General features: G+C 30.6%; 3 protein-coding genes and 5 long non-coding RNA genes across 11 annotated transcripts in view; 3 read left to right on the top strand and 5 right to left on the bottom strand.

Annotated features, from left to right (window-relative positions):
- Nucleotides 1-8,714: 8,714 nt before the first annotated feature.
- On the bottom strand, nt 8,715-14,576 carry LOC121232038 (uncharacterized). 4 transcript variants are annotated; one of them, XR_005930255.1, is made up of 5 exons: nt 14,478-14,576; nt 14,327-14,395; nt 14,184-14,231; nt 8,902-9,026; nt 8,715-8,811 (listed from the first exon to the last, which is right to left on the bottom strand). It is a non-coding gene; the product is annotated as an uncharacterized lncRNA (long non-coding RNA). The 4 variants fall into 4 exon arrangements; XR_005930257.1 differs by having other exon boundaries at nt 8,902-9,029; nt 14,199-14,231; XR_005930258.1 differs by having other exon boundaries at nt 14,199-14,231.
- Nucleotides 14,577-21,198: 6,622 nt separating this feature from the next.
- Nucleotides 21,199-23,122, bottom strand: LOC107926200 (probable WRKY transcription factor 43). Its single transcript, XM_016856990.2, has 2 exons — nt 22,778-23,122; nt 21,199-21,557 (listed from the first exon to the last, which is right to left on the bottom strand). Exons 1-2 carry the CDS (start codon nt 23,083-23,085, stop codon nt 21,380-21,382), a joined length of 486 nt encoding a protein of 161 aa, XP_016712479.1. The 5' UTR covers nt 23,086-23,122; the 3' UTR covers nt 21,199-21,379.
- Nucleotides 23,123-29,522: 6,400 nt separating this feature from the next.
- On the bottom strand, nt 29,523-30,661 carry LOC107926198 (uncharacterized). The gene is made up of 2 exons (XR_001692167.2): nt 30,104-30,661; nt 29,523-29,854 (listed from the first exon to the last, which is right to left on the bottom strand). It is a non-coding gene; the product is annotated as an uncharacterized lncRNA (long non-coding RNA).
- Nucleotides 30,662-34,440: 3,779 nt separating this feature from the next.
- Nucleotides 34,441-35,110, top strand: LOC121232037 (uncharacterized). Its single transcript, XR_005930254.1, has 2 exons — nt 34,441-34,641; nt 34,902-35,110. It is a non-coding gene; the product is annotated as an uncharacterized lncRNA (long non-coding RNA).
- A 484-nt stretch (nt 35,111-35,594) lies between these two features.
- On the bottom strand, nt 35,595-36,526 carry LOC107926158 (uncharacterized). Its single transcript, XM_016856960.2, has one exon. It carries the CDS (start codon nt 36,329-36,331, stop codon nt 35,699-35,701), a length of 633 nt encoding a protein of 210 aa, XP_016712449.1. The 5' UTR covers nt 36,332-36,526; the 3' UTR covers nt 35,595-35,698.
- Nucleotides 36,527-40,906: 4,380 nt separating this feature from the next.
- On the bottom strand, nt 40,907-42,457 carry LOC107926322 (uncharacterized). The gene is made up of 2 exons (XR_001692188.2): nt 41,764-42,457; nt 40,907-41,436 (listed from the first exon to the last, which is right to left on the bottom strand). It is a non-coding gene; the product is annotated as an uncharacterized lncRNA (long non-coding RNA).
- Nucleotides 42,458-44,767: 2,310 nt separating this feature from the next.
- LOC107926149 (uncharacterized) lies at nt 44,768-46,104 on the top strand. The gene is made up of 2 exons (XR_001692159.2): nt 44,768-45,426; nt 45,713-46,104. It is a non-coding gene; the product is annotated as an uncharacterized lncRNA (long non-coding RNA).
- An 18,502-nt stretch (nt 46,105-64,606) lies between these two features.
- LOC107926109 (pleiotropic drug resistance protein 1) overlaps nt 64,607-72,089 on the top strand; it is a 7,648-nt gene continuing 165 nt past the window's right edge. The window contains exons 1-24 of the mRNA XM_041117372.1: nt 64,607-65,032; nt 65,383-65,503; nt 66,104-66,192; nt 66,270-66,354; nt 66,441-66,600; nt 66,678-66,754; nt 66,843-66,896; nt 66,981-67,071; nt 67,162-67,463; nt 67,549-67,830; nt 67,929-68,245; nt 68,368-68,528; nt 68,610-68,713; nt 68,796-68,952; nt 69,037-69,159; nt 69,240-69,400; nt 69,519-69,851; nt 70,083-70,373; nt 70,467-70,550; nt 70,632-70,765; nt 70,901-71,128; nt 71,220-71,391; nt 71,476-71,730; nt 71,829-72,089. The exon at nt 71,829-72,089 is cut by the window's right edge and continues 165 nt beyond it. Coding sequence (XP_040973306.1) covers nt 64,695-65,032; nt 65,383-65,503; nt 66,104-66,192; nt 66,270-66,354; nt 66,441-66,600; nt 66,678-66,754; nt 66,843-66,896; nt 66,981-67,071; nt 67,162-67,463; nt 67,549-67,830; nt 67,929-68,245; nt 68,368-68,528; nt 68,610-68,713; nt 68,796-68,952; nt 69,037-69,159; nt 69,240-69,400; nt 69,519-69,851; nt 70,083-70,373; nt 70,467-70,550; nt 70,632-70,765; nt 70,901-71,128; nt 71,220-71,391; nt 71,476-71,730; nt 71,829-72,089 — 4,380 coding nt within the window. The 5' untranslated portion in view covers nt 64,607-64,694. The remainder of the gene's footprint in view (nt 65,033-65,382; nt 65,504-66,103; nt 66,193-66,269; nt 66,355-66,440; nt 66,601-66,677; nt 66,755-66,842; nt 66,897-66,980; nt 67,072-67,161; nt 67,464-67,548; nt 67,831-67,928; nt 68,246-68,367; nt 68,529-68,609; nt 68,714-68,795; nt 68,953-69,036; nt 69,160-69,239; nt 69,401-69,518; nt 69,852-70,082; nt 70,374-70,466; nt 70,551-70,631; nt 70,766-70,900; nt 71,129-71,219; nt 71,392-71,475; nt 71,731-71,828) is intronic.

Raw genomic sequence — 72,089 nt, 5'->3', positions numbered from 1 at the left:
TACAACTGTTTAAGGATCTGAAGGTCTCGGCTAGGATAGTCGGGACAGGGTTGATTCCTTGTTTTAATTTTTTGAAAAAATCCACCACCGCAACTTCTATGTGTCCAAGGACTTTCGGGAAGATGATCAAACCATAAATGGCCAAAGCGAACAGATTTACCCTTTTCAACATGTCAGGATGGTTCAGAACCAATTCTCGTAGGGAAGACCATAGAATGCAAATGGTTTCATTTTTCTTCTTTATCTGTTTTTCGGCCCATGCGTCAGTCATGTCTGTCAATCTCACTAACTTTTTCTTGAAGGTCATCAGCTTAGGCTCTTTCACGTATACTTTATAGAATTGCGCATTTCCAACACGAAGCAAAGCAACGTACTCCTCAATAGTCGGAGTCATATCTTCTAGATTGAAGGTAAAGCATTGGTAAGCCGGATCCCAAAATCTGATCATGGCTTGGATCAATCGTTCGTCTACGTTGACAGCAATCAAATTGGCTATGTCTCCATATCTCTCGGTGAAGATAACCCTAGTGTCCGAGTCCCACTGATTCCAAACTCGGACCAAATCTTCAAGGTTATTCTAGCGAACATTCACAGTTACGTACTCGAGCATATTAGCAATACATCCCTCCACTAGATTATCCCTTTTTTCTTTCTGAGTTTTTAGAGACCAGTCCCGAACCACGGCATTCTTCTCGGTTGTTTGTATAATTTACTCTTCCATTAGAAACCCGTTTTTTGGCAACCAATCTCTAGTCAACACCTTCCTAATCGAAATGCCTATGATGCATGGTGAACAATAAAAATAAAAACAAACAGACTTGGTTAGTAACCACAACAAATATAATTTGAGAAACAAATTAAGCTACCCGATTCAATTTTCTTGCATAAACAGAGAAAATGAAAGGCAATAGGCACTTTCCCCATGTACTTATTTGGGTGACTATTAATGGACAGAGGTTTGGCATAGCTCTAATTGGGTGGCTCGTTCGATTCACTATATGCGGTTTCAGTTCTAGATAGGTACTCGAATTGTCCGTACTGTCATCTACTAAGATTAGTATGAAGCCTCGGTCGTAGCCCATCACAGGCTCACGAGTTCAATTTGAGGGATTATATTTACTTATGCCTATGCGGATGGACAAGTTAACTCACGAAAGCATAAGTCATATGTGACCCGAAAGTATTCACTAGCCTGTGCGGAGGGACGAGTTAACTCACGAAGGCATAGCGTTTACTTTCACTTAAACGGACGAAGCCCGGGTATAGAGCTCATGTTATGCAAAAATGCACGTGCACGGTGTGTGGGGAGAAACTCACAAACCTTTGCATTTTATTTAAAAACTAAACTACAGAAAATTATAACCATGAAAACGTAGAGCTAAAAATCGACGAGGTAAAACGAGTTAGAAGAATATTTACAATATGATGCAAATGCATGATTTTAAAAAAAAAACCAAAATTGAAGATCACGGCTAAATATTAATTTGAACAAGGAAATTTGAAAATTTTGACAACACGCGTTTAATTCGATTCGACTCTCAAAAACTTTTCCCCAGTGGAGTCGCCAGCTGTAGCGACGTAAATAATTACTTGATCGCTAATTGTGGCGATTTATAAAAACTTGGAAATTGAAATTTGATTTTAAAATAAACCGGGAGTCTCCACCGATCCTTTTTCATAGGTGTGATCGGACACCTATTAGATCTATTTTTTTAAAACAAAAGAAGGATGAATTTGGGTCTACGTCGAAATCCAGAGAAAAAGTAGGGCTCGGGAGTCGGTTACGCGCGAGGAAGGTATTAGCACCCTCGCGACGCCCAAAATTGGTATCGTATAAACATGTGTTGTCTTGATTTTAAAAAATACGAGTTCAATTTAAATTCTAATCGTGATCCAATTTAAAAGACGAGAACTTTCAATTTTTGATTTTTAAGAAGGATATACCGTTTTAACACGAGTCGATTGATGTTCACCCAACATAGCAATGAAATCGACGACTTGGTGTTAAGCCGATATGTTGCTTTATGCATTGAAATTAATCGGAAAACAGAAATAAAATTTTCGAAATAATGCCAAAACAAATTGATACGAAATAGAAATGAATAAAAATGCCAGGTATATATTAAAACAAATAATAAATATGATAATAATATTAAAAACAAATAATTATGCATGTGATATTAACGTAAATGATGATAATTTTAAATATGAAATAAAAACAACGGATATATATATACACAACTATAATATTAACAGTGGGTGCATAAAATATATAGTAATGAAGTCATAAATATATACATAGTATTTGAAATATATATATGAAATAGAGAAAAGACTAACTAATATAGCAAAAATGCATATACATATATGATGTTAAAAATGTATATAAAAAATGCGTATAAATATATGTACATAAGACCGTATAAAAGTATACAACTATGATACTAGAGTATATATATATGTGCATATTAGAATACTTATTGAAACTAAAACTAATACTAATAATAGCAAAAATAATAAAATAATATAATTAAAAAATATGTAACTAAAAACACTATAATATGAATACGTACATACACTATAATATTAAATTATACATATCATATACATATATAAAACATGTATTAAGATTAATAATAATAAAGATGATATAAAGACACGTACATGAAATAATAAAAACATATAGCTATAGTAAAATAGATAAGGAAAATAAACGATATAAAACATGTGCGATATATATATAAATAAAATGTTTATATATATATATAAATAAAATGTTTATGCGATAAAAATACATACGTATATAGTAATATCGCTAGAAATACTTAATATATATAATATTTAAAAACTATATATACATAATACAAAAACATATATAGCGTAATATTAAAATATAAATACAATACATACATTTTGAAACTAATAATAATAAACTATTGATAACATTTCACAAATATAAGTATATACTAAAATATACATAATAATACATAAAATATAATATTATAAGAACACAAGTATACAATATATGAAAAAATATATATAATAAAATATTAAAATATTTACACAATCTATACACATAAAAAATAATAATGATGCTACATACATAATATACATATAAATATATGAAATATATCTACATATATGTACATGAAATATATACGCTATTATATATAGTAAATACAGTAAATAAAATAAATATATATAAAACTATAATTAATAATGGTAAATATCATAAAATGAAAGCAAGAAATTTGAAAATAAAACAATAAACTAACAAGAAGGACTAAATCGAATAAAGGATCTAATTCTGGGGAAAAAATAGAAATAAAATAGCAGGGAAGGACCAAAATGTCACGCGCGAATAATTTAGGAGGGCTAAAACAGAAAATATTCTCTTACACCAAAATGCTGCGCAGCACGAGGGACCAAATTGAAAAATGGCCAAAATTCTGGGGCCAAATTAGAATATAAAAGCTTGATTGTAAAACGTTTAAAAAGCGGAAGGGCCGATTGCGAAAATAACCCTTCCGTTTTAAAAAACACGCGGATCCTGTCGGAGCGGGTCGGGTCGACCCGACCTGGGGTCCAAAACGACACCGTTTTTGGGCTTAAACGGAGGGGACCAACACGATGCGTTTTGGTCCCCTATAAAAGTCAATTTTTTTTAAAAAAATCATTTTGAGCCGGGGTAAGGAAAAAAAAAGAAAGGGAGAAGAGGGGGAGGGGAGAAATCCGGCTAGGGGGCCGGTCACCGGTCCATCATCGGACCCTTGCCGGAGAGGTAAAAAAATTATATTTTTTTGTTGTTTTTTTATTTCCAAATATATATGTATATTTGTTAGAAATGAAGAGAAAAAAAAGAACAGGTTTGAGAAAATAATAAAGAAAAATGAAAAAACGAATCACCTTTTGATTTATGTTTTCGTTTCTTGTTTTCTTTTTGTACTTTGCTCTGCTTTTTATATTTGATTTATGCTATTCGTTGTTTGAATTGATTGCTGGTATTGTTATTCCCTCAAATGATCGATCTTTTTACATTGATTTTCATGGCTTTTATAGCCTTTACATTGTGTGTTTCCTTGACCTTGTAGGTGAACGGGCATGGTGCTGTAGAGCTGGTGGAAGTGACCGGTAGCAGATGGCATGGGGTGCAGATGGTAGGTAGGGGTGGTTGCGGCGCTAGGCATGTTTAGGGTTTCAGAAACTGAAACCCTAAGTCAAAATTTGGGTCAAAGGTTTGGGCTCATGTGTTTGGGTATTATTTGGGCTATTAACATTTAAGGTTTGGGTTAATGGTTTATGTTGTAAATGGGTCATGGGGTTGGCTGATACTTTAGTGGACCATTTGAGTTTTATGGGCTGAGGGTATAAATGGGTTTGTAAAAATGTAAATGGGTTCAGGGGTATTGGGTTCAAAATTGGCCTGTACAATATCAGTTATACATTATTCACTATGAAAATCTTTTATAAATACTTACTACAAAAAAGACAACATATACTTAAATACACAATTTTATCTTGGAGTTAAATAGTTATGTTGTTCAAAGTTATTTATTATAACTAGTATGATTCTCTTACTTTGTATTAGGTTGATTATTTGTTTGTGTCAAATTACGGAATGCAAATTTGAAAGTTAAAAATATACTCTAATTATACTTATAAAAATTAATGATATTAATTATTTGGATTAATTAATAACATTATAAAAATACATGGACCAAATTTTATTAGAAATTAAATTGTAGTGGTTAAAATTTAAATTTAGGCATAATAGAAAATCAAAATCAAAATTTAATCATTTTTCTAAAATTACAAAAAAGTAGTGTAAAACCAACATAAACCTAAAAGAAACAAGGAACCACGTGTTAGTATTTAAAACTTTTGGGGTTTTTAAATTATATATGACAATGCAATGTTTTAATTGAAAAGTTAATGATATTAATTATTTGGATGAATTAATAACACTATAAAAATATAACGACCAATTTATATTAAAAATTAAAATATAAAGATTAGATATCAAATTTAAACATATTAGAGGAACCAAAACTTAAATTTAACGACATTGATAAAATGCAAAAAGAAAAAAGAGAGGGAAAATATACCTAAAAAAAAAGATAGGGAAAGCAAAATTATAATTTAACCATTCTTAACATAACGAAAAAAAGGAAAACACCCTATATCTGGACACTTGTTAAAGAAGGCAGGCCCTTTGGACCCATTCTTTTATATATAAGTATATAGATTTTATATTTATTGAGTTTTAACTCAATTAATATTGAAATTGTTGTTAGTATTAAAGGATATGAGTTGAATGCATTAAAGTGCATTATTTTTTTTTATTTAAAAGTTAGGAAGGAACTATTTAATAATTGAATTGGAATCTGATAAATGGTGAATAAAGAGTTGGGTAAGGCCCTAGTCCCCCAAATAAAGTGGGTTTATTGCAATTTTAGACTCTCATATTATTTTATTATTTTAATTTTTTTAATAATTTTTAAATTGAATTGGTGCATGATTAATTCGTGATCTAACTTAAAACTTAATATATATAAGTATATAGAAGAATATATATCATACGATTTTAATATATAGATGGAATATTCAAAATATATAATAAAAAACAACTACTAATGTCATTGTCTGAGATTAGGTTTTGGACATTGTAAACTGATTTGTCGAAAGAACAAGCAGCTCCATCTGGCAGTCCAGATTCCATGGACATTAACTATCTTATAAACAGAGGAAAAAAAAAGGCTAACCTCTTAAAATGGTCCTTGAACTAGTTTACTTTTATCAAATTAGCCTCTATACTTTTTTTGTACATAAATAAGCCCTATTTGGGTTAAATAAAAGTTAAAAGATTTATTTGGGTATAAATTAAAGTTTAAGGCTTATTTGGGTTAATAAAAGTATAAGGACTTATCTAACAAAATAGAAAATTTGAAGGTTCTACTTAGAATTTTAGCCAAAAAGAAACTAGTGCTGCTCAGAATTAAAAAGAAATGGTTAAATACCAAAAATATGACGCATTGAATGTCTAATGCAAAGCCAAAATATAGGGAGTAAAACATGCATAGCTATACAGTAGTTTCTTACTCGTGCATCTACATATGTACACATTAATTTTTTACTTGTGCCATCTACGAATTGATTGTATTTATTATTATTAATTAATTTTATACAATTTTATGTATAGATTTATAATTCAATAAAAAACATACAAGACATGAAAAAAATTAGCATATTATATGTTTTATTTTAATTTTTATCAGTAAAAATGTTATTATCAATTTTATAATATTTTGAAAAGTCTTGTTTAAATCACATAAATTTAATAGAGATGTGTAATTATTTAATAAAGGATTTATTAAACTTTTAATGTAGCAAATATAGAAACATTATTTTAAATATTTGAAAAAAAAATTATACACTAATAATAGTGATATAGAGAAAATTAAAATGAATTGAAACAAAAAGATTTAAATAAAACCGTCTCAATGTAAACATTTAAGAATAATATTAATTTTATGAAGAACTTTGTGTGATGGTATGATGGTTAGAGTGTTCATCGCTCCAAGTGTAACTTAAATTCGAGTCATGCTAGTTGCGTTGCTGTCACTACAGGAAAACAGACTTTTAGCAGCGTTTTTTTTGCCTTTAGCGGCGTTTCTAAGCGCCGCTAATACTTTTAGCGGCGCTTTCCCGAGCGCCGCAAAAAACGTCGCTATATGCAGTGCCACAAAAGTTGACGGCGTTTTTTATAAAAGCGCCGCTAAAGACCAGGACCTTTAGCGGCGCTCTTAAAAAACGCCGCCAAAGACCAGGACCTTTAGCGGCGTTTTTTTAAAAAAGCGCCGCTAATGTTCTTGGTCTATAGCGGCGTTTTTCTACTAAAGCGCCATTAAAGTTCTTGGTCTATAGCGGCGCTTTTGTAAAAAACGCCGCCAAAGACCAGGACCTGTAGCGGCGTTTTTATTGTAAAAAACGCCGCCAAAGACCAGGACCTTTAGTGGCGCTTTTATAAAAAACGCCGCTACAGGTCCTGGTCTTTGGCGGCGTTTTTTACAAAAGCGCCGCTATAGACCAAGAACTTTAGCGGCGCTTTAGTAAAAAAACGCCGCTATAGACCAAGAACATTAGCGGCGATTTTTTAAAAAAACGCCGCTAATTTGCCCAGTTTTGCAATATATATTTTTACACCTATATCCAACCCTCCTGCAAGAAATTCAATAAAAAACAGCAAATCTACCATAAAATCCAACCCAACCGAAACACGCAAATTTAAATAATACAAAATTATACGAAAAATATATTATATAAATTGGAAATGAATATTCAAAATATTCCTAAAATAATGTTAAAAGTTACAAGAAAACATGTCTATGATGGCGGATTTTGAAATTAGTGGAACATAGTCATCATAGACTGAAGCTGCTGCTGGAGTTCATTGTATTTCCTGTTCTGCTCCACCTCCCTCGCTGCTGCCTCTGCTTTAAGTTGAGAAATTTGCTCATCTGTGCTAGCTTGTATCTGAACTATCTGATCTTTTAACCTCTGAACTTCAGCTTGACTTTGACTCCCGGAAGGCATGTATTGGTGCGAGGTGGATCCAAAATATTGGGTCGGGTTAACACCAGATCCTTGAAATCTAACCCGACCGTACCTTTCAGGACCCAAAACTTCATTAATAATTCTGTTATCAATATCCTCAAAATTAACAGAACTATCAGTCGAAGCAGTCGCTTCATACTCTGCCTTCTTATCTTTTAGTTTCTCCTAATAAATCAGTTAAAGAGTTAGAAACGAAATATACAATAAAAAAGAATACAACATAACATTATTTAAATTACACTAATAAAAACGACGAATTAAAACATTATAATTAAATACTATAAATATTTATAATGAATCAATTTTTATTTGCTAAATATACCATAATTTCTGCAGCCTCAGATGACATCGGAGTTCCATTTTTTTCCTGTGTGTAATGTCAAAAAGTTGAAGGCGTCCAACTTTTTGACCAGACGAGGCTTCCTACAATATAGTAGTAAAAATATTATTTAATAGTAAAAAGTTATTAATACTTGATAGATGTAATAAATCCATAGTACCTCGGCCTGAGCAACACAAGCAAAACTTTTCGACCCTGCCGTGTGCGTAAATTTTTGTTTTTGCCTGCTGCTTGTTCCAACTCGCTCACGGTCCTACATAATGAAATTATTATTACGTATATAGAAAATACTATAAACCGAAAAATTTCTAAGAGTTTGCAAGTACATAATACCTCTCCTTTCTTCGAATTCCAAAATCGAACCGCATCTTCCCATTGGTACCTCAGCATTTCCGGTGGGACATTTTGCAATTTTTCTTCGAGGCTTATGGGTTTTTTAAAATATTCTTTTTTCAAAATGCTTTTATTGTCTCTCCATTTTTTACCCAATGCCTTCTTGATATAGGCATCAGAGACCTCTAAAGCAAACCTATCCTAAAAAACACAAGTTTAGGAAGTAAATATAAATGAAACTTAAACAAAAGTATTATAATTACATTAACGTTTTGTTACCTTAATATTAGAGAGAGCTTGATTTTTATTGCTATCAGGCATGTTATGCCCTGATTCGTAGTTGATGGGCAACAGATTGGCATTTCGTGCTATAATGCCCAAATAGCCTGCTAAAAGTCGAGCTTCTTGTCCAACAGGCTGACCATGGCTGTTTCTAGTTACTTTGACACGCTCGACAGAATTTAAGTTATATAAATCTGTTAGGAGCGTACGTCCTCGACCTCTGCGCGTCCCACCATTTTCAGCTGAAAAATAATAAATTATTACTATATTGAAATTTAAAAATAAATCAGTAATAAAATTTAATACAATTTGTAAAATAAACTTAACATTACTTTGAATTTCCACAGACTCGTCAAGTGTCTCCGGCACGCTTGAAGATCCAACAACTGTCTGCTGTTCAGTACTTACTTCTTCCGAATTGTTAGTATTCTGTACAATACTAAGATCTCTTAATCTTCTTCTAGGTATTTTCCTGCAACACATAAAATAGATAAAATTTAGTAAGAAATAACAATAATAGTAAATATAAAATAGTTAAATTATATAACATGACCAATGTTAATATTGTAACAATACATATAAATAAAAAATCATAAAATCTTACTACATCATAAATCGTAAATATCTTCGTCTACATCCTGACGAACCCATTGAAATTGTGTACTAGTACTAGGGATATTTTCATCTAAGTCTTGTTCTGGAAAAGGCAAAGTTTCTGATCTTTCACCGATGTCATCTCTACTTCCATTCCCCATGTCAAACAAGTCTCTAGGGGTGTTTCGGAGTACAACGTACCAACCCTCATCAATTGGATCTTTCGAGTAAAAAACTTGTTTAACTTGAGAAGAAAATACATACGGCTCGTCTATCAAATGTTCTCCAGTGTGAATTAATCGAGAGAAATTCACCATTGTAAAACCAAACTGATCATTTTAATTCCGCGAGCAGTATTAGCATCAGCCCAATCACATCGAAATAAGACAACTTTCCATTTTCCATAATAATCCAACTCAATAATGTCGGTTAGAAGTCCATAATACTCCACATTTCCCTCGACAGGATTACTGTCCCTAGCACTAGCGTAACTTGTAATTAAAGAATTAACAACTATTCAACAATTTGAGTTCTCCTCAATCTCTCGCGATATTTGGTATGAAATCTGAATCCATTCATGATAAAGCCACTATATCTTTTTACTACTCGATTCGGACCTTGGGAAAGCCATTTAACTTCGTCATTAACGATATTCCCACTCCAAACCTATTGAATCGAAAGTAAATTGAGTAATTATAAATGTTATGAGAAAACATTATTATTTGTCAACAAAATGTTGAGTTGCATACCGTTTGGCTTAACCATTCATGAAAAGATTCTGCGAATAACCTATTAATCTCGCGATGTTGTAATCTTCGTGAACGTGGACGAGATCTTAAGATTTGTTTGTACTCACTATGTTAAACACATGTTTAATTCGTTAAAAATAAACAATCAAAAAAAAGAAGAATATTTATCATATTCTAGAACTTACTTGCGTAATTGTTCAAGTGCATCGTGGTGGAAAAGAACATATCTATGTGCTTGTATCCAAGATCGGTCATCTAATTCTACAATTTCAACTTTGCCGATTGGTTCTCCATAACTTTGAAATAAATAAGTTTTGTCCAAGTTAGGATCATTGAGTCCGGCATTTCTACTTGGTCTATTCAATCTTGTTTCAGCATCTAAATATCTAGAACAGAATGTCATACACTCCTCTGCCAAGTAGCCTTCAGCAATTGATCCTTCCGGATAACGCTTGTTACGGCAATAAGACTTCAATTTGCTTAGAAACCTAAACACCATATACAACATTATCAAAACTGGTAACTATAGGTATAAAGGTGAATGCCTTTGAAATAAATTAGCACCTTTCAATTGGATACATCCAACGATAGAAAACCGGCCCACCAATTATTGCTTCACGAGGGAGATGAATGACAAGGTGCACCATAATAGTGAAGAAGGAAGGTGGAAAGATCTTCTCCAAATTGCATAATGTCAAAGCGGCTCGATCTTGTACTTTTTCAAGTTCTTCAACATTCAGAACTTTGCCACAAATTGCTTTCATTATATTGGACAGCTCAATTATACAGGACGTTACCTTCTTTGACATACAACACCGTAAAGCAACTGGAAGTAGATCTTGCATCAGGATGTGATAGTCATGTGATTTTAATGAATATAGTCTTCGATCTTTAAGACTTACACATCGAGATATATTTGATGAATACGGATCCAGAACCTTTATATCCTTCAACACCGTGCAGAACATTTCTCTCTCTTCCTTTGACATTGCAAAAATTGTAGGCGGCAACCCATTAGGAAGTACTTGGGGATGAAGATCACGCCTAATTCCCATGTGAACTAAATCAAGTCGACTTTGAAGATTATCTTTTAATTTACCATCGTCGTTCAAAATTGTCTGGATGATGTTCTCGTAGACATTCTTCTCAATATGCATCACATCAAGATTGTGGCATAATATGTGATGCTCCCAATAAGGTAACTTAAAAAAAATACTTCTTTTCTTCCACAAGTCCGCCTCATTAGGGTCATCCTCCTCGTCAGATTCATCATCAGATTCATCCCTCGATCGTCTATTTGTTTGCCTATTAGATGGTTGATTCAGCTTCCCGTAACTGAAATCCATATCTTTTAACATGAATAAGATTTCAGATCCAAAGGTCTGCTCAGGAGCTTTTTTCAACTCTTCAGTACCGTCAAATAAAGCCTTCTGAAATCTATACCTATGATTTTCATCTAACCACCGACGTTGCCCCATATAGCAGAACTTCTTCCCATTATATAACCACTGTGAACACGTTTGAGCAGCACAATAAGGACAAGCATAACGTCCTTTGGTACTCCAACTCGATAAATTCGCATATGCCGGGAAATCATTAATTGTCCACATCAAAGCAGCACGTAGGTAAAAGTTCTCCTTTCTCAATACATCATACGTCTCAACACCCGCCCATAATTGTTTTAACTCTTCAATAAGTGGCTGCAGATGTATGTCAATATCATTTCCGGGGCCTTTCTCTCCGAGGATAATCATAGATAATATCAAAGAAGATTGCTTCATGCAGAGCCATGGAGGCAAATTATAAGGAACAATGACCACAGGCCAAGTACTGTACGAGGTGCTCATGATTTTAAAAGGATTAAATCCGTCAGATGCTAACCCGAGCCTTACACTCCGAGGATCACTTGCAAAGCTTGGAAATTTATTGTCAAATGATTTCCATGCAAAAGAATCTGCTGGATGCCTTAATAATCCATCATCCATTCGTTGATCATGATGCCACGTCATAAACTCAGCTGTCTTTGACAACATGAATAGCCTTTGAAGCCTTGGGATTAGCGGGAAATATCGCAAAATCTTGTTCGGCTTCCTTCTTGACTGTGGCCCATATTCATCCTCATTAACATCTTCTGCATCTCTATTCATCCAACGAGATTTACCGCAAACATGACAAGCCTGTTGATTTCTCCGATCACCCCAATACAACATGCAATCATTTGGGCAACTATGAATTTTGTTGTACCCAAGGCCTAAATCTTTTATCACTTTCTTCATGTCTTTACATGATTGAGGGATTTTTGCTAATAGGAACATTTCTCTCAAAAGCTCTAACAGTATTGTCAAAGAGTTTTCGGTCCACCCTCCCAAACATTTTAAGTGGAAAAGGCGAATATAGAATGACATTTTCGAAAATTTTGATCCCTCATAAAGTTCTTCATTCATTTCACCAAGTAACGTGTAGAACTTCGCCGCTTCGTCATTCGGTTGTTCATCCGGTACACTTCTTCTCGTTTCCATAAAAGTATTCCCACCGATATTGACATCATCAGATGCAACATAGTTTGGTGGAAATGATTGGAAACTTTCACTCCGCATATTAAATGCATCCCGCATCATACCTTCCATGTCATCTTCTCTAACATGCTGACGGTAACCACTATAAGGATAACCCGGATTAATCGTCGAAGAGGCTCCACTAGTTGTACACTCTCCATGGAAATTCCATTTTTATACCCCCGAATGAAGCCATCAACAATTAGATGTTCGTAGACAACTTCACGATAATGCCAATAGATATTGCCACACTTCTTACACGGGCAAAGAATCATATTCTCTTGGCTTGAATTGTGAAATGCAAAATCTAAAAAAGATTGCACTCCATTTTGATACTCGTTGCTTGCCCTTGAGAAATTCATCCAAGTCCTATCCATTTCGTAATTGTTGAAGTCTAAAGTTGGCAATAAGTTTCACGGGTAAGTTGTTTATTATGTAAGTCTTGATAGGATTTATATTTATGTTTTATGTAAGTTATGTAGATTATGTAAGTTATGAAATTTGAACTTTTAAACTATATGCTTTTAAGGAAATTATTAGATTAAACTACATGTATTAGTTAAGTTATGTAAGTTGTTATGTACGTTATGTGAGTTATGTAATTTATTTAAGTAATGATCAATATTAATACTATTTTGATAAAAATTAGTTATAATATATTTAAACAATGATCAATAATGTTATGTTGATAAATGAAATTTATAATTGGCCATTCAGTCGTTGAAATTTTTAATTCTTTTTAAGGTCAATAGAATTATTTATAAGCTCCATAGAACTTTTTGGAAATCTTATTAATATAACAAAATTTTAAAGACATTTAAAAATAATAAATATTAAAATCAAACATGTTTAATATAACAAAATAGTAATTTGAATATAATAATATCAAGAAAGAATCGTAGTTTAATTTTTATAAGTAAAGTGGAAATAAATTAAGGTTATATAAATATTCAATAGCGATAGAACTTTTTTCAATTCTTTTTGAATTTTTTAAGATTCATCATACGTGGCGTTGTTACACCTAGGGAGGATCCATTATATCTTGCAGCTCGATATAAGGCAACCCGTCAGGTTTCCAGCCTATATACTTTGAATCTTTAAAATATTTAAAATAAGGAATGGATAAGCAAGCTACATATATGGTAATAAAATTAATTCATACTTAAGTTGAACCAAAATATAAAAACTTAGTCATACTTCAAATAATAATTAATAATACTATTTTGATAAAAATTAGTTATAAATTTTAAAGACATTTAAAAATAATAAATATTAAAATCAAACATGTATAATATAACAAAATAGTAATTTGAATATAATAATATCAAGAAAGAATCGTAGTTTAATTTTTATAAGTAAAGTGGAAATAAATTAAGGTTATATAAATATTCAATAGCGATAGAACTTTTTTCAATTCTTTTTGAATTTTTTAAGATTCATCATACGTGGCGTTGTTACACCTAGGGAGGATCCATTATATCTTGCAGCTCGATATAAGGCAACCCGTCAAGTTTCCAGCCTATATACTTTGAATCTTTAAAATATTTAAAATAAGGTTGGAGAGAAGGTCAGCTATTGTTGTAATTATAATGGACAAGCAAGCTACATATATGGTAATAAAATTAATTCATACTTATTCATACTTCAAATAATTAATACTATAAGGTCAAGTTTCCAGCCTATATACTTTGAATCTTTAAAATATTTAAAACGTACCTTAATAAAACGTACCTGGTCTACTCCACTCTCACCAGCAAACAGAGGCTGGAGTCCAAAAAGTAATATTTGTTAAGTAATTTAAAGTGAAAATGCATAGAAATAAGGAAAAAAAATTTAGCAACTAAACGGCCTGTACGTACCTAGAACAAATGTCAATGGCTGTGGTGTATTTAGTTGCACCAAATATTATTTCAGGTGCTCGATAGTACCTAGAACAGATGTAAGATTATAAGAGTAGCACCAAATATATTTCAGTTTAAGAAAATATAAAAACTTTATCTATATCAGTACCAAATTTTAATTCGAAGATTAAATGGCAGCTTCAGTTGAACCAATACTTGCAGGAGGAGCAGGAAGCAGTAAATGAAGCTGTACCCCTCAGCAAAATCTGGCAAAACTGCACATCTTTTCAAACCATTTCTGCAAAAAAATACAAATTCTTTTATGAGCATACAAATGACTTCCATCTCTGCAAAAAATTGTAAATACAAGGCACATAACACAATTAGCAAATCCAGTCAGCTGTTTCTTCAAACCTTGACTTTCCTAAAGTGCCCAAATCGAACACATTATCCTACATCTGAAAACAGGTTTCAGAATAAGTACAAGCAAATACTAGCATGCTCATTCCCACTCACACATGAATCAGAGCATCATAGGAAATAATATCAATATTCTAAAGACAGAAAGCAAAAGAAAAAACTCCAATACTAACAATTTCGTTTAAGGACAACAGCCACCTCTTGTTCTCTTGACTCTCATCAAGAATTTTCAGCATGGCAGGCAATTCTCTTCATTTTTGGTTCATTACCAACATTTCAGGAACATTATTTATAAAATTTCACAACCATCATTTTTATTAAGTTCTAGGTTTGGTGAACAAAAACTATATAATGAAAAAATATCTTAGAACTTTTGACTTTGTCTCACAGAGCACTTCCTTTTTGGTAGTATGGAGGGTATGAAACTAAAAAGAATCCAACAGGAAACAAGTGAGGATAAAATGATTCACACAGAACTAGACATGAACAGGTTAACAACCCAATGTGTAGGTTCCCAAAAGACCATGAAAAATTACTCTCGCAAGCAAGTAAAGTGTCTTTTTCTTGCATGCTAAAATAAAACTGTCAATAAAACTGTAAATTCATATAAACCTGGTTTTACTGCAGAGATTGAAAAACCAAACAATAGCCCAGTAAGCTCAAAACTCAAAAGGTCCCTTTCCAGGACGCAGAACAGTAAATGCAGTTTTTAACATTCAGTACCAGGCAAATAAATGCAGAACTACCCCAGGACAATTCCAATTCAAACAATAAAAAATAATAAACAAATGGATAAGAAAGCAGTCAAAGCACAGCCAATTTCTTCACATAACTGAAAGAAAATGAATAGAGGAATTCAACAATATAAAACGTGAGCAACAAGACAGCAATAAACTCTTAAATCAATCTAAGTCCACACTAAACACATAAGTTGGATAGAAACATGAAAACAGACCAAAAGAACATCTAAATAACCAAAATATAACAATTTTATTATATAAAACGTGAGCAACAAGACAGCAATAAACTCTTAAATCAATCTAAGTCCACACTAAACACATAAGTTGGATAGAAACATGAAAACAGACCAAAAGAACATCTAAATAACCAAAATGGAATCACCATTATTATGTAAACATGAAAATGCACAGATTGAAACAAACCAACTTTGCATGTGCAGAATCATACTCCACAAAACTCATAAACATTAACTTCTCCTAACCAGAATACCAACTTTATGTTTACAGAGGCCTTGATGGAAACTAACATAACTGTTGATATATAACTTATCTAATAAGAATCACAGAATATGCAGAAAGTACCTGAGTATTTAGTATCAAGAGAACCATGTATTCAAAGGAAAAGAGCCAGAAATTGATCAATGTATGCAAAACTTGGTCTATATTTCAAAACTGGAATAAAGCTTTCATCTAGTACCAAATACATACATATATAGAGACACAAACACACAGGCATACATCTTCCATTACCTAAATCTGTTTCTTGAAAATAAAAGATAAGTAAGCTTCTACAGGAAACTTAACGAAGGAAGCCAAATCGAGACAAAACACAAAAAAGAGTGGATGAAATAAGCTTAAAAATTTAGGAATGTAATTAAAATGTTAATTAAATGTTAGGAAAAACATTAAAAATTTAGGAATGTAATTAAATGTTAATTAAACATTGAAAACATAAAAGGAAAAACATGTTGAAAGAAACATAAATGTTAGGAAAAACATGTTACCTTGATTGAAACAGAAATGTTTTCTTGAGGGTTTATTTAGAGATGCTTGGGATTGATCTCTAATAATGTCGAGAGACTTCCCTACTCATTGCATTTGAAGAACAAAAGTCTGTTTTTGGTCAACAAAACAGTCAAATGAGTTCTAAAAATAAACAACATTTAATGATTGGTATAATATTAATTATATTGCATAATAACAGGTGGGAATAAACAAATAAAATGATTAAAAAAAACAGCCAGGAATTTGGTATAACATTAACAGGAGAAATATGACCAAGCTCAATACCATTAAAAGACAGTAAGTTACATTGTATACATATTAAAAGACAGTAAGCTGTTGTTGCTCCAGTAAATTTGAAAGCTGTCCATATATTTGGGATCATAGTAGATCCAATATATATAAGCACTAACAATATTACTGTTAATGCCAAAGACCTTTTTTTACCATAAACTATGAGGTAAACATCTCTGTCCAAAAGAAGTTTTTACCTCATAGTCCTCATAGTAGATCCAATATATATAAGCTGTTGTTGTATGTTAGATAGGATTGATTCATTGAACATAAACTATGAGGTAAACATCACTGTCCAAAAGAAGTTTTTAAACCATTCAAGCTTCAGCCTGATTATTATTATATGGATGGGAAAGAGGTTCCTTTATTTTCACACTCTATTTCATTGTAATAAGGTGTTCTTGACCTAACATCAACCAATGAAAATGTTTTGATTCACTTAAAATTTAATTCAAGACTGACCCAATTTATTTTTAATTTAAAGTAAATATCGAATTACCCTAAACAACTTAGCTTAAATTTAAATAATATCAAATAAATATATTAAAAATAAAAATGGATCATATTATCCAACTATTTGAATCAAATATTAAAATTCAAATTCAAATTCAGTTCACTTTAAACATAGTTCAACAATAACACTAGCTATGCATGTAGATAATCATAAATGTTTTTATCTGTTTTATATTCTAAGTCTAATTTTATTTGGAAAAAAAAATTATATTCAATTAAAATTTTTATAATAATGATTTCAACTCAGTTTAAATACCTATTCAATAAATTCAAAATCACTATTTTCAAACATTTGTAGGTACAGTTCTCTCCTTCAATAGAATCAAAAGTTAAACCAAATCAGCAAAGGAGAGAAAACAGAGTTTGATTACAAATTGAAAAAAAAAGAAGAAAAAGAAAGCCCCCTCCTCACAAAACCAAACTATATCATAAACCACCAAAAATTGTACATAAAAGATTGCAACCGAATGAACCCAAAAACCAGTCCTAACCACTGATCGAGAACCCCAATATGACGAACCGAACCAGACATAACATCACCCATAATAATCAAATAAACTATCAGGACACCTGCATTGTTGACAATTATGCAAATCTCGACAAAACCCTAGCTTTACAAGAAACCGCAAACCTAATCAACATCTCGAAAAACAGCACCAGACCCGGTATTGGGTTTACTTAAAACAAGGGTATAATCATCGAGATCAAACCCATTTCAAACCATTTCAAACAAAAAAAAGGCAAGTAATACAGTAACTAAACATTAATCTGAAGGGGACTCAAAAACTAACCATTTCAAACCCATGAAGCGTATGACCATCAACGAGAGGAAAGGGAAAATGTTAGCGATTCTGGGGATGGGGGAACAGAATAGGGAAAAAAAGGGGACTTGGGGAAAATGTTAGGGATTTCAGGTTTAGGGGATTAGGGGATGATCTGGGAAAAAAAAGAAGAGGTGTTTTAGGGATTTAGGGAAGCAATAGACGAAATAAGGGAAAATTACTTAGCAAAAAATGAAATTGATTTCGGGTAAAGCCATAAACCTCAGGAGAGAAAAAAACGACGCCGTTTAAAATATGGAAATTTTGTGGCGTTTTCAGCAACGCGCCGGTAATCAAACCTTTTGCGGCGTTTTCAGCAAAGCGCCACTAATGCCTCTTTTATCTACACTACAAAACGACGCCGTTCTAATACGAGTTGTGGCGTTTATTACAAAAACGCCGCTAAAGCCATTACTATTCAGAGGAAACGACGCCGTTTTACTGTAATGTATAATGAAATTTTATGGCGTTTTCTTGAAAAACGCCGCTATTTCTGATCTTTAGCGGCGTTTATACATAAACGCCGCTAATACCTTAATATTTTATAAAAATTGATCAAAATTTAAAACTATATATTTAGAATTTCTTTTAAATTATATCTAAATAATGTTACTATGATGAATGTTAGTGTAGTACAATATCTATATTTCATATATTTATATTAGGTTTAGTACAAATTCCCAAGAATCTCATAAAATTCTAAATATTAAATATTCAATAATAATAATATTATACCTTAAAGTTTAAACCTCAAACAATAAACTTACACTCTAAACCCTAACTATAGTTGAAATTTAATTTTTATTTATTACACATTTTAAATTACATATTATGTATGCATATAAATTAATTTAAAAATTAAATACATGATGCTATTTATTATATCAATAACGCGTAAATATTTTACAAGATCTACATCAAATTACAGAATTCATGTACACAATTATACTCTATATTTAAAACCCTAAACTTGATACTCTAAACCCCTAAACCTTAAACCATAAACACAAAACCCCTAACCCCAAACTTTAAACCCCAAATCAATCGGTAACCTTAAACCAACCATAACTCCTAGACCATAAAGCCCAAACTATAAATTAAGTACTTTAAAAACTGCTAACCTTAAACCATAATCATATACATATTATTGGGAATTTGTGTGGGCAATGTTAGTGTAGTACAAATTAAAACACACACATATATATATGTTTATATTCTTATATTAAATAATATGAGTATATACAAAATAGCATGAATCTTAAATGTTCTTCAGTTAATTTCTAGCTAATAGTTCAACAAATGCTAATTCCACATTCAAAATCACCCTTTCTTAATAGCATCCATTGCATGTTATAAGAATTTGGAAAGAAAATTATCTCTTAAGAAGTTAATAATTGTCCCATTGTAAACTTCAACCCTAACCTTTAAACCCTAAATCATAATCCCTAAACCCATAATTCATCATAAACCTTCAATTACTAGTTAACTCCTAAACCGTAAATCTTAAACCATATATAGTTAACTCATAAACATGCTTAAACCCTAAACCATATATCTTAAACTATAATGATAATTAATTTAATTAATATTTTAAATTCAATACTATATATCTCTTTTACGATTATATAAGAGAATGTTTAATATATTGTATAACCATAAATTTTAATAATTATTGTTTTAGGGGTTATAAGCTTAATGTTTATGATTTTTGTTCGGGTTTAGGGGTTCTATGACTTTTAGCGGCGTTTTACCGAAAGCGCCGCTAATGCTCTGGTTTTTAGCGGCCTTTTACACAAAACGTCGCTAATGCTCCGGTTTTTAGCGGCGTTTTACCGAAAGCGCCGCTAATGCTCTATTTTTTAGCGGCGTTTTGGGTAAAACGCCGCTAATGATCTGTTTTTTAGCGGCGTTTTACCCAAAGCGCCGCTAATGCTCTGGTTTTTAGCGGCGTTTTACCCGAAGCGCCGCTAATGATCGGGTTTTTAGCGGCGTTTTACCTAAAGCGCCGCTAATGATCTATTTTTAGAGGCGTTTTAGTAAAATACGCCGCTGTTGCTCTGTTTTTAGTGGCGTTTTTCTTAAAACGCCGCTATTGCTCTGTATTTTAAAATTTTTGCGGCGTTTGTTGATAGAACACCGCTAAAAACGCCGCTAAAGCCCTATTTTCCTGTAGTGTGTTAGGTTTTTACCATCTTCTTATAATTCATCAAAAAATTACTAATTTTACCATCATCAAGATATGTTAAAACTTTAATAAACTATTTATAAGATGAAATGCATTTATCTCTTTTGTTTTTCATTTTATTGGTTACTTATGTTTATATTATTTTTAATGATATTTTATTAATTTTTCATGAAGTAATTGAAATCAATTGTGTTTTACAATTCACACAAAATTAAACATTCGTAATTAATAAAAAGGGCGAATGATTATGTTTTTCTTTTTAAATATTTCTTGAATTATAAATATTAATAATTAGTAATAGAGTCCACATTATTTTAATACTATAATTGATGAGATTTCAATCAAAGATGGAAATTCAATTTTTCATAAGGAGAATCTTGATAGTATGAAGCACCAAGAAAGAAAAAGATGACACAAATATATAAAAGCATTATTGCATGCTACGTACCAAAAGGGGTTGTATGAAACTATAATTTCACGTTATCTCTATTCTTCTCTAATAAGAAAATGATAAATCAAATTTTTCCTTCTGATTTTTAACATTTTTAGTTGGATTTGATTTTTTTGGGGGGAGAAAAAAGCTAAAAATCATCACGAGAAAAAATTTGATTTGTCATTTTCCTATTGAAAATTGTTAGGAATGACGTGGAATTACAGTTTCATACAATCTTTTCTCTGCGACGTACTTAAATTCTAAAATTAATTTTTAAATTTCAAAATGTTATAATTAAGTTTTTAAGTATCAATATTTTATCAATCATATCATTTTGAAAATCTAGTTGTGAACTTAAACATTACATATGCCAGCTTGGGATCTTATGCGCAGAGACCAATTTCAGTACATGACATAGCGCTATTTAAAGTTGAAGAAAGAATGTGATTAATACAATGTTGATATTCTGATGATATTTTAAAGTTTGGGATGAATTTAAAATTTGAGACATAATTTGAGTACAGTGTCATGCAATTAACCTACATATTAAAAGCATATCTTCAATATTTTCATGGTGAAGATTATGGTAGACATTTATAACACTACAAGCTAAAGATGCAGAGAAAGTCCTAATGTTGGATAATGAATTAAAAAGAGAATTATTTATAAAGGATTGTAGGTTTGGATCTGTTTGAGGATGTGTTCAAAGTTTTCAAATAATTTTTCCACTGGATGGGTGTGTATCCCTTCATAAGTAGTCACCACAATTTCATCATCTTTTGAACTTCGTTGCACTTGTTTCTTCACATTGCAATCTTTATGTGTACACCTATAATAACTTCTGCAATTCAAGAAAAAGAAAAAAAAACACAACCAAAATGGAGATGATTATTCATGGAAAATTGGGTTTTTTTTTTTAGCTATGTTACTTGAAAAAGAGGATCTAGAGGTTGGTTTTTGTCTTTATACTATATTTAATTTGAGATTTTGTCATAACTTTTTTTTCATAATCAAAAGTGTCATCATTCGTTTTACGAATTGAACCTGATCATGTTCAAGTTGGAATTTTCCCGACAATTATAATGAAACCTATTCAAATGCCCAAGTAAAAAGTCCTTTACAATTTCTCTGAACCACTTGTTGATTAATTTGTCATGATTTTATCTTTTTACTATTACTAATGTTTTAATTCAAGTTATTAATAGGATTAAAAAATTCAATTGGTTCCTATTGTATAATTCTTTTAAAAAAACTCTAAACTAACCATTTTTAAGTAAAATTAGAGGTGTTCATGACCGGGCCTAAGCATGATATTAACATTTTTTATGCTTGTCCGAACCCAACCTGACATGAAACATGAGCCTAAAAATTATATAATATATAAAAGTAACATAATATAAAGTATTATAAACTTAAAAACGAGTCGAGCTGGGCTCAGGCATTGAATGTTCAAGCTTGAGCTTGACTCATATTTTAAATTGATCTAATTTTTTCTCAATCTCATTTTTCGAGCCTAATATTTTGCCCAAACTCTTTTAACTTTCGAGTAAATCTTCGAGTCTAAGCGAATAGCCTAGTTCATCAACAGAACAGGTTTGAGTGAAATCATGCTAATCAAAATAGTTATTTTCTAAAACTAATTTACCACTTAAACAATCTAGCTCAACCTCAAATTTGGACTATTCAGCTAACTAATAAATTCTTTTAACTAATACATATAGAGATTAATTCCTTAAATTCATGATTTGGTTTGTATTTTTTAAATAAATAAGAGATTATGACAGGCTTATAATGTGAGTAAAATAAATTTATATAATAAATATATTTATAAAAAAATTAATTTAATAATTAAATAATGTTTTAGTTGAAATGATAAATACATTAAAAATTATGATATTTTAGGTTAAAATATATTTCCCTCGGTTTCACATGATTTAAAATTTTAAAAAAAATTATACTATATTAGTGATATAGTTTAAGACGTAACATTAAATCAGACTAAATCTCTAAATTAAGTATAATATATGGATGAATTTGATGAAACATAGATAATAAAAATACCTTGGGAATTTGCTGTTTTTAACAGTTTTTTGGCCATATTTCCTCCAACGATACCCATCATCAAGAATATCAACATGACTCCTTGTTTGAAATGCATATTTGTGCTTCTTCATCACCTCCTTTTTGTCACCTTTCTTCCCTGCAACTTCCCCTTCATTCTTGTCAATGGAGGCACCCATATTCTTACATGTATTTACACCATTGTTGCTTTGCAAATAACTTCGTTGTTGATGATGATGATTCGCCATGGTTAACGATGATGGTGAAGATGAAGATCCATCGGAGAAAACTATGGAGTAATTCTCCATCGAAAGAAAAAATGAATAAAACTAATTAAGCTGCTATTATTCTTCTGAAGATATATATAAACTGGAAATTCAGAAGGTGGTGGAAGTGTGTATATAGGTAAAAAGGAGATTATTTTAAGGGGTAAACTACACTTAAGGTCACTAAATTACTAGTAAGTTTACGTTTTGGTCATTCAACTTCAAAAAATTACTAAATTATTAAGTCATTAGACTGTAAAAATCGTTATTGTATGGCCTTCTTAGTTCGCATTACTTGCATCAGTCGAAAGCTTTATCATCCCTTTTCTTCTACAATTCAATTTTGATTTTATGAAACAACTTTGAACGTTAAAAATTTACGAACCGAAATCCAAATAGCTTTCTTCTCCGATTTTTTGACACTAATTGTTAAATCGACTTGAATTTAATATATGCTTTTTTACTTGTCAACGGGTGCTGATCCACCATACTGTTGAATTGTTGCTTAGAACCTAGCGAGACTTTTTTAAAAAAAAAACTTAATAGTCTAGTGATCACATAAATAAAAAAATTTAAATAATTTAATGATTATTTTATAATTTTTTAAAGTTAAAGTAACTAAAACATAAAATTACTAAAAAAAATTTAGATACACTTTACCCCAGAAATATTTAGGGGAAAAAAGGTGGGCGGCGTAATGGCCATTGGCCAACGTATTAAAGTGACTGAAATTATACTGAGTGCATGGACCGAAGTGAAGGCTAATTGTTCATGCATGAATGCTATTCCTTCTACAAAGAGACAAAGTTGAGTCGTAAACTTTACGTAAACTTGACTTTAGCATCACCATATTAGGACAAAATAATCTAATAATTCTAATTTTGATTAAATTATGATGTTAGTCCCTGTATTTTAACAAAATTTGAGATTTAGTTCCTATATTTGAAAAAGTTAAAATTTTTATTTTTTGAAAATATCAGTTCTTGTAAGTATTTTCTATTAAAATTTATCAATTTAGAATTTTGATTAGGTTGTATTATATGACTAACAAAAAATAAACATACTAAGTTGATAAGTTTTGATACTAAGTTGAAAATAATTGGATTAGGATTTTAAAATTGTAAAAAATAGGAGGATTAAATTTTTTAACTTGTAAAATATAAGGATTAAATCTTAGATTTTGTAATGGAGACTAACAACATATTTTAACCTTCTTATTTTCTTGTTAATTTTACAAATTTTTATTTAAATATAGCTCAAAATTAATTAATTAATTAATTCCTTCTTCTCTATTAAATATAGCTGAAAATGTTCAACAATCTCAATAGTATATTAAGCATTTTTACGCTTATACTTTCCTATAAATATTAGAGCTAAGTTTTCGCCAATTTTATTAAGGTTCTTTTTTTTTTAATCATTGAAAAAACATCACGACAGAACTTATAATTAAATATAATAAGAAATGAAATGGAAAAAAGTATTAGTCAAAATATTAAACTAAGCTTGACATCCATGAAAGTCTGACATTAAATTAAAATAAGGAAAATAGAAAATTTATTCAAACAGACTTCAACACACCCATAGGAATTAAGGTGTTAGAAAAAAATATTGTTGTCCCCTCCCTAATCCCAAAAGCTCAGTGGTCAGAATTTTATACTAACCTTCACACAAACCTATTTTCAAACTTAACTTTTAAATTACTTATCTCCAGAATTAATTAATTTTTCCCTATATTCTAATAAAAAAGTAATTTTCATGTAATAATTATATATTTTGGAAATGTCAATAATTAATTATATATATATTTTTTACATTTTATAGCTTTGTAATTTATATAATTTCCAAAAATGATATCTCCAAAAATTATCTTCAATTTCCACGTTTCATGCTTAAACTAGGAAGATAAAGATGAAATCTTTTCGAGTGTCATACTCAAAATAAAATCCTTCCATCTTGTAATCTTTATATAATTATAATTATTATTCGCTTAAAGTTTTGAATAAGTTTATATTGAAGTTTTTGCATAAAAAATAATTAGTTATTTTTAATTTATTTAAAATTTAACATGTAGGCTAGGTTATTCGCCAAAGTCTGAAGATCAACCCGATATATGAGAAGGTTTTGGGTAAAAACATTATGCCAAAAAAATGAGGTCTGCTTAAAATATGGGCTAAGCTCATGTTCAAGCATTCTATACCCAAACTCGGTCTGACCTGATCCTTCTTTTTAAGTTTGTAACATATTATAATATATAATTTATAACACATAAAAATATATAAAAATATAATGTAAACATATTTAAAAAAAATGCTAAGTTGCTCGTTTATAAATTTTTCAAAAATATTAAAATATGAGAGGACTTGGGAAATATGTTGGGCCCATATTTTGGATTAGGCTGGGTTTGAGTAAGCATAAAATGTATTAATATCATACTTAAGCCTAACCTAAACCTAATCCGACCAATGAACAACTCTAATCTATATTAATAAAACATTAAATATGATTTTTTATTATTAAAATATCAACTATATAAAATTTAAATAAGTGTGAAACTTTTTTTTAATGCAGTGTAAATCTTTTTAAAATTCTAGTAAAAATTGAAATATTTTATAATTACTATAACCTACAACAATTGTTTTTTAAATTATTTAAAAAAATTGTTAAATTTAATAAAAGTAAAAGATTATGACATATTCCAATATTAACACATAATATTGAGGAAATTTTAGCATAATATAAAAGGGATAATATAATTTTTGGTTACTCAATTTAGTAATTAGGTTCACTTTGGTAGCTGTACTTTTTTTGTCCATTTTGGCACTTGAATTTAATAACTAGGTCCATTTTAGTTTTTGAATTTTAAAAATATAAAAGTTCGATGATGTGCACTATGAGATTGTGCCACATCATCATTTAAAAATTAATCGAATTGATGATGATGTGGTACAATATAGAGTGTCAAATTTAGTATTTTAATAACCAGACTAGTGATTGAACAGGTCAAACCGCTGGTGCTCAATTCAACCAGTTCGACCACCGAACCAACAATAATTAAATAAATAATTAAAAATCTTTAAAAAAAATTTACTAAGTTTGTTCAACTGTCGGTTTTTGTCTCGATTTTTTATATTTACTAATTTCAAACATTTTTCGAGTAAATTGGTTTAACCCATTTATTCAAATTAATATATCTGTCAGTTCTTGACCCGTTCGATCTAATTTTGTTATAGAAATATTGATCATATCATCAAATCTTGATAGGATCAAAGTTTAAGAACAAAAATGATCTCCAAAAGTTATATTATCCCTAATATAAAATATAAAGTCAAAGAGAAGAAAAGAGAAGAGAAAAAGAAGAGAATTAAGATTGACAAGTTTAGAATTGAATGTTTGGTGGTTGATGTTGAAAAATTGGGTGCGAGATACTTACTGTTTGTTTCACCCAAATTAGCTATCAAAGGACTTATTTCAAAGTTAGGCAATGATGATGACAGATGATATTATTCTATATTTTAACTTTCAAAGTAATATATGAATCGGGAAAATATACGTAATGCTCCTTGTCAGCTTAGACTTTAGCAACCTAACCTAATATATGGCAGAGAAAAGAAAAGGGTTAATGTACTATTTGACAAGGTTGTCGGAATTGGACTAAATCAATCAGTTAAATTAGGAATTGATTATCCAGAAAATGAGATTGAATCGATTAATTTGTGAATTGGTATGAATCGATTGAGTTGAGCTAAAAACCAATTCAATTGGAATTTTTTCTAAACTTTTTTTTAATGTTTTTTAAATTTTTTGATGAATTTATTATAATTTATTTAATAAACCATTAATTTAATTATAAAAATTATTATTTAATATTTGAGTTTAGTTTTAATGAGAAATTTATTTCTTTATTTTTCAAAAAATCTATTTAATACCTATATTTGATTTTCATTATTGAACTTTGTAACTAAATGATGTTAACTTTTTTTTTTTTACGTTGCACAATAAAGATTTGATGCAGGGCAACAATGACATCAAAATTTAAAAATGTATAAAAATCGAAAACAATTATTAGAAAATAAAATTTATAAAATAATTTTATAAATAAAAATCAGAATATAAAAATATACGTTAAAATTTAAAAAATTATAGAAATTAAATAAAAAATTAAAATACTTCTATAATGTTTTATAAAAAATATTTATAAATAAAAAATAAGTTTTAATAATTTTTATAAAAATAAATAAAATAAAAATCATGAAAATATTCATTCACCACATAAAAAGTTTCTATAATATTTTTAAAATAAAAATAAAAATAAAAATATATATAGTTTTTAGATTTTTATATACATTTTTTAATTTTCAGATGGCAACTCATTGTGACGTTATATCCGTCATATATCAAATATTCATTGGACCACATAAAAAAATTTTATGTTGTTTTGTTTGAGTAACAACTAAGGCTCATTTCTTGGCTAATTATTACTTTTAACCCTATATATTTTGGAGGTGTTACAATATATATCATGATATAAATAATTATTTACTCATTGAATGATTTAAGTCACCATGATATGACCACTAGCTAGGTTTCGTTTACATCAACTACATAATTCTTTTAAGAGGATACTCATGACTCTTTATTCAAGTTATAGTTACACTGTCTATAAGTGAAACTATATCATAAGTTATATATTCAATGTACCAACATTTTGCTTACTATTTTGAGACGCATTGGTTATCAATACATCAAAGTATACAATTTATACATATAAATTCATTCACTTACTTAGAATTAAGGCAAGCAAACAATGAACATATCAAGAGAATTGATCTTTAAATGAATTTAAGATTAATTCATCTTAGGTCTAGTCTAATGTGTTCTCAATCCTAATTAATACATTTATATCTCTACTCAAAAGTCAATTTTGCTCCGATGACTAAGACAAGTTATCTCCTCTTTTTGCTTTATACAACAAAATAACCATAGCACAAGTCACTTGTTCACCATGATTTTATGGACTATACACTTTAAATTTAGTTTACCAACTAACATAAGTTATCTTTTACATATGACAGTAACAATAATTGTAAAAGGAGAATGTTGTGAAAAAGGTTGAATTTGATGAAAATCAAAGTTGAGGGTAACCTTTCGCTAAGTGCTAGAGATGTTAACATAATCATTAAGTCAAAAGGGAGCTCAAATTTTAATGGCTCACAATTTACTACTCCAAACATGTTGGAGTTTATTGACTGTTAGAACAACTTAGAGTTGACTGACCATCCATATGTTAGCCCCCTTTACATTTGATGTAATGAAAGAAGTGTTGAGTCCTTCTCAAGGAAGTTGGATAAGGTGATAATAAAACCTCATTGGTATGATAGTTTCCCAACTTCTACAATGGAGTTCTTACTGTTGGAAAAAAATCGGTTTGAAAATGGTTTTCTTGCACAGCAGAAAATAAAAATTTTGAAAATCAACCTGGTTTGTGATATTTATAGCAATAAATCCTAGACTAAAATCGTACTTGTGTTTTTTGATAAACGAATCATTGTCATTCCTGGCTTTCAACCAAATGATCTTCTTTACTGTTCTCGTACGATGAACTGCTTTAAATGTGGGCTCGAACAATTCGAATCAAACACAGAACTAGAAATAGTTTTCTTTTCTTTAATGTGAAAACAAAAAAAATTTCTCAATTAGAAATTGACAAAATTGTTATTCCAGAAAATATATTTAATTATTAAAGAATAAAAATCTCTCAATTTTCAAGCAGAATAACGTTATCTTAAAATCATGTAAATAGTCATACCAATGTCATCTATTTATAGGAAGAGAAGGTAGAATCCTTATTGAATTGTAAAAGTTTATTTCAACTAGTTAAACAAAATTCTAGTTCGACTAGGGTGTAAAGGCAACAACCTTAGTTCATAATATTAAGGTTTGCCATCCCACTTAAGGGGTTTTTGGGCCTCTTTCATATCGGGTCCAATTACAAGTACTTCCCAAGTTTTTAACATGATACTTTATAATTTGATCCAACCTAATATTTATTTTTCTACTTTCCAAAAAATAAACTTCAATATATTTCCAACTAAATAATTTTCTCAACCAAATGCTAATTTTGTTAAAATCATGACGATTTTACTGTAAAAGAATCGATGAGAAAATATATTTATTATTTCTGTATTCCACGATTCATGATGACCAAATGATTTATTTCCATTTTCAAACTTCATTTAATTTGAAAAACATAAATCCATTTTTCAAGTCATTTTCATTTTCATTTTGGAGAAAACCATATTCATTACCAAGTGATTTCATTTTTACATTTTTATTTTGGAGAAAACCTTAATTATTTTCAAATGTTTTCCTATTTCTCCATTTCTATTTATTTTTGTAACAATCCAAATGTCAGTGGTGTCAGAAAATGCGGTTTTGGAATCCTATTTTTGATGTTTGAGTCCATAAGGTTAATATAAAAATATATTAAGGTTTAGTCCTTTAATTTTATTGAATTGATAGTTAACTAAGGTATAATGACTGTGGGTACCAATTTTTGCCCGGGCCCATTTACCATTAAAGCCCAAATTTTTAAACAAAAACAAACCCCAAAGACCAAAAACAGACCCAATTTTGAAGCCCAAATACTTAACCTTAACCCACAAACCCTAAAACATTTTCAGCCAAGACCCGAACCTCCAACTGCCTCCATGCTTCCACTACCCACGTTCTCCACCACCACGCACTCCACCTCGCATGTCCGGCCAACTAGCGTGAAGTACGACCCACGCCCCACGCCCCACGTCCATTATACCTGCGACTTGAGCAAAGAAATAAGAGGAAACTGTTTGTATTTTTGCTATAAAGCCTTCATTTTTTCATTGTAAAAGGGGAGGGGGGGACGTTTTTTGATATACAAAAAGAAACACAAAATCAGTAGAGAACAACTAAGAAGAATTTTTTTTGAAGGTGAGCTTTTGCTGTAATTTATTTCTGTTTGTTTTCCTTTTTCTTTTTTTTCGGATCCAAAACAAAGACAAAGTATAAAAGAGAGAAGTCTTACCGGAGTTGTGCTCATGTCGTCGGTGGCCATCGCACATGGGACCTTTGACGGAGGTGGTGTCTGATGAAGAGGAGAAAATGAGTGCATGAGTTGAGAGAACATTTCAAAAAATTCTTAAGTTCTTTTAAAAAAAATCAAAGGGGTGATTGTTAAAAGGAAAAGGGGTTTTAAAAAGGTGGATTTGGGTTTTCAATAGGTTTTAGTTTTTTTTTTTCAAAAAAAAATGGCTTAATTTTAATAGCTTTTGTGCAGGCTGGTTTTGCGCATGCTCCTTTAAATGGGTAAATTTCGCAGCCAGTCCTTCCTACTTTGCATTACCTTTAATCTGTCCCCATTATGTCTCTTTCATTTCTCTCCAAAGGTTTGTGCACTGTTTCGAATTGGTCCGCGCATGAACAGTGTTTTTAGTGATTTGGGTCATTTTTAATTTTGATCCAGACTATTTGTGCGCGTTTTATTTCGGCCCGCAATTTTATTTCAATGATTAGTTTTATTTATAGATTATCCCTTAGTTTTGTTATGCTTACAATGAAGTTTCTTTTCCCTTTTAAAATAAGAACATATTATTTAACATATAATTTTGTATTATTTTGTTGATTTGGTGGTTTTTGTTTTTTTCATGTGCATATTTTTTCGTATATCATCATTACCCTTTTTTATATATTATTTATATTAGGTTTATTCATTTCACATATTGTTTACTTAAATGTTATATATATCACTCTGCATATTGCTTGATCTTTTTAGAATTTTATTTATGTATTATTGTATTATTTTTCTTATATTTTTAATACATGTCTAATTCCATGTAAATTATTTATTTTATGGCATTGATTTTAAAATTCATTCGTATGATACTGTTTTAATATTACTTATTTATGTTTTTTTAAGTTTTATATCCATTATTTGTTTAAAAGTTTTGGTGTTACCCCTATAGTAGTGTTTAATGCTTTAAAAAATTCCCTATCTTCCCTATTGTTCATTTTATTTTAAAGCTTGATATTTTATTTGGGTATTTTGCTTGGAACCTCTTTCAAGTTGGCGATTAACTCATTAACTTATTATATTATTTTTATTATCTTTTTTTACTACTATTGTACATTATTATTATTTTGGGTTACTTTTTTTAAATTATCTTTATATGATATTCATTTATTTATTTATTTATTAAGAGTTAATTATTTTAAATATAGTTTATTATACTTATTATTTATTATTTATCATTATTGTTAGCTTAGCATCATTATTATTTTAATTTTGCTACTATTATTATATTTAGTAATACTATTGATATATTGCTATTATTGTCATGTTTATTATATTATCACATTTATGACTATTGTTGTTTCTATTTTTTTTTATTAATATAGGGTTAGCATGATTATCATATTATCATTTTTATGTCATCCATCATTATTTATCATTTTTTTCCTCCCTAAATTTTAATCGTTTTAGTTCTTTTATTCCATAATGTATTCTCAACTTGTTTTAACATAAAAAACAATTTTCTATACTTAATCGTTTTAAAAAACATGCCCTACCGTATTGGGTTCGTTTTTTATTCGATTTAAGTATTTTATTCAACGTTTTGTTCCCAAATAGTTTTTAATAAAGGCAATTTTCTATACTTAATCGTTTTAAAAAAACGTGCTCTACCGTACTGGGTTTCGTTTTTTATTCGATTTAAGTATTTGAATATCCTTCTTAATCAATTTATTCTTTAAATTTTCTCCTAAACAATGGCAATTTTCGATATTTGGAAGCTCAGAAAATTGTACCCTACCGTATTGGGTCTCGGTTTTTGTTCGATTCAAACATTCGAATATCCTTCTTATTGAATTTCTCCAAGTTTTGAAAAGTGGAGGCAGTGTTCTGTATTTTTAAAATTCGAAAAATCATGCCCTACCATACTGGGCTGTGGCTTTACGTTTGATTTAAATATCCGAATACCTTTTTCTTAAAAAAAATAAAGTGCTCGAATGTTTTAAATAAAAGACAAGCTCATAATCGGGGGTAAAAAACGATATGTCCTACCGTATTGGACGTGACGTTTTACCTTGAAGCGAGATGGTCTTTAACTCATGTTTAATTTACTCAAATGTTTCAAAAAGGATGATCATACTTTAAAATATTTTCAAATCTTTAATTTTCGACATTAAGACATAAATTAATCAATGAAGTACCGATTTTGGGCGTATTACGGGTGCTAATCCTTCCTCATACGTAACTGACTCCCGAGCCTATTTTCTCAAAATTCGTAGACCTAAATGTTTTATAAGGTGGCCCAATCACACCACAAAAAGGATTGGTGGCGACTCCGTATCTTCATTTTCAAAAGTCGATTCCCCGTTTTTAAAAAAAAATGGTTTCGACAATGACTAAATTAATTATAAAAGTTCGTAACTATAGATTTATAATTGGACAAAAGCTTAAGGACTTATATAACAATTAAACTAAAGTCTATAATAGTAGATATACCATTTTAGAATATAGTGGACGGTTGATAATATGTTTTCTTAAAATAATATTAAAGTTTTAAATTAAATTATTATAAAAATGTATAAAATAATAATAAGAAAAGAAAAGAAAAGAAAGGAAAGAAAGAAGCATTCTTTCTTTCTTTGAATCATCTTCTTCACCCAATGAAGAAGAATAGGGTTGAAGCTCAAAAATTTTGTGTACTTGCATTCTATCGGAAATTGTACTCAATCAAAATAATTGGGAAAAAGATAAAGTTCTTAAAGTTTAATTTATTTGTTGATTTAATCATGTAAATTCATGTAGTATGTTTGTATTTAAATTGTTGTATATTTAGTAGTAATTTTGAAATATTTACAATTTAATACAATTACAAGTAACTCAATTTATGGGCAAGTTTAATCTCCAACACAGAATGAAGTTTGGTTGTAATCTATACAAGTTCTTGAACTAGTTTTTTTGTAATAGCCAACTATAGCAAACTTATTTGCTTCTTTTTAGATGAATAACAATACACTCAAAGACATTTTTTGCCAACAGCAAAATCACATCAACACCACTTCTGCTTTACTTTCTAAAAGCACTTTAGATGGGAAAAAATATTTTGTTTTGTAATGCTTGGAAATTGAATGTCAAAAACTAAACTAAACAAGCCTTTTAATATTGATATATGAAATAAAAATTTATCAAAAATATGAATTATTATTTGATTTGTTTTTTTTTACTTTTAGGTGACGAAATTTTTTTGAAATCGATTTTTTATTTTAAAAAACTAGAATGGGAGTCGTCACCAATTACTTTCGTGAGGTGTGATCAGATCACCTCGTAATTTGATCGTTTTAATAAGAGGTTTGATCTACTAAAATAATGTTTTTTGGTCTACAAGAATTCAGAATGGGTTCGGGAGTCAATTACGCACGAGGAAGGATTAGCACCCTCGTGACACCCAAAATTGGTATCTAATTAACTACTTTGATGTCTTAGTGTTGAGAATTGAAAATTTGAAGAGAATTTAAAACACGATTACTCTTTGCATAATGATATTTTAATTAAAATCGCTTAAGTAAATTAAAACAAGTGTAAAAGGCCTCATTATCTCAAGGTAACCAAAACGAAAAGATCACATCCCATAAGTTAGGACACAACATCTTGAATCCTTGAAAATAAACTTGTCATTTAATGACTATTTAAATCTCATATGTTTTAGTTTTAAAAGAGATGTTCGGTTATCTAAGTTCAAAGAGAAAGTCAAACCCCATAAGTTAGGGCATAACTTCTTGAATCTCCTAAATAAGAATGTTGCCTTGATTTTGAAATTTCCCTTTTTATGCATCGAATAAAAATTAATGTAACACTTAAAATGATGTGTATTTAGTTTATTAGCGCGTAGTATGAAACGGACAAACATATTTAAATATAATGTATGATATAGTGATAATGAGATAATATAAGATGGCTATGTGGGTAGAATATTAGAATGATAAATAATAAATAACTAAATAAATACTATAATAATAATGTAACTATAAAATAAGATTAATAATCACATCATAACAATAAAAAAATAAAAAATAAAAATGAAAGATACTTAATGACGACGAATGTAAATATAAATAATGTGAGAATAATAAAAAATGATAAAATAGAAAAAATAAAACAATAATGACATTGATAATAAATGGGCAAAAAAAAAAGCACAATTAAAAGGAAATGTAAACAATATGAGTTTAAATATATAAGAAAGTAAAAAGATAATAAATAAATAAGCAGAATAATATACATATATATATAATCTATAAATGGTTGAAATTAAACAAATAAAGGATTAAATCGGAGTTAAAGTGGAATTAAAGTGAAAAATTTTTAAAAATTCTTTTTTTTTTTTTGCCTTTTTTTAACTCTAGGTTCTAGATTTAAAGATAAATGCCTAAAAAAAAATTTACTTTCACCTTTTTTGGCTCACCTTTCTGTATTTTCGAAGCCTAAACGACACCCTAATGGGTTTGATGGCTTTCGTGATCGGAGGAGACCTTCGACAGCGGTGCGACACCAAGAGACAGGTAAAAGTTTTCATTTTTATTTAATTTTTTCTTTTTTCTTTTTTTTAAATAAAAATGAAAAGAAATAAACTAGCTTTGATTTTTTCTCTATTGTTTCGATTTTTTTTTGTATTTCTATGTAAAAATCAGATTACATGGTGACCATAGCTTTTATAGCCGAATATGATACATTTTGTTTTTATTTTTTTACTGTTTCACTACTGTCCTTTGCGACTGTTCTTTGCGTGTTTATCTCTGACCTTGTATTTCCTTTTTTGCAGGTGGCGGTGGAGTCAACGATGGTGGTGAAAAGCACACCTTTACTGTTTTGGTGAGATGGTGGCAGACCTCGGGCGGTGTTCGTGCTGACATGACGAAGGCATAGGAGTAGCAGCTGGAGTCTAGGGTTTAGTTTTTTGAAAGAAAGAGTTTATTTTGTTGGGCCACTGGGCCATTAAGTTTTTTTATAAATGGACCCTCTTGTTTTTTCTATTGGACTTTATTATTTTTGTTTTTTTTTTATAATTCGGATCGGATAAAATTGAGCTATTACATTAGGAATTAAGAATTCATCGTATATCTCATTTATATATTTTTATTTTTAAAATATTAATTAAAAACACTTGTTAACATTCACTATGTATATATCAAATAATTATATTAAGATTTAAAAATTAATAATTAAATTATTAATACTAAACTACACAAAAACCAGAAACAAGAAAGAGTATTCTCCTGAAATGAGTTTTCCAGAATTTACTCAAAAAGGCCCCAAAAGAATGAAAAAAATGACAGATTTCGTTTAAAATTGAAATTAAGGCAATGCAGATTGTGATTTAATCAAAATATTTTTTATAGTTCAGGTAAGCTACACAATATATGTTCTTAGCTACAATCTATTAAACTTTCACTACCAATTTTAGACCCTTAAACTCTGCAACTGATTTGACTGACTCATACAGACACCCAAAAAATATAAATTTTCATGTGACATTGGAGAGAATCTTTAATTCCAAACAGCTAGAAAATGAAGCAAAATTTTCTCGAGAAAATTAATAAAAAAGAAGAGAAAATTTCACTAGATACTAGTACCCCACAGGCTCCAAAAACGAGAGTTGAATAACCCTACCACATCTGGTAAAACCTTCCTGGCCAAACCCTTATGGCTAACCCCACCCCCACCACCGGCTACGGCGGCCGCCACCTCCATTTCCAGTTTTCCCTCAGCCACTTCATCGTTACCCTTACTTTCAGTCTCCACCATCCCTTCACTTTCGTTAGGTTCACAAATGTTATTAACCATTATTACCTTCTCTTTCTTCCTTGAAGCTTTGCATTGTTTCTTTGGGGTTGCTTCATTTTGCACCAAATGGTCTTCAAAAGCTTCAATAACTTGATGAATGAGGTCCCTATTGGGTGAAGAATCCCACCTATGCCAAAACCTGGTGTAACACTCAAAACACCCACATTGAAAGAGTGGGGCTTTGTTATTACCTTTCTTGCACTTGTTCTTGGGTTGATGGGTTAAAATAATGGACCTTGTTATCATGTAAGCCAATACTTCTTGGTCTTGTGGTGGTAAAGTTGAGGCTAATGCTAGGATTGCCATCGGGAAAAGCTTGAAAACCGAGTTACGGTCTTTGTATGAAGACGGCGGTGATGAAGAAGGTGAAGAAGGGTGGACTTTTCTGCCTTTCTTTTTGACCTCCATTGTTGAAGAAACCTAAGGATTGGGTGGGTGGGCGTGTTCGGATTGGGAAGAAAGAGAGAGAGAGGGTGGTGTTGTTTCTTGGGGGCGGTTCGAGACTCAAAAAAGCCTTAAAACTTGCAATTGCGTTTGAAAAAAATCAAATCAGACCGGTTGGCTTAATTATGTAAGTTGAATGAAAAAAAATGACCATCAATTATTGCCCTAGTTTCAGTGAATACTTTAAAAAAGTTAATATATATATATTTTTTATAAATGTCTACTATAATTTATAATTTTTTTAATCTTTAAATTCGACTAAAAAAAATTTAAGTCTACTTAAATCTTCATTTTGTACATATACTAAATATATTTTATAACTTAAATTTAATATTTAATTTTATTCAAACAACATTTTAGTTAAAATCATTAAATGAATTAATTTTGAAAATATAATTTTCCTTTTTTTTTCATGAAGTTTTTTTAATTTTTGAAATATATGGGTTTAACTTTTGATTGGATGTTTTTCACATTGGGGAACCATATACACAAAATAATGAAAAGAAAGTTTGTTTTTTTAATTATATTGTGTTCTAGGGTTTTGGGAATGGGATACATTTCAACTTTAAAAAAATCTATACTTAATAGTTTAAGTAATAAAAAAGATCCTTTTTTATATTAGGTTTCAATAATGTAGATTATCACTTTACTAGTTGTCCTCCAATTCCTCTTTTCATTAAATTAAGGAGAAAAGGGTTTAATAATTATTGCATCAACTAATTGGATTTAAAGAACAAAATCATTGCTGATTGACTAAATATGCCCTAATCAAGTTTATGAATCAAATTTCAGGCCATTATTCTCAATATGAGACAAATGACTTAAACCCTTAGTTTGTCTTAGTTATATGTATATTAGACAACTTTTTAAACAGCTTGTCGAGATTTCATGTGTCATCTTTTGTCCAAGGTTTTTTTCTTAATGCTGCCCACGTTGATTTGTAAGAGATAGATAACGTAAGGTTCGATAAAGCAAATCAATCATACTTTTACATAAAAATTTTATAACCACACCCATTCTTACTCATTTTATAGTTTAAAATTTAGTTTTATTCGGGCCGAGGTGATATTAAAGTAAAATTAATTGTTCAATAATATCGACTCAACATTCAAATTTGATGCAAATATTTAGGAAAAAAAGTTTACTTTTACTTTTTTCAAGTACTATAGTTTTAAAAAAGTTTTTATTTTCTTGAAAAAGGTAAAGCATTAAAAAAATATTTTATTGGAAAATAAAATTGAAATAATTAGGTGAATTTTTTGAAAAAATGGGTTAAAATTTTTCCTTAGATCCTTATACTCTTCATTAATTTAGATTTTAGTCTCTATACTTCTATTTCCCATAATTTAGTCTCACAATTTTTCATATCTCAAATTTCAAGTCAAACTACTAATACTGCTAATTCTTTTTTTGTTAAATTTGTTCATGTAACATTTTAAAATAAAAAAAAATCACTTGCTAGCAAGCAAGTAGAAAAATGGCATTATAATGATCTTGAATTTAACAAAATAATTTTAACGGTGTTAGTAGTTGGACTGGAATTTTGAAACTTGAAAAGTAAAGAGATTAAATTCTTAAAAATAAAAAGTATTAAACTAAATTTCAAATTTATGAAAAAGTACAAAAACTTATGACATATTTTAAATTAAAAACATATTTTTGATGTTTTTGCTAAAAATGCTTTTGAAAATTATAAAAGTAAAAAGATGAAGATTTTGAATTTAATTGACTTCAATTTTTTTATTATAATTTTTAAATTCATCACTCATTTTATTTTATTATATTAGTAACATTTTCTTAAGCATAGTAACTTTATTATTTATCAACAATTATTTTATTTGATTGGTTTTGTTTATTTAAATTAATTTGATTTTTTACTAGAAAGATAAGAGTTTCATTAATAAAATAAAAGAACTTAAGGAGGAGAGGATATTTAAACTCAAGCCAATAAATTTATTTCATACATTCGAATCTAAAATCATACTCGTCAGTCGGTCCACATAGTGAAATGTCAAAAAGCAAAAGAGACTCAAGGAAATTGGTATCATTCTCCCACATAGTGAAATTGTGTGTGAATATAAGAACAATCCTGAGCAATTATATAAATTCGGATAAATCATTAGTTAGACCTATCAAGGCATACCAAACTTTAAGACAATCGGTCTCAACAAGCACATTATCAAAACCGTGCGATGGTAACCATGACAGAGCCTTCCTGGCAGCCATGACCTCCGCAATACTACGGTCCATCCATTGCAGCCAGTAACCTGAAAACCCTCGAACAATAGCGGCCCAACTAGTTGCATTCTCATTATCGACAGTGGCAGCGTCAACATTACACTTAATCTGACCAAACAGTGGCTTTGACCAACCGAAATCAACAGCTGGAGATAATGGTGCATCTACCTGCACTCTATCTAACGGGTAGACATCCACTCCTATAGATGACAATCCGCAAAATAAAACATTTGGGTGGCTGAAACATGGTAACTGAGTATATGAGATATTAACAACTGCCAGCTGACAAACATCACGTGCAAACTAACACCCCAAAAGTACATGCACAAAATCCTCGTATTGGCCACAACAAACACAGTCAACAAATTAACTCCCCTATGTAACAAATTCGCATTACAAGGGACAAAACCACGTAAGCAATGCCACACAAATTTCTGTTCTTTCGAAGGTAGTAAACGAGTTCACCGCGAGTTTATAACCAGAGCTCACCATGTACCTACTACCAACCTTAATGAAATTCCATAGTTGACAGTTGGGATGCTAATGAAGACTAATTAGAATACATAATACCCGCTATGCATATATGGAGATAAAAGCCCCTCCACGTGATTCATGTCCCATGAGCTATCATTACCGCACACTAGTTCATTCACCGTCATATCCTTTAAGCCTTGAAGTGGTATCGAATCAAAATAAAAATTATCTTCATCACAAATCCATGGTCTTTGAACCCTACCACCTTATTACTCGTTTCCACACGCCATCTAATTCTCTTGACAAGCAACTACATAGCAGCATGAATACTCTTCCAAATAAAGGAAGATTATTACCTTCGTAACCACTGTTTGGAATGCTGGGATATATTCCTCTTAGTGTAATATTTTCGTCTATATATATACTTGTATTTTTTGAATAAGTTAATTTAATAAAATATCCATTAGTTTATTTTTTCTGTCACCCAATTATGAAAAATTAAAAAATGGTCACTCAATTATTGTCACTAATTGGCTAACAGTGGCAGCTTTTAAAAATGATATAATAGCAACTTTAACCCTCAACATTTATAAATTATGTCAATTTAGTCTTAATTCTAAAAAAAATTAACCCTCAATATTTACACATAATATAATTTAGTCTCTTTTTTTTTACAGTTATGCCAATTTTAAAAGTAATTATTGTTAGCTAGATGGTGATAAAAAAATTTAAATAATCAAATAACTATTTTATAACTTTTTATAATTAACTGAATTAAAAAAATTATTGGATAACTAGTAATATAATTTACCCTAAAAACAAACCAATTTTTGAGAGCATGCGAATGCCAATAGTGCTGGTATATGTTTTTCTAAACTAAAATTTTTGTAATAAAAAAGCTACAATAACCCATTTGTTATGAATATATGTAGCCCACTACACTTGGCATTCGAGGCCTTAACATATGCAATATATAACCAATGTTAGGCTAAAATTCAATGCACTTTGACGAAACCATTTTTTTTAAACGGGTTGACTTTATATTTTGAAAAAAAATGAAAATTGGGAGTCGCCACCAATCCCTTTTTTGTTTAGGTGTGATCGGATCACCTAAAAATTTGGTCATTTTAATAAAACATTTTGATTTACTAAAATAATGATTTTAGTCTACGCAATTTGAGAAAACGGGTTCGGGAATCGGTTACGTATGAGGAAGGATTAGCACCCTCGTAACGCCCAAAATTGGTACCTAATTGATTAATTAATGTCTTAATGTCGAAATTTTAAAACTTGAATAAAATTTAGAATACGATCCTTTTTTATGTTAATCTATACGAAGAATTTGCTTGAGTAAATCGAAATGGATTCTAAAGATCTTCTTGTCCCGAAGTAATAAAATGCCGCATCCAGTACATTAGGACACAACATTTCAGACCTTCGAGAATAAGTTGGTCTTTTGATTTACAAAACTCATGTGTTGTAATTTTAAAAGGTTATTCGGTCATGTGGATCAAACGAGAAAAATCGAAACCCAGTACGTTAGGGCACGGTCTCTCAAATTTCCAAATACAGAACATTGCCTTACTTTGAAATTTTTTTCGTTTCTTAAAAATTTTATCAAACGTAAGTTTAAAACGACATGAGTTATTTTGAAGCATAATACAAAGATAACCAATTATAATTAAACATAGTTCATGGGGAATAATGATGCGATGATATCAAACAACTATACAAGTCAAGAATATGTGATAAATAAATGATATAATAATACTAATATATATACTGTAGTAGCCCAAATTTGACCGGGTTGAAAACAGAATAAAAGAATTAAATAAATAAGTATTTATTTATTTAAAATGTCCATTTAAAAGTCCATATACAGAGCCCAAAAAAATTAACCCGTAGGCCCAATATTTAAAACCTTCAAAACCAAATCCCACTAACCGTGTACCCAAATGCACCCGTAGCCCAAACCTAAACCAGACCCATTACAGCAGACCCAAACAGACCCACCTAATACCAATAAACTCGAAGGCCCAAACAGCAGGGGCCCAAATGACTTTCAGATAGGGTTAGAAACCCTAGCTCTCTTTCTCCTCAAGCCGCAAAGGATTCTGGAAGCTTCAGGCGCCTCAAACGTCATGTCCAATAAGCGCCCTTTCGTTTCACGAAACTCCAGAACTTTCGGGGAGCGTCTGTTGGCCTCATGTCAAGGCTCTACCAGCGCCACGACTTTCTCCTTGACCTCAGCTACTGGATGTCGCGCCACCACCGGCGCGCAAACAACGCCGAGATCGTCACCATCATCAGCACACCACGCCTCAGTCTTGTCTCGCCACCGAGATCCTCGCGCTCACCTTCAAACAAAGGAAAGAAATCGCGACAGACAAAGAACAAATATGGAAAGAAAGAACACAATATACAGATTAAACAAATATGGAAAGAAATCAAGGATTTCTTTCCAAAATATGTAATAGACTGAGGTTATAAAGCCTTTTTCTTTGATCTATAAAGAGATACACACACACAGAAAAGGATGATTGTACACCAAATATTTTTTTGCAATAAGACATCAGAAAGATTTCACAAAGAAAGCAAAGGTGATTTGTTTTTTATTTTTCTTTTTCAAAATATTTGCATTTTATACATATAAAAATATTAAAAATAGATAAAAAATGGAATACCTTTTGATGCGGGGTAAACGATGAGGTTTTTTGGCTTCCGGCCGCCATATGTGACGGCATTGACAGTGGCGCGTAAGCGCGTGCAGCCCATTGGACGGAGGCACGATGGCACTCCGAGAACTCACCCCAGGCTCTCGTTCAGAGGATTTTTCCTCTTTTATTTTAGACAGAGTAAAAAATGATTTTAAAGCTTTAAATTTGGCTTATATAGCCTAGATAAAACGGTGCCCTTTTGGTCTAATTCAATAAGCATGAAACGACGTCGTTTCAAGACTCAGAATCCGCGTGTTGACCCGATTACCCGGGGAGGATCCGCGTGTTTTCGTAAAGTGGGTTAATCACTCAATTGGTCCTCCCACCTTTTTAATATTTATAATTTCATTTTATTTATTTTTAATTTAGCTCTAATGTTTTAGTTTTGTTTCAATTTAGTCCTCACAATGATTTTAAAACCGTATTAGGGGAAACTGTGTCGTTTTGGGATTAGGGTAAATAGCCCAGTGAGTCCTTCTTTTTTAATGCGCATTTCAATCAGGCCCAGAATTTTTATTATTTCACGAATTAACCCCCAAATTTCTTAATTGAATCCAATTTTAGTCCTTTTAAAAAAAAACGTTAGTTATATTGTTTTATTTGTATTATTTTTAACATTATATATACATTCATAAATTTCATTATATGTTGTATTTTTTTATTTTTTTATTTATTTGTTACATTATTACTATTATTATATATATACCATATTATATTTCATTATAATTATTTATATTTTATTACATACTATATCTTATTATATAACATTCCTTATAATATTTATTTTTCTTATATATTCTTTTATATATATTTTATTATGTATATATATTTTTACTAATTATGCTACCATACTTTTATATGCAAAATACTTATTATATTATTATTATTATTTTATATTTCCTTATTTTATTCATATTATATTATTATACATAACTTATTTTAAGCATTTTTTTAAAATTTATATTTTAGGTATATTTTATCAATAATTACTTACCTTATATTACATTTTAATATACATTAATACTTTCACATATATTGAACATATCATTTATATATTAAATACTGTTTTGTGATTATTATTAAAGGTCATATTTTAGAATTGACATGTATGTTGATATTATTTTAAGAATGTTTATGTTAAATTGTATATCATGCATCATTTTTTATTAATATGTTTAAATATATGTTGAATTACCTGTTTATGTGTTTTTACCTATTCTTCTTAAATATATATATTGTTTTTTTATATTTTACTTATTTAAAATTTGCCATGTTTTATTTCTTATATATATATGTTAGTTAATGTATGATATTTATGCTATTGTGCTTTTATTTACCTATTATTATAACATGTTATCTCGTATATGCTCCTTCATGCATCGGTTTTAAAAACAAGACACTAAAGTTTTCAAAAAATAAAGGCAATGCTTAGTGTTTGGAAGCTTCGAGAAAAATAGTGCCTTAACTTACTGGGTTGCAATTTTCCTTGTTGAGTTAAAATAATCAAGCACCCTTCTAAGTTTTTAAGGTTTTCAAAATGCAAGCAACTATCTTGGAATTTCAAAGCGTTGTGTCCTAACTTACTGGATATGACGTTTCGTTGTTTCGAGATAGGGATTTCCAAAAGGACTAACTTAGTGTCAAATGTCTTTAAAATATTGTGTCCTAACTTATTGGATGTAATATTTTAATTCATTTGATACAAGTGAACCTTAATTTTCAAAGTAAAAAAATATTTAAAAAAAAGATTGCATCTTAAATTTTTTAAATTTCCGACATTAAAGACATTTTGATAATCAATTAGGTACCAATTTTTGGGCGTTACGAGGGTGCTAACCCTTCCTCGTACGTAACTGGCTCCCGAACCCATTTTCTGATTTCGTAGACCAAAACTAGTGATTTTTAAACAAAATGTTTTAAAAGGTGATCCAATCACACCTAAAAAGGTTGGTGGCGACTCCCGTTTTCATTTTTCTTAAAGTCGATTCCTATTTTCTAAAACACGATTTAAAAATGGTTTCGACATATACTATAATAGCCATAATAATCTTAACAAACAAATTACAATAATAATACATGAATTAAATATTCACAAAGCACACCATTTTAAGAGATCGACATTAATAATTGCAAAAGAATGAAACAAAATAATATATACGAATAATTTCGAAATGAATAACAACAAATGGAAAAATTACAAAGAAAGAATATAAAAAGGGTTTTCAAATGGATAATGTATAAGAACCTAAAAATAAATAGTATATAAAAATTTTAAAATGAATTACATACAAAATAATTTAGGTTAAATACTATAAATGAGAATTTTGAAGAGATAATATACGAAATAATCTAAAATAAAGAATACATAAAAATATTTTGAGATAAATAATATATGGAAGGTTTAAAGCCAATAATAACAAAAATGGATTTTAGGATTAGCATATGAAATAGCATAACTAAATAGCATATAAAACTTTAAAATAGATAATACATATAAAATAGTTTAAAACAAAAGATATATATATATATATATATGAAGACCAAAATAAGTAATGTACATCATAACTTAAAAATAAATAATATATATAAAATTTAAAGTTGGCAATAGTTTAAAATACATGATATGTGGAAACACTTAAAATGAATAACAATAAAACAATCTAAAAACGATCAGCAAGATGGTTTAATGATATATATAAGAATTTAACAAATGAAATATAAAATCACTTAAAATGAACTGATGTATATAACAAAAGAATGAACAGTAAAAAAGGAAAATAAAATAAAAAATAAAGATTAAAGAAATAATGAACATGTAAACAAGTAATTAAATAGATAAATAAATAAATAAATTAGAACAAATAGGCTAAATCAGAACTTAAACGAAACTAAAAAGATAGACTGAAATTAAAATGAAATTTAATATCTTAAATAATAATAAATGAGACCATAAAAGGGATTAAATTGAAGGTTAAACAAAATTAGAGTATAACTCATAATAAATAAATGAAATAGGGACTAAAATTAAATATGTGCGATAAAATGAGGACTGATCGGGAAATTATTCCCTAAATTTTCTGCGCACTATTTTCCGCAGGACTAAAATGAATTAGACACAAAAAAAAAACCTGGGGCAAAATTAAAAAAAAAAAAGAAGGAAAAGATCAAATTGACAATCGCAAAAGAGCAGAGAGATCAAAGTGGCAAATAACCCAATGATCTGAAACGCGGGGACCCCCTGGAGTGGGTCGGGTCACGCACGGATGGCCTGATACGGCACCGTTTTAGCGCCGGTTTCCTCGTTGCAAAACGATGCTGTTTTTGCTTTGCTATTTAAACCAGCTTTAAAAAAAATTTATCCTTATTCCTTTTTCTTAAAAAAAAAAAAACAGAAACACTCCTCTTTTCCCCCATTTATGCGAACCTTAAAGAAACCAAACCCTAGCCGCCATGTAGCCACCGCATACGGTGGTCGACGGGGGTGGTCTTCTCGTTCTTTACCCCGTTTAGATCCATATCCGAGGATTTAATGCTTCCAACCATGAAGAGTCAAAAAGAAAGTCACCCCTTTTTGTTGGATTCGATTTTAACGGAGAAGAACTCCGATGATACCAACGATTCAAGGCTCGGGTAAGTGACTTTCTTTCATCCCTTTCCTCCTATTTCCTTTTATAAATGATTTCTATAATAGCAAAACCAGAGAAAACTTACTAGAAAGAGTTGCGAAATATTAAATTGAATTAAAAAAAGAATCACCTCTTTGCTTTGAATTTTTGATTGATATTCTGTAAAAAAAAAAGAGTCCTCATTACATTTTGTTCTTGTGGCTATATAGCCGAAAATAATGTTCATTGTTTGCCTCTATTGCCCTTTGCGTGTGATTGTCTCCATTGTTCCCTTTTTGGTTTGTTTGCAGGTCGGGGAAAGTCAACGAAAGGGGGGCTTCCGTTTTGGTGCAACGAGACAGGGGGAGCCAACCCTCGAGCGGTGTTTGCGCTTAGGAAGCACGTGGCTGGTAGAAGGGAGGCACGACGCTAGGGCTGGCTAAGGTTTCTGCCTCTACTAAAACCGTTTGGGCCTATCGGGCCATCAGTATTTTGGGTTTGTAACCGGGTAGCGGGCCTGTTTTGTTTGTAAACGGACTTTTAATTATTTTTAGATTTTGGTTTTTTTATTGATTTGGGCTCGGTTTGTAATTGGACTGTTGTTATTAAGGCCGGGTCAAATTTGGGCATTTACAGACTTAGATACCCCAATAAGATTCCCAAATGTCAATGCTGGTTAAGTAAAGACAAATTGGGTTCATAATGGAACTTCGTACCATTTGAAACCTTTCCATTCCCCATCCTCATTAGTACAAAATGCAATAAACAGGATTCTTCTACCCCCTTAAAAACTAGGACCTAAGGGGGGCCTCCATCACAGGTCCACAATATCATCACATGCACGGACAATCAAATAATTTTCATTTTTTCTACTATGAAAGTTAAAAAGTCAAAATTACATTAGACCCTTAAATAAATCTTAATATTATTTTTTTTCGATTCAAACTTGAAATATTATTTAAAAATGTTAAATTTTTTATCTTTTTATTCAATAATTTTTTTTAATATGTGATTTTACAGTATCTAATATCTGAACTAAATTATATTAAAATCAAATTCAAATCCAATCAAACATTTAAATAAAGGGTAAAACTTTTTTTACACTATGTTCTTCCTTTTCAATACTCAAATTCGAAATTTTATTTAAAGCCGTCCGACTATTTACTCCTCAATTCAATAATTATTAGTACAATCACATCATTTTACCTTTTATATGTTAAGACTTTTCACATGCAATGAATGACATTGACCCACTTTGGCAATCCACCATTCGTCCTAGAAAGATTGAAGTGGATCATTACTATTTATATGATTTGGAAGTTATCCTTGTCCTATTTTAACCTGTTCTACCATTTTGATGTATTATTTTGCAAGTCTTGTATTATTGGTTGAAGACACAACTCACTAATTTAATTGTTGTACATTTAATTTTGAAGTGTAAAATTTTAAACATCATACTTTTTTTGGCCAATAAACATCATACCTTTAAATGTTAAAAATCCCTTAATTTTCGTGTTTTAAAATGACATTAAAATTTTTTAAATATTTCTAAAAATTACAAAAAAATTAATTTGTTCAATCTTTTCCACTTCACTTTTCAATATGATAAGTCAATGCATTTTACATTTAAAATTACCAAGGTTTGGAAGCATAGATGTACAAGTGCTTGCTAAAATCCCTGAGGAGATTTTTTTTTTGTTATAATTTTGGGATCAATAAAATAGTTGAGTTTCCGATTGTAATTATTTAGTACAGTTGATTAGTTTTATTTATACACCAAAAGAAAATTACCAATGTTTGTAATTTTATCTGTTTGTATAAAATTTATATATAGATAAATTAAATTGCTAACTTTTTTAGTAAAAGTACTAATTTGTTTCTAAGCCTATAATATAGGGACCTGTAAAGAAATTTAACCTTTACTAAAAAAAAGATGGAACTTCAGTTTTCCATTTGAGTATCTTTGAGTCTTAAACACAAATTACAACAGTGCTTTAAAATTTGAAACCAATTGCCATAAATTGAAGGGTCATGTTCTTAGATTAATTGAATTGCTTGATTTTTTTGGGATTTTTTTGGGATGATATATAATTTGTTCAAAATTTATCTATTTGTATTTCGTTAGTATCTTCGTATTAATATTATTAGCTTGTACTGATGTGACACTATTAGTCAATCCGACGGTACCACGTAAGATAAATAGATAAATTTATGTTATTTTACCATCTTAATTTTAGATTTTGATAAATAACTCAATGCTTGAACAAATGTATGAGTAAAAATCCTTAGACAAACATCTAAAAAATGCTACATCATATGTTTAAATTCAAAAGGCATCACCAGCTCATCACCTTCAAACCTTGGCTTCATCAACTCATTCGCTATATATGGCATTTAAAAACTTTCCATTAAAGATTGTGCAAATTGTTGTCTTTGAGAAAGATTTAGTTGCCTAGAAATTTATTATTAAGGGTTTAGTTCGGATTAAACCTAAATATTTCACTCTGACTCAAAATATGTAATTAAGATTTTGTTCGAATTCGTTCATATTTGTAAATAGCTAGTCTAATTCATTTAGATCCGTTTTTACTATTTTTTCTATTCTATTATGTTTTAATTTAATATTTTTATTTTTATTAAATTTTAAGAATAGACAACTTAACATATTTTTTTAATGTTTACATTATAATATTACATTTTATGTATGCGTGTAAGTCCAATCATCATATTTCATGTTCTATTCATGTAAATCACGCCATATTTAATTAAAATTCAGGGCTTGAATGAGATTAATTAAGACTTGAATTCCAATTTTTTAAGTATAAAGACTAAATCACAGATTTTATCAAACTATAGGGACTAATACAGTTTTTAACCTTATACATAATCTCTTTCTTTATTGTAAATATTTCTATTAGCAATGCACGATTTTCATTTATAACATTAAATATTATGAATTACGATCAAATCACATTAAACTATAAAATCAAAACTATTTTTTGAAAGGCAAAATCAAAACTAAATTTTTTGGTCAAGATTTTGATTTTGGGTCCACGAAATTCTTCTGAGCAATTAGTTGTGGTAAAAATATCATAGAGGTCTTTATATTAGGAGTTAGATTGTATTTTGTCCCCTTTACTAAAAAGTAGGCAAATTAGTCTGTGTACATTAGACCAAAGAGTAAATTGGTTCTTTCTATTGGAAGTTCCATCCATTTGTAATAGTGTGGTTAACTGAACAACCAAATAGTAACACGTGGCTTGCCATGTGTACTTCATCTTGACATATAGGGACCAAATTTTAACAGCGGAAAGGATGGAATTTTTAATAAAAAGATTAGTTGTTCTTTGATCTAATATATATTGACTAATTTATCTATCTTTTTTAGTGGAGGACACAAAATTTTATCCAACTTTTAGTACAATGGCCTCTATGATACTTTTACAAATTAATTGTAAAGTTAAGACAAAATTATCTTAAACTTTTTTTTTTAAAGAAAAACATAAAATCGATAGAAGGATCCAAATGTTACTATCAAAAGAGAAGCCTTGTGACCAAAGAACTCAAATCTAAATTTGTTTTGAATAAGTCAATTATAATGTTATTGAATTCGCAAATGGTGAAATGGCCAAAGATTACCCTTCTTACAATGTTTTCTCTATCTAGAAAATCAAATAATGGGGCCTCACTTTATTTTATTTTTTCAAGAATTATCACGTTTTGTTGAAAAAAAGTTAAAATGATAAAAATATCTACATAATTTTTTATAATTTTATTATAGGTTTATATTTAATGTATAATTTCAATAAAGTTACATAATCACTATGAACTACTAGTTTCTAGTATTATAATCAGGGGTAAAGCTAGAAAATTTTCTAGGGGTCGAAATTAAATTAGAATTTTTATGATAGTAAAAATGTAATTTTATAATTTTAATAGCTTATATCTTTATAATTTTTAAATGATTAAATCAATTTTTTATCATTTTAAGGGGGCTAAAGTGTAATTTTACCTTTACTAATATAAAATTTTTAAATTTTTAAAGGGGCCTAAATGAAAATTTTTCCATTTAGAGGGGCGGGACCCTGTCAAACCCCTAGCTACACCCCTGATTACAATATCTAAAGCAAAAAAAAAAAAACTTTAATATATTTTAGAAATTTTATCACTGTGTAAAATTATGTACTTAGAATACAAATATTAATTTTAAAATAACATATAATAAATAATGAAATGCAATATTTGAAATTAATTACTAATAATACATAGAATAGGTACAATATTAAAATTAAAAAAATAGATTAAATTGTGAGTAAAATAGATTTGAAATTAATTATGACTACCAAGTGAGTGATTTTTTTTTTAAATTTCAAAATGTCACAATAACTAATTTAACAAAAAAAATTTAACAGTGTTAACAATTAGACCTAAATTTTAAAATATAAAAAATAAAGAGACTAAATACAAATATAAAGATTAAATTTCGAAAAATATAGAAACTATAAGCACATTTTAACCTTAATTATTATTATAAGACTAAAAGAAAGTCAAACCGAATCTTTATTAGTACTCATTCCTTGTTCTTCAAGTTGTTTTGTTACTTCTAGTTCAAGAATGACATCATTGGTGGCTTTTCTAAATTCAACTAATTTTAAATTAAGTCAAAAAAGATATTATATATAAATGGATATATAATAATATTTATACACTTTAAAAGCTGATGATGTGACATTATTTTATTAATATTTAAAAATTATATATTTTAAGATAATTTTAAAATAAATTATTCCCATAAATAAATTATTTAAATGTTGTATTTAATCACATTTGCTTATAAAATTTTGAATTTTTATTTTTAAACTTATATACAAGTTAGAAGGTATCTAAGTTTTGGAACACAAGAAAATTTTTTTTAAAGAGTGTTTGGATCAGTGTCAATTGGTAGTAGTATTGGCTACATGGTAAAATTATCATGTTTAGATCGGCAAATTTTGGCAACAAATATATTTCTTTAGTTGGTTGAAATACTTGTCAACTCATTCTTGATATCCAAACTACTTTTAGCAAGAGATCTTGAAGATTTGTTTGGATTAGATAGAAGCAATATCACCCCTTATCTTATGGATTGGATCGACTCAAGATCATTGAAGGAAAGATATCAAATTGATTGAAGACTTATTTTGTGAAATTCCGAAGATATTATATGAGTTGTTTATCTTATTTATTTTCAGGGATAATTAATTACAACAGAATAAATATGCTAACAAGTCTCGTTCACTTATATATTATTAGAACTTGTGTAAGTATTGTACTGATTGAAAGCACTTTACTTTGTTTATATTGTAATAATCAAGTGTTCGACTTGGTTAAAGTTCTAAATTTTCAAGAAGAAAAATTTAGAGGAAAGATATTTAAATCTTAAATACAAAAGTGGAAAGTTAAAAATGGTGAGTATTAGATGTTGAAATCAATTATTGTACGATGTACTAAGATAACAAATATTCTCTCTAAATAGGGTTCCGTAGATGTAAAGAGCCCATACTGCGTAAACATCTATTATATTATTTATTTTTCTGCATCTTTGAATATTGATGCCAAAAGTAGTTGACATTGGTATCGAATTACTTCTAGCATTGCTAAATTCTACCTTCAAATATCAATTTGAATTCAACACAACACATTAATAAATAGTTTGAATTTGATTAGTCTATTAACACGTGAAAAAGAAAAACAAACAAAACAACTTCACCTAAATTTTTTTGACTACAAAATTTGTTAAGAAATAAGACGCAACAATGAAGGTTCTAAAAAATTGGATTTATTGTCAACAGTCAAGTAATCTGATGGGAGCATAAATATTGGAACTTATTTGGTTATTAATTTTACTGCTTTCTAATGCGTTGTGTTGTGTGTGATTTACATTGATTTTTTAAATATTATATTTTTTAATTATAATAATTAGTGCAATATAATATTTTTAATTGAATATAATAATTAAAATATTTTTAACATATTTAAAATATAATATTATTTTATTTTATGTAATTAAAGCAGGGTAATATGATTTAAGATAATGACTAATTAACATAATTAATTCTATTAGTAATTAAGTGATAATTAATATGTTTAGAATTTTATTCAAGTAATAACTCTATTTGACATCAAGAAAATTAACACAACTTTTGTTTATGTCAAAAAAAATTATCTAACAATTGTAAATTATAATTATAATTATTACAATTTTTTTCCCTATTTTTTATGCTTAGAGCTCTATTTTAAAATTAGCACAACTTTTTTAACTAATAATTGTAATTTAAAATTTAATTATTTTTAAATGTGTAATTATGACAAAGATGGTTTTGTGTGCTCTGATTCATTATTGATACAGGAGCACTTCCAAAGTGTTTCAAAGAGGGGAAAGGTTATCTTGATGTAGGCCTGCTTCTGGCCTAGATCAGCCTAAGTTAAATGGAGCATCTACTATCCTGATTAAAAAATTAAACATGAAACTTCATACACCTTAAGATTCATAGGACGAAAATAGTATTTTTGAGGTCTTTATACTCTTTATGTCTAGCATTGAATAGACCAGGTATTCACCCTATCAATATTTCAAATCAATGATGGGTTCGATTCAGATCTTGCCTAAACGGCACCTGAATCGGATCGAACCATTTGTCAAGCTATTATTCTCTTGTTTTGTTCCTTCAAAGTAATGGAGTAAGACATCGATTTCTTAAAAAGATTAATTCTTTTGATCGCATGATAGACTTCCCTAAAAAACATTGGCGCACGTGTAAACAAGGTGCTCTACCAACTAAGCTATAGCACTTGTGTTTGTGATACATATTTTATCATATTATGTAGATAATTTCTTGTCAAGATCAATATTACATGATCCAATCGGTTTGATTGGTATTACTTAGAAGTAATATTGGATTTATAATCCATTGATGTAATAGGTCCCTTTTCTTTTGCTTTATGATTCCTTATTGTAATAGGCTAATTTTGACCTGGGCCCCAAAAAATAATAACCGAAGCCCAAGGGGGCAATCGGTCGAAAACAGTCAAAAAGGGCCAAATCGAAAGACAATCATTAAATTGTGGCCAAATCAAAAAGATGGAGAAAGCCAAGGAGTTACCAAAATTTATTGACTTGGTAAAAGGCTAAAAATAGGAAGATATGAATTTTATTTTGTTTTATTTATTTAGATATTATTTTTATTTTATTTTATTATTAAATTAGTTAGGCTATTTCTAATAAACCCCATGTATATAAATAGGGGTATTTTGTTCTTTGAAAGGGGATCGATTACTTTTGGTATTCCTACTTCAATTTGGAATTGGATTATTCTCTCTTTTCCTATTTCCATTGGAATTGACTTATTTTCTTTTCTCTTTCAACTACGTGGGAATTTTGTCCATTTCATTTCAATTTCTTTGCTTTTCTAAATTCGTCTAATTACTTTTAGCCCTTCCGTTTTTTATTGTTTTGCGATTAAGTTTTTATTATTCTTAATTTTTTCCCTAAAATATGTTTTGACTGCATTTTGGTCTTCCTTGAAACTGTGCGTTTTGGAGGGTGGGGATTATTTCCCTTTTAGTCCCTCCTTGTTTTTCGCACGTTCAAATTGGTCCATTTCGTTTTATTTATATTTGATTTGCCCCAAAATTTTACTTTAAGGTTCAATTTAATCCCTTTTTTATTTCCACTATTTTATTATCAAACTAACTAATTTAATATATTATTGCTATTATTATTATGTTGCTATTTATATTTATTTTTTTATTCTAATATTATTATTTATCTAGTTTTTATTTATCAATTTATATTTCTACTTTTATTATATTTCTATTTCTATTTATATACTAATATTATTTTCATTATTATTTTTCTTATATATGTTTTTTTACTCTTGTTATTAACATTTTATTTATTTATTTATATCGTGTTGTTATTCACCTATTTATGTCCTCTTATATGATTTTAAAACTTTTATTATTGTTATTATTATATTATAATTTTTTTCCCTTTTTGTATTTATTTATTCATTTTATTTTCATTTTTTTTACAAATTTCTATTTTATTTATTTATTTCAGATTTTTACATAATATCTATTTTCAACTCTTGTGCAAATTATTTATTTTAAATGTATTTATTGTTTATTTTGAACTTTTCTTCATATGATTTATTTTGCTTTTTTATATATGTATATACATTACTTATTCTAGATTTTGTCATATATTATTTTTTTAAAAAAAATCATTTTGTATATCATTGATTTTCAAATTCTTTTCTCACATTATTATTTTGAACTCATTTATTATCATTTTCAAATTATTTTTACACTCTATTCCGATTTGCTTTGTTTTTAATTTGTTATATATGTCTTCTAATTCATTTGTCTTTGATTATCATGTTAGTTTGTAAATAATGTATATTAGGTGACCATCACAAATTGTGTTATTAGTGAATTCGGTCTTGTTTATGTGGCAATTGTATTCGCATATCATGGTTTCAAAGTAAAAAATACACATCTTGCAGTTGATATTATTATTCAAAAGTTTTCGAAAAAAGGCAATATTTCGTGTTTGGAAATTCGAGAAATCATGCCCAATCGTGCTGGGTTTTGATTTATCGTTTGACCAAATAGCCAAATATCCTTTTGAAATTTCAAATGCATGAGTTTTGGAAATCATGAGATGATCTTGTATAGAGGGTTCGAAATGTTGTATCCTATCGTGCTGGATATGATATTTTATTCATTCTGAGCGAGAGAATCTCAATATCCAGTTCAAGATATCTAAATATTTTTGAAGGAATTGCGTTTTAATTTTTTTTTTCAAATTTTCAACATTAGGACGTTAATTGATCAATATGATACCAATTTTGGGCGTTGCGAAGATGCTAATCATTCCTCGCGCGTAACTGACTCCCGAATCCGTTTTCTAGTTTTTCGTAGACCAAAAACATTGTTTTAATAAGCCAAAATGATTTATTAAAATGATCGATTACAGGGTGATCCGATCACACCTAAACAAAAAGGATTGGTGGTGACTCCAAACTTTCGTTTTTTAAAAGTCGATCCATATTTTTTCAAAACCTTAAAAATGGTTTCGACAGCTTGGCGACTACACTGGGGACCAATAAGAGAGTCAAGTCGTAAAATTGATTATTTTCTGTCCTTTTGTCAAAAATTTAAAATTTGATTTTTAACATACGAATCCTTTTACTGCATTCGTTTTGGTTCAAGTCCCATAAAATACTCTTGTATTGCATATTGCATGACCGTTGTGGTCACATCTTTTAAGTGGGAGTGAGAAACTTTGCCTTCGTGAGGTTTTCACCTCCGCATGGGTTAGTGGACTACTTCTAGGATACATCCGTACCTATGTCTTCGTGAGGTTTTCACCTCCGTGCAGCCATAGGGAAATGTATTCCCCTAAACTGAACTCGGTCCACATGAGCCTATAATGGGTGAGGATCGATGAATCTATTGGTTCGAGTACCTCTACTTTAGAACCAAACCACATATAGAAAGACTTAGGAGCCTACACTAGGTAGAGCCATGCCAAATACTAGCGGTCACCCGAATAGGTGTTCTATATTGTTCTTTCTCCTGTGCTAACGTGTTTTGTTTCGTTTATGACTGCAATACATTACATCATCATAGAAAGGAGGTGTTGATTCATATTTGATTGCTAAATAGAATAGTTTGTCATAAGAAAATGGATTTCTTAATAAAGTGGATTATAAATACGGTTGGCTGAATATGGTCTAAGTAAACACAACGAAAGAAGGCTGATAGTTTGCGGTAGAAAACAAGACTTTGCCCGAGAATTCAAGCCGATAGAGATTGTTCGAGAGCCATCGCGTCCTAACTTTCTTAAAGGAGCTAATCAACATCGCAAGTATAATAAGTCGTGGCCCAGATCAAGCAAAAGGAGCTAAATGGAAACATTTATTGGGAGCATGCGAGATTTGACTTTTACGAAGAAAAGAGATCGGTGTCATCGCCTGGGAATATGATGGAAAGGCCGCATATGTAATTCGTTTTATGTAAAGGAATTTATTTTCTAGAAAAAAAATTTTAATGGAATTGAATTCAGAATCAATGTCTTTCTTTCTTTTGCATTCATTCCATGCATTTACATTACATTGCATCATTGCATCATGTGCATAAATTTCACAAAATAACCTTAATTAATTGAAATCATTTTAGTTAATCTGGAAACCTATAAAAACTTACCAACCAAGTATCATTACGATAACCGTGCTAAGACAAAAGATATGGCCCAAAGATTGGAAAGACTTAAACAACTTCAAAGAGAGATGCAAGACTAGTTACAAAGGCAAATATAAAAGAAACTGGCGAGGGTACGGCAAGATATGAGAGACCAAGTGCTAGAGTCTCAAAGGAATATGATGAATCAGTTGTCCCAACTGCTGACTAAGGGGCTAAAAAAAAGAAAAAGCTCCATGATCAATGCTAGAGAGGACAATAAGGAGCCTCTCTACCCTGCAGGTTTTACCTTGACAAATGTTCAGACACAACCTGAGGTGTATACACGAGGGCCATCTGCTATGATCAGGCCCCAACAGTTTTAGGCCGGTGATTCAACGCCTATGAATTACCAAGACGGCTCAGGCTCTAACCCGAGGAATAATTCAATTAATCCCATTGTTTTCGATCTCGATGAAGAAACATAAAAGAAAAGGGTGGAGCTCTCGAAACAATTAGAATATCGATGCAAGTGGTTAGAGGAAAAGTTCAAAGTGATGGAAAGTGTTGACTATTATTGTGGAATTGATGCTAAGGATTTGAGTTTAGTACCAGACTTAGTGCTTACCCCTAAATTCAAAACTCCAGAGTTTGAGAAGTACAACGGGATTAGCTGTCCCAAAGCTCACATCACCATGTTCTGCAAACGAATGGCAGGCTATGTCAATAATGATCAATTATTGATTCACTGTTTCTAAGAAAGTCTAGTCGGGCAGGATCCAAATGGTACAACCAGTTGAGTCGTACCCAGATCAATTCATGAAAAGATCTAGCACAAGATTTCGTGAAACAGTATAGTCATGTGACGGATATAACTCCTGATAAGATCACTTTACAGAATATGGAAAAGAAACAAAATGAGAGCTTCAGGAAATATGCCCAAAGATAGAGAAGAGTAGCAATACAAGTCCAGCCGCCTCTTCTGGAAAAAGAGACCATTATGCTTTTCATCAATACTCTGAAAGCCCCGTTCATTAACCATATGTTGGGAAGTGCTACTCTGAGCTTTTCAGATATAGTAATGTCCGGTGAGATGATTAAAAATGTGGTAAAAAGTGGGAAGATAGATACAGAAGAAAGAGCCAAAAGGTCAATCCCGAGAAACAAGGAAAATGAAATAAATATCGTGAGCATGCCTTCCAAATTGGTCAATGTAAGCCAACTAATGGTTGTAACCACTAGTTATCAAGGCTCTTCAAGGCAGGAACTCAACTTGAGGCCAAAGTTTACGCCTATCCCGATGTTATATAAGGAATTGTATCAGAATATTTTTGATGTGCATATGATGTCTTCGCTCTACTCGGAACCAGTGCAACCTCCGTTTCCAAAATGGTATAATGAGAATGCTCAATGCGAGTACCACGCGAGAATAACGGGACACTCAATTGAAAATTGCACTACCTTTAAAAGGTTGGTCGAAAGGTTCATTGAAATGGGAATTGTGAAGTTCGATGATTCCTTAGAACCTAATCGTGCTGACAATAAAGTAAATGCGATATTTGGAAGTGGGTAAAAAAAAGTCGCGATGCCTTGAACAGCTCAAAAGCCTAGAAAGAATATTGAAAAATATGAATGACATATCCGAAGAGGGAATCAGGGAATAAAAGTTTCCAAACCCTTATGTACTTGGGGATGTTTTGAATAATGGGACTGTGGAAGAGATCCCTATATTTTTAGAGCTGATCTAGACTAATGTTCAAAACGCGCTTATTGCTTTAAGCCTAGGGGCAATAAGAATCCTTTTGTGAAATAGGCTTGTGTTCAAAATCTTTATTTCACTCAAAATGCATCCTTTTGGGTAGATATTCTTTCACTCTTGATATATTCTTTTGACTGTCTTTTAATATGCTTCATTCATGATTATATCATACAAATAATCATCCTTAGAATCATTTATTCTTTGGAAGTATGCCTTTGTACCTGCAATAGGTCCCCAAATATCAACGACAGGAGCAACGTTGTAATTGACTCCTTTTTGGGGTGAGATATGTGTTTAAGCGGATCTCAGGACTTTGAAGATGACAGAGATTGTAGCTTATCTCCTGATTTGTTAAGGATGGTAGAAAAAGATGAAAAATAGATTCTACTTTACAAAGGGTCAGTGGACATTATAAGCAAGAGGTAAAGATCGGTGCCTGCATTACCACAAAGACAATGCGAATTATCATTGGGTATATTCCATGAATTCAAAGATGTTTTCGCATAATCATGTCAAGATATACCTGGGATACTAGGACCTGTGGATGGAAAAATGTCTATACGAGTGTCAGAAGGACATATGGTAATGGTTTCACTGTAGCCACACTAATCATGAGGTTTAGGCATTATTGATCCACCATGGAAGGGGATTGTATCAGTTGGGCTGCATTTAGGGAGACAAAATTCATTTCTTTACATACTTTCTCTATGTGGGGCATGGATGTTATCAAGTTATATATTCTCGACTAATATATATCAACTCATCTTGGCAGTCGTTGATTACTTCATGAGAAGGGTGAAGGTCACTTTATATGCCAATGTCACAAAGTCATCAAATCCCCCCCCAAAAAAACAAAGGTCATAGTGAAAGGCGACCGAGACTTGTAAATATTGGTATAAAGAAGTTACAATTTACCCTTTATGCTTATCGAACGTTGATCAGGACTCGTTGGGCAACACATTGCTTATTGGTTTATGAGATAAAAATGGTATTGAAATCGAGATTCCTTCTCTCCAAGCTTCGATTGAGTCAAGAATTGGATGAAGCAGAAGGATTCAATGAACTTAATTGAAGAGAAGAGGTTAAAAGTTACCCGTCATGGTCAAAACATACCAAAAATAAATGATGCGAGCTTTCGATAGAAAGGTTCGTCCTAGAGAATTCCACGATGGGGACCTAGCATTGAAGATTTCTATACAAAAAGACTTTAGAGGAAAGTGGATCCCAAATTGGAAAGAACCTTATGTAGTAAAGAAAGCCTTTCCTAGAGGAGCATTGATATTGACCGTGACGGATGGCAGGAACCTGCCCAATCCGATAAATTCAGATTTAGTTACAGTTAGCAGTTTCAAAAAAAAGGAAAAACACAAAAAAGAAAAGAAAAAGAAACAAAAGAGGCCAAGGCGAAAACCCCCAAAGGGCGCCTTGAGACCAAAGGGGATTTGAGTTGAAACCCCAAAAAGGGCGGCTTAAATTTGGACCAAAGTAAGGCATACAGTGGTCTTGCTATGCCTAAATTAACAATAAAGAAGTATGCTATGTCTGGGGGTATCGACAAAGTGCTCCGGATCCCCTAAACACAGATTGAGCTCAAAGTGGTCCTCAAGAAATTGCTATAGATAAGCTCAAGCTGGGATATCTAGGGCACCTAGTTTTGAATTTTACCCATTTTTGGATTTGATATCTTTGATTATCTTATTCTTTTCAAGATACATCCCAATAAATTTCATTCTTAATTGCATTTTGCCATCATTGGTTAACTTACTTACTTCGAGCTATGTTTCTGGTCCGTTGTTATGATCTTTTTCAAGCATTTTGCATTGAAGTAATAATTAGTGGACTAATAATACTTTCATAAAAGGAGTTTCGCATATTACTCTGGAAGTTTCTAAATAATACAGGAGCTTGAAACGGGACTATTGTTTAAAACTCACCAAGCTTAAGGGTTGGAAATATTTAAGCCCAAATTGAAATTATCTCATTAGGTTTTCTGTCAAAGACATTGGTTGAGCAAAAAGGAAATTAAATTGGTGTTATAATCCCGAAAAAAAACGAGTAAAGGATTATTCTCGAGAAAAGGAAAATGGTATTCTGTATTCATGCAGATATCAGGCATATACATCTGTTCATTACACCCAGGGAATGGTGTAATAGATTAAATTGATTGAAGATTATGCAAATCCTATACCTCTAAGTTGCAGCAGGATGGATAGAAAAAATCAAATGATTACTCCCCTGAAGTTGCAGTGGGAAGTATAAACTTTATGTCATAGAAGGTACAGTGGAAGAGACTTTGAAACTACAGTGGGGCAAGCTAGTTGAGTAAATGGGTTGTTTCTGTTAGAAATGCTAGTCGAGCAGGAAGGCAGCATAATACGACAGTGATAAAACTCTGATGAATAACGAGTGATGACACTTTAAGATTTTAAAAATGAATCATTCTCATGACATTTCTGTATTTATATAATAACACATCTAGTTAGGAGCATTTGATTTCATTTCGATCATAGCATTCTAATTATTTGACATAAGCATCACATCCAGTTAGGAGCATTTGATTCATCTCGATCATAGCATCCTAATTATTTGACATAAGCATCACATCCAGTTAGGAGCATTTGATTCATCTCGATCATAGCATCCTAATTATTTTGGCATAAGCTAGATACATGAAACTGATTTTACAGATCATGTTCCTCAGAGGACAGTGCAGTGGCATCAGTGAATTCCCAAGCCTTAACCCCCTAAGCAGTAGGGTAACAGGCAAGAAAATACAGATCTCCCCTAAATAGTAGTAGAGCAGATCGAAAACAGCAAGCCTTAACCCCCTAAGCAGTAGGGTAACAGGCTGGAAAATACAGATCTCCCCTAAACAATAGTGGAGCAGATCGAGGACAGCAAGCCTTAACCCCCTAAGCAGTAGGGTAACAGGTTGGAGAATACAGATCTTCCATAAATAGTAGTGAAGCAGATCGAAGACAGCAAGCCTTAACCCCCTAAGCAGTAGGGTAACAGGCTGGAGAATACAGATCTCCCCTAAACAGTAGTGGAGCAGATCGAAGACAACAAGCCTTAACCCCCTAAGCAGTAGGGTAACAGGCTAGAGAATACAGATCTTATCCCTAAACAATAGTAGAGCAGATTGAAGACAGCAAGCCTTATCCCCTTAAGCAGTAGGGAAATAGACTAAAGATTGCAAATCTTATCTCCCTAAGCAATAGTGGAGCAGATCGAAGTCGGTGAGCCTTATCTTCCTAAGCAGCAGTGGAGCAGGCTGAAGATTACAGATCATATCTCCCTAAGCAGTGGTGGAGCAGATCAAAACGAAAATTCTTATACCCCTAAAGATGCAGTGGGTTAAAGCGAGGTTACTTGAAGAGAAAGAAAAGAAGCGTTGAGACTCAGCAGGCCCAGGTAAAATTGGCCATTTTATAGTCTTTGCTCCATTCTCGTTACACGACAATAAGCAAAGAGGGGTAGCTGTAATAGGCTAATTTTGACCTGGGCCCTAAAAAATAATAACCGAAGCCCAAGGGGGCAATCGGTCGAAAACAGTCAAAAAGTGCCAAATCGAAAGACAATCATTAAATTGTGGCCAAATCAAAAAGATTGAGAAAACCAAGGAGTTACCAAAATTTGTTGACTTGGTAAAAGGCTAAAAATAGGAAGATATGATTTTTATTTTTGTTTTATTTATTTAGATATTATTTTTATTTTATTTTATTTTACTTTATTTTATTATTAAATTAGTTAGGCTATTTTTAATAAACCTCATGTATATAAATACGTGTATTTTATTCTTTGAAAGGGGATCGATTACTTTTGATATTTCTACTTCAATTTGGAATTGGATTATTCTCTCTTTTCCTATTTCCATTGGAATTGACTTATTTTCTTTTCTCTTTCAACTACGTGGGAATTTTGTCCATTTCATTTTAATTTCTTTGCTTTTCTAAATTCGTCCAATTGCTTTTAGCCCTTCCGTTTTTTTATTGTTTTGCAATTAAGTTTTCATTATTCTTAATTTTGGCCCTAAAATATGTTTTGACTACATTTTTGTCTTCCTTGAAGCTGTGCGTTTTGGAAGGTGGGAATTATTTTCCTTTTGGTCCCTCCTTGTTTTTCGCATGTTCAAATTGGTCCATTTCCTTTTATTTATATTTGATTTGCCCCAAAATTTTACTTTAAGGTTCAATTTAATCCCTTTTTTATTTCCACTATTTTATTATCAAACTAACTAATTTAATATATTATTGCTATTATTATTATGTTGCTATTTATATTTATTTTTTATTCTAATATTATTATTTATCTAATTTTTATTTATCAATTTATATTTCTACTTTTATTATATTTCTATTTCTATTTATATACTAATATTATTTTCATTATTATTTTTCTTATATATGTTTTTTTACTCTTGTTATTAACATTTTATTTATTTATTTATATCGTGTTGTTATTCATCTATTTATATCCTCTTATATGATTTTAAAACTTTTATTATTGTTATTATTATATTATATTTTTTCCCTTTTTGTATTTATTTATTTATTCATTTTATTTTCATTTTTTTAAAATTTCTATTTTATTTATTTATTTCATACTTTTACATAATATCTATTTTCAACTCTTATACAAATTATTTATTTTAAATGTATTTATTGTTTATTTTGAACTTTTCTTCATATGATTTATTTTTTTTTATATATGTATATACATTACTTATTCTAGATTTTGTCATATATTATTTTTTTTAAAAATCATTTTGTATATTATTGATTTTCAGATTCTTTTCTCACATTATTATTTTGAACTCATTTATTATCATTTTCAAATTATTTTTACACTATATTCTGATTTGCTTTGTTTTTAATTTGTTATATATGTCTTCTAATTCATTTGTCGTTTGATTATCATGTTAGTTTGTAAATAATGTATATTAGGTGACCATCACAAATTGTGTTATTAGTGCATTCGATCTTGTTTTCGTGGCAATTGCATTCGCATATCATGGTTTCAAAGTAAAAAAATACACCTCTTGCACTTGATATTATTATTCAAAAGTTTTCGAAAAAATGCAATATTTCGTGTTTGGAAATTCAAGAAATCGTGCCCAATCGTGCTGGGTTTCGATTTATCGTTTGACCAACTAGCCAAATATCCTTTTGAAATTTCAAATGCATGAGTTTTGGAAATCATGAGATGATCTTGTATCGAGGGTTCGAAATGTTGTATCCTATCGTGCTGGATGTGATATTTTATTCATTCTGAGCGAGAGAATCTCAATATCTAGTTCAAGATATCTAAACATTTTTGAAGGAAATGCGTTTTAAATTTTTTTTCAAATTTTCAACATTAGGACGTTAATTATCAATACGGTACCAATTTTGGGCGTTGCAAAGGTGCTAATCCTTCCTCGCGCGTAACTGACTCCCGAATTCGTTTTCTAATTTTTCGTAGACCAAAAACGTTGTTTTAATAAGCCAAAATGCTTTATTAAAATGATCGATCACAGGATGACCCGATCACACCTAAACAAAAAGGATTGGTGGCGACTCCAAACTTTCGTTTTTTAAAAGTCGATCCATATTTTTTCAAAACCTTAAAAATGGTTTCGACACTTATGATAATAAATGACCTATTTAATTCAACGATTAGAGTATTGCTTTCATACGGCAAGAGTCATTGGTTTAAATCCAATAATAGGTTTAGGGTTTAGGGTTTATTGATACCAATGTCTAACAAGTTTTTCTACCTACCTTCTTTTATTGATTTTCTATCTTTTTCATCCTATTCTATTTCCGTTTTCAATTTTTTTGTTAGATCAAAATCTGATTCGCCACTTTTGATTGGATTTGATTCTATTTAATCGACATAATCAAAATGGGATGTATAAACAGAAGTTCTATTTCTACGGAAATTCTTTCGATTAACCAACTTGTTACGAAATCGCGTTGATAGCCTCGACTCGTGTCCTAGCCTTTCTAATAGCTAGATTTGAGTCAATTGTTTGCCTCTATTGCCTTCAACTTTCCTAAAGTTAGCTTCCGTTTTTTCAAGAGCTTGCTAAGCTTCTTGTGGATCAATGTCACTACCCTTCTCCACGTACGTCATTTGCTAAAATAGTGATTTCATTATTGCCTATTCTAGCAAAACCACTCATCAAAGAAACTTCTATTAAACTATAATTATTTTAAATATATAATTATCATAATTTCTATTTTATTTTATTTTTAATTAATAATTTTAAATTGAATATTATAATTATTTTTAAATAGAAAATATAATAATATAATAGAAAATAAAAGATATTTTCTGCAGTTGATTTTTGTTTTCAAATTTGTAAATATATATTATTGATATAGATTAAAAGTGGCATGGGAGTCTCTTGGATTTCCACTTTCACATAAAGATGAGTTGAAAAAGTCTTAAATTAAGGATTTATCTAGAAGCCATTCAATTTCAAAGAAAAAGAAAAGTGGCATGGGAGTCTTATGGATTTTCTCTTTCACAGATGAGTTGAAAAGTCTTATATTAAGGACTAGTATTATTATGATTATTTTGTAATTTATGTTTTTCTAATAATATTAAAAAATAATCTATATGATTATTTAAGTATCTATTGAGTTAGTGTCACAAGTTAACAAAACACTAACTCGATTAGAGAAATTATAAAAATATTCTTTTGTAAGTAAAATAAGTTATTTTATTTTACGATACTTTAATTTTTTTTTATTTGTTAAAAAAAAAGCCAATGAAAAACTAAAACTACACTAATTATATTGACAAAATATTAGCTTTACCACTTAACCAAAACTTTATCTTAATATAATGTTTACATTTTAATTATATTATGCGTACTTTATAACTTTTATTAATGTTACCATAAGTGCCACATTGGCACAAATTAAGAGTGTTAATGCGGAAGTACCAACAACATAGGTGACAGAATACAAGTTTAAGTACCGGTTAAGTAAAAAAAAAAATTAGAAACCAATTAGAGAGTTTTAAACAAATTTCGGGGAAAAATTACATATTAACAGTTAAAAGAAAAGGAAAAACAAAAAATATTCCATAATTCAATCCATGCGAAAGAAAGAACCTGGAAAATTTTGAAGTTTGACATTTGAAAGAGAAATAAGGGGCCGCCAGCAGCCATGCGTTGTAGTCGCCCGTAATCCTTATATATATGCCAAATATCAAACACTCCCTTTAACTTCATACCAGAAACAAATCCCTAAATATAATTATTATTCATTCGTTTTTTATTCTTTGATTTCGAGCTCCGAGAGATATTGTTTTGGGTAATGGAGGGGGGTGATATTTATAAAGCGAGTACTAGTTTAAGGAGAAGTATACGGTCTGGTAGTTCTTCGATATGGAGAAACAATGGCATCGAAGTTTTCTCAAGATCTTCTCGAGATGAAGATGATGAAGAAGCTTTAAAGTGGGCTGCACTTGAGAAACTACCCACTGTTGCTCGTTTAAGGAAAGGTATATTGGCAAGCTCTCAAGGTGGTGCCAATGAAATCGATGTTTTCGATATTGGATGGCAAGAGAGGAAGGCTTTGCTTGAGAGGTTGGTCAAAGTTGCTGAGGAAGATAATGAGAAGTTCTTACTCAAGCTCAAGAATCGTATCCAAAGGTATGAAATTAAGGTTCTTTTTTTATAAAATAGATTTTCAAGATTATATATTCACACCCACTTATTTAAACTATCATGTAAGTATAATTATGAATCAATTCTACAATCTCAAAAAGATAATCAACATCCTTAATTAATAAGTCAAATTTTGACTTTCGAATAATAAATAAAGAGAGAATTAAATGAAAATTCTATGAAAATAAAATAGGATAAAAATGTGTCTTACTAACTGTATTACATTTGTTTAGTTGATTAAATGGTGATTAAAGAATATACAATAAATATGTTTACAATGACAAATTTACATTCAACTAAACATGATGCCAATGTTTTGCAATGGAATTCCTCAGGGTTGGCATCGAAGTTCCCACTATTGAAGTCAGATTCCAACATCTAAATATTGATGCTCAAGCTTACGTAGGAAGCAATGCTTTGCCTACAGTTATTAATTTCGTCACTAACATATTTGAGGTAGGTTCCAACTTGGATGGAAAATGGTCATTTACGTTTTTCCCATTTATGATATGTTTGGAATTCAAGATTTTGGCATAAAAATTATATTTGGTTTTTTAATTTCAAAATTAAGAAAATTTAGAGCGAATTTTAAAATTCATTTCAAAATTTAAAAAATTTAAAATCCAATATTCATAAATAAATAAATAAAAGAAGAAGATTTTTTCTCGTGTTCTAAACACAAGGTATTAAGTATTGTATATCCTATAATACTATTGGTGGTGTGTTTTGGTATACCATTTTGAATTTCTTTTACATATAAATAGACTATTTTTAATTTCTTAATAGATTACATATTATTTATATATATGCATGGAAATATATCTAAAATACATATATATAAATATATTTATATGCAAATATAAATTTTATAATTATTAATTAGATTTAATGAATTAATTTAATAATTATAGTTTAATTTTAAAAGTAATTATAAAACATTAAAAGTTAATTTTAAAATAATAAAATATTATTACAAGCAAATATTGATCAAAATTAACTGAAACACATTACCTTAATGTTTGTTTCCTGACATTTCAATTTGTATTGTGATTAAAGAGCTTATTGGTTGAGATGGGAATTCTTTCTAGTAGAAAGAAAAAGCTGACAATCCTCAAAGACGTCAGTGGAATCATTAAACCTGGCAGGTAACATGAAGATTTAATTTTTACTATTAAATTTAAATTTTGGGTATCTTGAAATTAATCAAGTTTTATTGCTTCAGGATGACATTGCTTTTGGGTCCTCCAAGTTCTGGGAAAACCACTCTCTTGTTGGCTTTAGCCGGAAAGCTTGATACTGCTCTCAAGGTGCTCTACAAAAGTTCACTTTGGTTCAATGCATTGGATGTTGTCTTTGATTTTATTTCTAATTATCAAGTAAAATTCTCTGTCAGTGTTCTGGGACAGTAACATACAATGGGCATGAGATGAATGAATTTGTGCCCCAAAGAACAGCTGCCTATATCAGTCAATATGATCTTCATATAGGAGAAATGACAGTGAGGGAAACTTTGGCCTTTTCTGCAAGATGCCAAGGGGTTGGAGATCGTTATGGTTAGTTTTGTTTGATTTATTATTTGACATTTTTTATACTACAAAGCATGAAATTTTATTGTTTTGGATGTTTACAGATATGTTGGCAGAATTGTCAAGAAGAGAGAAACAAGCAAATATTAAACCTGATCCCGATATTGATGTCTTCATGAAGGTAAGAAGTAATGAATATTATTTTTATGTTTGAATTGTAGAAAGAATTAAACTTGTGTTGTTGATTCATTTCACCTTAAAAATATTAGGCAGCAGCAACTGAAGGTCAGGAAGTAAATGTTATTACAGATTACATTCTAAAGGTAATGTTAAAGGAATCTAAAAGATATCCAAGTACTAAGATAAATATATATACTTACTGAACTCCTTTGGCATGAAATTTTTAGGTTTTAGGACTGGAAGTATGTGCAGACACTATGGTAGGAGATGAAATGTTAAGGGGTATATCTGGTGGACAAAAGAAGCGTGTCACAACAGGTAATTGATAAAATCAGTTAAACCATTTTTTCCATTACCAAAGTAGGCTCAATTTTTTATCATGAAATCCATTTCTGTCAATGCAATTAGGTGAAATGCTGGTTGGACCAGCAAAGGCACTCTTTATGGATGAGATATCTACTGGTCTGGACAGCTCTACAACTTTCCAGATTGTAAACTCCCTCAAGCAAACTGTTCATATCCTTAATGGAACTGCAGTCATTTCTCTTCTTCAACCAGCTCCAGAGACTTATGACCTTTTCGATGACATTATTCTCCTTTCCGATGGTCGGATAGTATATCAGGGTCCTCGTGAACACGTTCTGAGTTTTTTCGAATCTATGGGCTTCAGATGTCCTGAAAGAAAAGGCGTTGCGGACTTCCTGCAAGAAGTATGTCTCGACATTGGTTTTCTTTCTTTCTTTTATTCGGACAAAGTTCATCTTCTATCACATTACCTGACTTTCTTCATTGTAGGTTACGTCAAGGAAAGATCAAATGCAATATTGGGCACGTAGAGATCAACCTTACAGGTTTGTCACGGCCGATGAGTTTGCTGAGGCATTCCAATCTTTCCATGTTGGATTGCAACTTGAAGATGAACTTCGAACTCCATTTGAGAAAGCAAAGAGTCACCCCGCTGCTTTGACAACCAAAAAATATGGTGTTGGAAAGTGGGAGTTGCTGAAAGCTAACATCTTAAGGGAGTTTCTGTTGATGAAGAGAAATTCTTTTGTCTACATCTTCATATTTATGCAGGTGAGTGCTAAGGACAATTAATTCTAGCACTGTAATTGTTATGGTTTATATTACATGACAACGACTAACTTCCTTTTTGTTTTTTCTTTCTGTACTAGCTTTCATTTATGGCAATAGTTTCTATGACTCTCTTTTTGAGGACTGAGATGAACCGAGATTCTATTGTTGACGGAGGAATCTATATGGGGGCAATTTTTTTTGGCTTGATTATGGTCATGTTTAATGGAATGCCTGAGATTTCTATGACCATTGCTAAGCTTCCTGTCTTTTTCAAGCAAAGAGACCTCTTATTCTTTCCTGCATGGACATATGCTTTACCAAGATGGATACTCAAGATTCCAATCACATTTGTAGAAGTTGCTATATGGGTATTTCTTACCTATTATGTCATCGGATTTGATCCGAATGTTGAAAGGTAAACAAATGAAACGGCAATAAAAGTTTCAAATGAAACCTTAAGTAGTATTGCGCATATTTATATATTAGCTTATTAAATCTTGATCCAAAATTGATGTGTAAGCAACTTGTCTAATGCAGGCTATTTAGGCAATACTTCATACTCCTTCTCGTTAACCAGATGTCTTCGGGGTTGTTTCGCTTCATCGCAGCATCTGCTAGAAACATGATTGTTGCTAATACTTTTGGCTCATTTGCTTTGCTCATACTTTTTGCATTGAGTGGCTATATCTTGGCACGAGGTATGATAAGTCTTAGACAAATCACTAGACATCAAACTTAACTTTTTTTCTCTAATCCATTTTCTTTTGTTAATGTCATAGATGACATAAAGAGTTGGTGGATATGGGGTTACTGGATTTCTCCTCTGATGTATGGACAATCCGCATTGATGGTTAATGAGTTCCGTGGGAACCAGTGGAGTCATGTAATACTCTAAATTTGCAATGTTTATAGTTTTACTTTGATCTCAGAACAATCATCTGATTGTAGCTTCTTTTGTATTGAAGTCTCTTCCGGGTTCAACAGAACCAGCAGGAATCGAAGTTTTGAAGTCCAGGGATTTCTTCCATGAACCAAAATGGTATTGGATAGGAGCAGGAGGATTGGCTGGTTTCGTAATATTGTTGAACTTTTTTTTCACTGTGGCTCTTACCTATCTAAAACGTGAGTATAGCTTTGTTTATTTAAAACTTAATCCTCTTCATAATGGAGAGCTAATCTTTTACATTTTGTCAAATAATTATGCAGCATTTGGGAGTTCAAGGGCCGTAATATCAGAACAAACGGAAAGCAATGAACAAACCAATGGAATTGGTGGAAGCATTCAGTTAACAAACAATGAAAGCAGCTCAAATCGTGTAACTAACTTAGGTATTATAGCTCGCCTATATTTCTTTTAGGGTTTTTGTTTACATGGCATTATTTAGAATACTAATCCATTTGATATGCAGAGATTCAAGAGGAGGTTCAAAGAAGCATCTCATCGAAGTCCTCGTCTGTGACAGAGGCAACTGTCGGGGCCATTGCTATCAAGAAAAAGGGAATGGTTCTTCCATTTGAGCCACATTGCCTCACATTTGATAACGTTGTTTATTCTGTTGATATGCCACAGGTAACTTAAGGTTCCATGTATAAATTCCATATATGTTCAACGTTTGGATTATATTCTGTTTGTTGTTAATGTGGTCCACAGATATAAAAGTTTGTTCGATTCATTTGGAACATTTCAGGAAATGAAACAACAAGGTATTACTGAAGATAGATTGGTGCTACTGAAGGGTGTTAGTGGGGCTTTTAGACCAGGCGTTCTTACAGCTTTAATGGGTGTTAGTGGTGCGGGTAAAACTACTCTTATGGATGTGCTTGCTGGTAGAAAAACAGGTGGTTATATAGATGGGAACATCACAGTTTCTGGTTTCCAGAAGAAACAAGAAACATTTGCTCGAATATCTGGATACTGTGAACAAAATGATATTCACTCTCCTCATGTCACCGTGTATGAGTCCTTGCTGTATTCTGCTTGGCTTCGATTATCTGCTGACGTTAAAGCTGAAACTAGAAAGGTTGGCATTCATGAAACTTTAAGCTATTTCATGTCTCTAAATCTTCTTTGATATATGTTTAGAGGTTTTAACTAAGATAATCCAATAAACACAATTCGATCTCAAACTCCGAGGACTAATTGAAGTCAATAAGTTTTTAGTTTTGACACCCCTTCATTGCCTACTGATAGAGTCCCACAAAATAACCCATTTTTCCAAATGATCATTTTGGTATGGCTTAATTTAATATAGATGTTCATCGAGGAAGTCATGGAACTCGTGGAATTGAATCCGTTAAGGCAAGCACTGGTTGGTTTACCTGGTGTAAATGGTTTATCAACTGAGCAACGAAAAAGGCTTACGATTGCAGTAGAGCTTGTAGCAAACCCTTCGATCATTTTCATGGATGAGCCAACTTCAGGGCTTGATGCGAGAGCTGCAGCAATTGTTATGAGAACAGTTAGGAACACAGTAGACACTGGAAGAACAGTTGTGTGTACTATCCATCAGCCAAGTATTGACATATTTGAAGCATTTGATGAGGTAAGGGACTTGAAATTCAATTCAAAAAGAATTTATTGTGCTTTTGTTGGTTCTTTGTATGAGTTTATATCTAAATAGAACATGCAATTGCAGTTATTCCTTATGAAGCGAGGAGGAGAGGAAATATATGTCGGGCCATTAGGACACCATTCTAAACATCTTATTGAGTATTTTGAGGTAAGATGAAATGAAGGACCTTAAATTGCATGGTTTAATATAATTTATTCATCTAACACTATAGTGTTCATCTTTCTATAGGGAATTCAAGGAGTTAGCAAAATTAAAGAAGGATACAATCCAGCGACTTGGATGTTAGAAGTTACCACAACAGCACAAGAATTAGCTTTAGGTGTTGATTTCGCCGATATCTACAAAAACTCAGATCTACACAGGTAATGATAAGATACTCATACTTGACCTTGCAACAAAAATTTATACGATGATTCAACTAATTACTTTAATTCAGCACGAGATCGACATCTGAGATAGCTAACTCAAATTTGATACTAATGTATATCATTGTTCAGGAGAAACAAAGCTCTTATTGAAGATTTAAGCAAGCCTGCTGCTGGATCAAAGGAACTCTATTTTCCAACTCAGTACTCTCAGTCATTCTTGATTCAGTGTGCAGCATGCTTATGGAAGCAACACTGGTCATATTGGCGCAACCCGCCATATACCGCTGTTCGATTTCTTTTTACAACTGTAATAGCATTGGTGTTTGGGACAATGTTCTGGGACCTTGGCTCGAAAATGTAAGCTACAAGTCAAAACCACAAAAGTAGATGCTTCAATGTTGGTTTCGATCATCTTGATATATCTAACTGTCACATTGTGGAATTACAGGAATAAAGGACAAGATCTGACCAATGCTATGGGTTCAATGTATGCTGCTGTTCTTTTCCTTGGTATCCAAAATGCTTCATCTGTGCAGCCTGTTGTTGCTGTTGAAAGAACGGTCTTTTATCGAGAAAGAGCTGCTGGAATGTATTCTGCCATGCCATATGCCATTTCGCAGGTAAATTTCCGTAATTTGGAAAACTTGTAAAAGTTTCGAAACAGTTAAGAAAGTTACACAAGCTTCCATTTTTGTAAATTGCAGGTTATTATTGAGATGCCTTACATTTTTATTCAAGCTGCTTCGTATGGCATCTTAGTCTATGCAATGATTGGATTCGAATGGACTGCTGCAAAGTTCTTTTGGTATCTCTTCTTCATGTACTTTACCTTATTATACTTCACCTTCTATGGCATGATGGCTGTTGCTGTTACGCCAAACTACCACATTGCATCGATTGTTTCTGCTGCATTCTACGGACTATGGAACCTCTTTTCAGGGTTCATCATTCCACGACCGGTAAGCTTTTTTTTTTTTTTTTCTCTTTTCATCATGTGATTCTCCAATTTTCAAGTTCATATAGATTTTTTAAAAGTTTAACCTGTTGAATTTTGCAGAGCATGCCTGTATGGTGGCGATGGTACTATTGGGTTTGTCCAGTAGCATGGACCTTGTACGGATTGTTTGTTTCACAATTTGGAGACGTGGAAACACCCCTAGAAGATGGAGACTTCATTGGTCAAACAGTGGAACAATATTTGAGAAGTCGATATGGTTTCAGACATGAATTCCTGGGAGTTGTCGTTGCCGTAATTCTTGGTTTCACTGTTTTGTTTGCATCCATCTTTACTGTGTCCATTAAGGTCTTTAATTTCCAA

The sequence above is a fragment of the Gossypium hirsutum genome, chromosome A07 (genome assembly GCF_007990345.1).
Source record: "Gossypium hirsutum isolate 1008001.06 chromosome A07, Gossypium_hirsutum_v2.1, whole genome shotgun sequence".
Classification (NCBI taxonomy): Eukaryota; Viridiplantae; Streptophyta; class Magnoliopsida; order Malvales; family Malvaceae; genus Gossypium; species Gossypium hirsutum.
Note: the sequence above shows the minus strand (reverse complement) of the source record. Positions and strands in the feature narration are given on the sequence as shown.

What these genes read in the sequence shown, in the direction of transcription:
- LOC107926200 (XM_016856990.2), bottom strand. Translation starts at nt 23,085, where the DNA reads ATGGAGAATTACTCCATAGTTTTCTCCGATGGATCTTCATCTTCACCA. An exon ending in AAAAACAGCAAATTCCCAAG is followed by an intron (nt 21,558 to 22,777) that starts GTATTTTTATTA and finishes CTTGAATTGCAG; the next exon opens with AAGTTATTATAGGTGTACAC.
- LOC107926158 (XM_016856960.2), bottom strand. Translation starts at nt 36,331, where the DNA reads ATGGAGGTCAAAAAGAAAGGCAGAAAAGTCCACCCTTCTTCACCTTCT.